Source organism: Lissotriton helveticus, chromosome 5_1, assembly GCF_964261635.1.
Source record: "Lissotriton helveticus chromosome 5_1, aLisHel1.1, whole genome shotgun sequence".
NCBI lineage: Eukaryota > Metazoa > Chordata > Amphibia > Caudata > Salamandridae > Lissotriton > Lissotriton helveticus.
Window position 1 is genome coordinate 297,270,973 of NC_136065.1, and position 72,089 is coordinate 297,343,061.

Below are 72,089 nucleotides of genomic sequence, written 5' to 3' on the forward strand. Positions count from 1 at the left end.
GGACCCTCCAGATCAAACTGTGGGGAGGGGTCCAGTCCTCTAAGTTTGAGTGTAACTCCTGTCCAGACTACGAAAAAGGGAATGTGTAGTGGGTCACTTAGGATAGTACTAAAGTACTTCCAGTTGGACGCATCTCAGTAGTCATAAATTATGTCAAGTAAATTACTTTTCTGGCAAGTAGGAAGTGATCTATCTCCTTTCAAGCCTAGCATGGTAAAAGCTCCAAGTAATGCACAGTATTGGTTGGTTGGGGACTGGAACTGGTCAAAATGTACACTTTCTGTATTACAACCCCACCCTTTCACATGGCTGGCTGAGAAGGCCTAAAGACACTTAAACAATGCAATTCCATTACATATTTGTTTTTAAAGAATCATAGGGTGCAATTCTGGCGACAACAAAACACCTAAAAAGACAAAGAAAATACAAAGTTATAACCTTTGCTTTCACTTTCGCCGTACTCATGGGACCTTCACTGTCACCACACAATATTCAGCAGGTTTCCAACCATACAATATCACATTACATTAGGAACAATATAACAAACTACAAACAGTATGAAAAGAGATTTAACTGCATTCTGATTCACTTTCGTATTCCCATCTTAATTCTACCTACCACAAGCAAGGGTGGAGGTGAGACTTATGGTAACATTAAAGACTTAGCTCTCATTACCACCATCCTCACTCAACTTTAACTTCCACTACACATCTTAACCTTTTGCAAGTTACAAACGAAGATGATCATGCTGGTCTTACGGGGAAAGGGGTTACCTCGCTGCATATATGATGTGCCCTGCAGGGAGTGCAATGGAAAATGCTCATTCCCAGCCTGCCCATTTCATATTTGAGGCCACTAAGCATGTGCCTTGCAGCAGGAAGAAGCAGACTTAACAGTTCTGATCCAGCAATCGACTAGGATACAAATAACGGGCCTTGCAAGTAAATCTAAATAGTTGGTAACAATAGCCACGACCTATGTAACTGCATAGCCTAGCAAAGTACCAATCAATCTACACCCCTGGCAAAGCACTGACTATCTCATCCAAGGCCAAGAATGGACCACCCCAAGTTGTACACTGAACTAGACACCCTCCTAACTCTTCCTTTCAGAACTAAAGAACTTGCCACTAACTCAAAACATGAAAGAGAAGGTCCTGGACCTCAAAATAAATGCAAAATTCTACTCTTGCCGTTGGACTTTGGGTTCCAACAACTATATCCCTTCAGGGCGACGAAGAGGGGTAACCAATTTGAAGAATAGTGGACAAACAACTAGAGTAAAAACCACACAGCAACAAAAGCATAGAAAAAGTAGATTTATTGTGTTCTAATACTTTGATCTTTTAATCTTGAAAGTGTGAATTGGCGTACTGCGCTAAGCAGTGCTCTGGTTGGGAGGAAAATGTAGATTTTACACACCAATGCCTCCGTTAGGCATTGTAGGATGTCGAGGAAACGTTCCCTCCATGGCCGGTCCAATTGGTGTGGATAAACTGTCCTGGTTTGGAGAGCAGTTCGTATGTGTGTGCGCCAAAGTAATCCCGCTGAGCCTGTGAAACACAAAAAAGTACTTTAAGTCTTGGTGGAAAAGGGGCACAACCCAGAGATTCCATAGCGTCTGGGAGAAACACCTCCCAATATCCATACACAACCCCAAATGTTATGATACGAAGCTCAAAAAGCAGTAGTGGACGCTCACACTGGGAAACAGTGCTTGTGCCGCAAGCTGCTCTAAATAGTACTATTTGTGTTTAAACCTGGGGTGCAATCCACAGGAACTGGAGAGTAAATAGGCAGTTACATTCACAAGTACAAAATCCCATGAGATTATGAAGCTACCGTCTGTACTGGGAATTAAGTTTCAATTTTGTAACTAAAACTAGTATGCACATTTCTACTGGGCAATAGCTCAGAAGACCAGAGTTCATCTAAACTTGCATAGATGTGTGTGTGTGTGCCATACTCCCTCATAAATGGAGGCCGTCTTCCTTATCATCATGGGACGTACTTTTCATCATTGGCACTAGCATCTCCATAATAACCTAGACTGTTTTCTCAGATTGCCTAGGCTAAAGTTCCTTTACACCAGTGATTGAAGCTCAATAACTACACTGAACCACAGTATGCATTTCTCCTGTTTAGACCACAGCTACGTGTGACAAAGTAGGTCTCACCTGGATTAGGTTGGCTGGGAGCATCTCATGCCGGTAACCATCATAGAAGGAGAGAGCGGTGGTGAAACAGGGCATGGGAATACCAAGCTGTACCCCAGTGCTGACAACCCGGCGCCAGGAATCCTGAAAATGTCAAAAGGAGGGGAAACGGTTTAGCTCATCACAAAGGCCACAGCAGAGCCATCAAAGGAATCTTTAAAATATTAGAACTTTTAAAGATGCGGTCATTTAGGTACATTTTTCAGGCTACACCGGGGAGTTAAGATGCCCCTTAAAGCAATCAAAGTGAGCAGGTGACTGAAGACTGAATGGTAGGAGACAAGGTGAGTCGGTGGATGAGGGGGTGGACAAAGAAGATACACTGAGATATGGAACGAGCAAATCATATGCCTTGCAAATTGGAAATTGTTGTGTAGGTGTAAGCTAATTGCGTCCTGAGGCGGAAAGCCGGGACTTTGCTAAAAATTACTGTGCTGATTTTATGTTCGTCGCATTTTAATGATAATTGCACATTTAGCCTGAGTCACAGAATTAATTGCTTCTGACCTGCCTTTACACCGCCGCACCTTTAGCGGCTACATAGCTCCCCAAAATTGGAACTTTGTCAGTGACTTCAGGGCTGTTCGAGTTGACAACCTTTGCCTGACTCTACCTCCAGCAGCCGATTGGACGCTGCCTGGGGGGGCGCCATCTTGGGTGAGGAGCTGGGTCAGGGACACCAGTTGAGCGCTAGGCCCCTCCCACCCTCCCGCCCTCGAACACTACAAAATGGAGCTCATACCCCGGAGGCGCAGCGGACGGGCGCAGCGGGCGCGCCGAAGGCGCGCCAAAGGCAAGCCCGTCTTCGCCCATCCGCGCCCGCCCGGGCCCAGGGGCCAGGAATCCTGGCCACCTCACCACCTACTCAGCAACAGCCCTTAGGGAACTGCAGTACCCTACTCCTCCGGTACCGCCAGGTGTGTCTGAACGGTCCGCACTTTTAGGCATCTCCAAATATTCACCAAGTCCTCATACCGGACCTGACTACAGTATCAGCCACTCCCACTCTCATGCACCTCCACAGGCGTCAAGCACTGATACACATCTCCGAGTATTCTATCTTAACACTCGCTCCATGGTGAAACACCAGCTTGATCTATTCCTTTTGCTCACCACGGATAGACCTGACGTATTGCTACTCACCGAGACCTGGCTCACTCCGGACTCTCATCCTGACATCTTAGCTGCACTACCCCCTGACTATTATATCCTCAATGTCAATCGCCCTCTGAACCGCCCTGGAGGCGGAGTAGCGGCTATTATTCACAAAAAATTCAGATTTCTCACCTCCGCTTCACTCACCCTACCCGGGACAGATAACTTAGTCATCAGTCTGGATACCGGAGGTGGCGCACTTGCAATTGTACTACTTTATCGTCCCCCCTTGTCGATGCCATCTTTCCCTCTATCCTTGAGTGAACAGGTGGCTGACCTGCTTACGCACAACTCAAGAATCGCCATATTCGGCGATTTCAATTATTGGTACGACAACGACCTTGCAGGGCCTCATGCCACAGAACTCTTTGAAACTCTGACCTGCCTGAACCTTACACAACACATCTCCTCACCTACCCACTCCAAAGGCCATATTCTTGATCACGTCTGGACCCACAATCTCGCCTTGTCCCGCCCTAACATTTCTCCCTGCCTCTGGTCAGACCATCACCTGATAGAGGTTACTATTACCATTACAGGGAGCATTAAGGCCCCTACCCTTCCTGGCGGACAATGTCGCAAATGGAACTCTTATGATTCCCAGGGGTTTCTCGACTTTGCAGGTAACACCTGTCCCACCATCAACCTAGCATCCGGTATCGACTCTATGGAAGGTGTAATTACCACCTGGCTGCAAGCGGCCAGTGACAAATTTGCCCCTCTCACTAGATTTGCTCACACAAGGTGTGGCAATTCCCATCGCTGGTTCTCTGAGGAACTTAAAATACAAAAATTTAAACTACGCCAGCTTGAACGCAAATGGAGACGGGGTTACTCTACGGAGGACCGTGCTGAGTATGTGAAGGCCCGTTATGAATATAAAAGTGCCATCATTAAAGCTAAGACCTCACATATCTCTGAAAGAATCAACTCAGCCTCTAATAAATCCAAAGAAATCTTTAAAATCATGAATGATTTCTCCTCTGATCAAAGAATCCTCCCCTCCCAGGCTCCAACCCAAGACACTTGCAATGCGCTCAATACTTATTTTATTCAGAAAATCGTTGACATCAAGAACGCCATCTCCCCCTCCACTCCCTTTACTCCCTCAGACTCCTCCCCTCTCAATCCCTATACCTTCACTCAGTTCCCAGCTATTACTCCCAGTACCCTTACTGAGCTCACAACCCGTATTAAATCAGGTTCTCCCAAGGACTGTTGTCCCCCCCCGGTCCTCAGGGCAGTTCTCAGCTCTACCGGACAGCATACTCCCCCTCCTGAACACCTCCCTAAGTACTGGCACGGTCCCCTCTGCGTTTAAACAGGCCATATTGGTTCCCCTCCTAAAAAAAGCCGGAGCCGACCCTGCCAATCCTGCTAATTACAGGCCTATCTCCCTTTTACCCTATTCTTCCAAACTGTTGGAGGCCCATGTGACTACTTGTCTATCGGCATTTATAGAAAGCTCTGACTTCCTGGTACCTAACCAGGCAGGCTTTAGGCCAGCCCATTCTACCGAGGCAGTTATCTTAAAAGTCATCGATACTCTTCGGGGGAATGCTGACAGAGGGTCCCCACAGGCACTTGTCCTTTTGGATCTCTCGGCCGCGTTCGACACGGTGGACCATGACATTCTTCTCCACCGTGTCGGACAAGCAGGCATCCAGGGCCCTGCACAGGATTGGATCAAGTCCTTCCTTTCTGGCAGAGTGCAAACTGTCCATCTAGGCCCCTTCACTGCGACCCAGGTATCCACCACCTGTGGAGTCCCCCAGGGATCCTCCCTTTCACCCCTCCTTTTTAATTTATACCTCCGCCCGCTAATTCATTCACTCAGTAACTGGAACTGCACTGTTCTCAACTACGCAGATCATCTTTCCCTTAGACACCCCGGATGCCGCATCTAACTTCCAGGCAGTAATGCTGCACATCCAACAATGGATGATTTCTAACCAGCTTAAATTAAATCCGGAAAAAACGGAACTTATCCTGCCTGGTACCAGCTCAGCACACTGGGGACCTCAATTCTGGCCAGCTGAGCTGGGCACTGCCCCTATTCCGTCGAGTGCAGTAAAAAGCCTAGGTGTCACCATTGACAGGGACCTCACTCTCAAAACCCACGTCGGAGCTATCATCTCTGCTAGCATGTTCCAGCTACGTAAAATCCGAAAGATCTCTCACCTGCTTTCCCACGAGGCCTTGGTTCAAATCGTCATTTCCCTCGTCCTTTCCCGCCTCGACTTCTCCAACTCCCTCTTCTGGGGCCTATCCAGGTCCCTGCTGCACCGCCTCCAGATGGTGCAGAACCAGGCAGCAAGACTCATTTGTAAAGTCCCCAAATGGCAATCGGCTAGACCCCTCCTGGCCAAGCTGCACTGGCTGCCCATCGAACAAAGGGCTGCCTTCAAATTGGATGCCTAATCTATAAAGCCCGGCATACCAAATGCCCGGCCTTTCTGAAATCCCTCATTAACCCACACTGCCCCATTCGCAATCTCCGCTCTGCCCATCTTCACCTTCTCACCGTCCCAGCGATCAAGTTAAAAAAACAGGGTGGCCGGAGATTTAGTTTCCTGGCACCCAAGCTGTGGAACTCCATTCCCCTACACATCAAAACCTCTGACACCTTGCTGAGCTTTAGAAAGAGCCTAAAGACCTGGCTCTTCTCGAACTCCCATTAGCTCTCAATTCTACCTCAATTCCAACCTCAGCGCCAGGAAACCTCCGGTGTCAGTGCGCTCTATAAATTTAGCCTAACATTAACATTAACAAGAGGATAGATACATGATAGATGGACGGTGGTGGTCAGGGGCAAAACACCACGTGGGTGTAGGAAATGGCAGGTCTCTGGCTCTGCAAAAGAGATCTAGTTCCATGGTAAAGAAGTCAAACATAGGGAGACAAGGTATGTGAGAGTTAAAATATACAGCATGATGAGGTCCCAGGTTATGTAGAAGCGGAGAAGGTGAGCAGGACTCAGACTGTACACATGGAGAGCAGAAGGGGGGGGGGGGGGGGGGGGGGGGTATTCCAGGTTCATGAGGCGGGAGTTTGCACCTGTGAATTTCAGGAAGTAACTGGTCTAGCTTAACACACCATCAAACTAATTAGACTAGTGTTCTTTTCATACAGAACGTGTAATCAATCCGTTGTTTCTGCATATCATTCTCCTCACCTGACATCTTTCCATTTCCTTCTTGAAGAACTCATCTAGCAGCAAGTTCTGTAGGTTTGGATTTCCCTCAAAAGCCTCTTTGATTTTTCCCAGGAAAACACTAAAAGAAAATAATATAAAAAAGGATGGTCATTTGATGCATTTCAACGGACAATGTGAAAGGCAGATGAGGAGAGTTCTCTGGTGTTCATGGGTGTGGAGCCCTGCATTTCTATTAGTGTAGGTTTAAAAAAAAAACATTGAATTGGATGAGGAATTAGTAAATTGCGCCCAGATGCTGACGGACCCTAAACCTAACCCCTTTATGGGCATTAAGATCTATTAGCATCTTTCAGATGAATGGAACCTATAGCATATCTGCAATTAAAGTGTTGGGGTCATAAGATAGGTGTCTCCCCCCCCCCCTCCCACATCCTCCCTGCTTGTAGCAAAGGGAACCCATCAGGTCCTAAATGTGGGTTAAGCAATCAAAGATTGGTTCTGGAGGGGACCATGGATGAACAAAACAGAAGATATACCATCTAGCATGCTCTCCTGGCTTTTGAGGCGATTACAATGCTATAAGCCTCGAATGTCCTTTCGGGTGATTATATATATATATATATATATATATATATATATATATATATATATATATATATAGTATTAAACTCTACTTAAATCTTTCCAGGAGCAAGTCTTCGCTGTGTGTTTGCTGCTCAGAAAACCTGTGGCTAGCACGCATGCCCAATGGAGAGAGTTCCTTACACAGTTCCCATAAGGACTTTGCACAAACCTATAAGTCTCAGTGTCACCACAACAATGTTCAGTACAGCTCCTCTACATATGGTAAAATGGAGCAGACTAATGAGTAGATTCCTTTAGGTAAAGAAAGATTCTAGTTCTACATTTGATCTTAATGGTTACTAAATTCCGATGAAAGACTTTTCACTTTTGGCAATAAAAACACAAAATCACACTATTTAAAATATTACTTTCTGGTGTGATATGATGTGGGTCTGGTGAATGAAAGGCTGTAAACCTGAGGTGCACTTGGCACTGACCACACCTCAAGGTAAGCATTGCTCACCACTATAACACCTTCCTCACCTCCGGATGATGCAACCTCCCCTCCACATCATCGCGATGCCACCGTAATTGAGTGTCCAGCCAAACTCCTTCGCCGCCTCCCGGAACAGGATAAATCCCTGGGCATACGATATGATTTTGGAGGCATAGAGAGCCTGTGGAGGTTAGAAAAAATTCATGAAGTTGCTTACTGTGTTAAGTTTGCACCACATGCACACAAACAATAGTTATCTGGCATATGAGAAATTCATTTGCTATGGTCATCCTTGACAGAACACTCAGCATATTGGTACCAAAGTATTTTATTAGTTTTGAATCGGATACCCTCTGAAAAAGGAAGCATACAACGAAAGTGGGTTACAAGCTGGGCACCAGTCATTAACATCCGAAAAAGGACTCTTTGTGAAACGGAGATAAACTGCCCTGATCGGTCATATACTAGGTAGGCATGCTGATTTGGCATTTTGCTTTGGGGGAGCTGTGACTAATCTGCATAGCTTTAGCCACTCTTACTTCATGGCCAATATGTCATTTTCCTTTTGCTCCCTGGTTACCAATATATGTTGCTGCACTCTGCTCGGGCAGATTTATAATGGTTATTGCCACCAGAGAGGGAGTAACCCACTGTTCCGTTCTCAAGCCACAATAATGGGCCAGAACAGGTGGCCAATACAGAGTATCAGGTCATTCAGGATTGTGGTACGTAAAATTTACGTTCATGTAATTATTGAAAATTTCATACAAATTACACATAATTATGTTAAAAGAAAATCCGACATTCTGCGCTACGTTTTAGTATGGAATGTGTGCTTGCGTCAATCTGATGTGAAGTCACGTTATGGTAAAAATAAAAAGCACAAAAAAACACAGCGGCTGAGAACAGCTGCCCGTGTTCGGATTGTTCACGCTGTTCAGGTGTCAATCAGGCAGCAGGGTGTGATTTCAGGGATGTTCATATAAAAAGTGTATCGTGAAACTTCTGAAATTATGCTGGAATACTTTAAATTCCACCAGTGGCTAGCTTTTAGTAACCCATCTCCCAGATCTAACCAAGCAACTGAAAATAAACAAGACCACCACCATCGTCTGCTTCATGTACCTGCGGCTGAAAACAAACTGCAAGCAAACAATAGTTTGGGACAACATTCTAAGGAGGTAATTTAGAGCTCGGCAAGTAGTCCAGCAGCCCCTGCTGCAGAGGAGGACCACCTGACTTGCTTGGAAATCTCCACTTGTTGCAATGATCCTTTCTAAGAGGCCACCGCAGCTGGAGCACTTGCCTCAAATCTTGAATGTTGGCATTATTTGTTGTTTTGCAGAAATATCCCCCTACTCTGGCATTATTAGACAAAGACATGGCTATACTGTGGAGGGTGGGCCTCTGGGTAGTGGTGTTTGACAGAGGAGCCACCTGAAACTACCATTGGAAACTGGTGGTTCCCCCACCTCTCAAGTTATAAGAGGAGGGATTGTTTCTGGGGCACCGATTCCCACTCCACCAAACTCTAAATGAACCTCTAGCGTCCCAAGCCAATTTCAGCATTCCAAACAGGTTAATATAGACGATTTACACAGGAAACACCGGAACCACATTTTCTGTCATAACTCAATGCTCCTTGTTTTAGGTTTGCTGAAAGACCAAGGCGGAGTGGCCAGCTAGAATTTGTACTTGTCTCACAAGTGACACAAAACACATCCCCTCAAAGTACTGGCATTGAAGGGGATCTCTGTGCCACTGGGAGCAGACCAGACAAGCAATTCTTGTAATTCTCGTCTGGATAGGAAGGAGATCAGTGCATGTCCTTTCATAGCCTCTCAACCTACAATAACAATTGGTAGCATCTCTCGATACTCCATAAAGACATTAAGGGCCTGATTTACTCCATCCTCCTGACAGATACCGCTTGCCAAAACTATGAAAGGCCTGGCTGGGCCAGCAGACATGTCAAGCATTGAGCCATCACAACAGTTCCTGACAAGGCACTGACAGTGCTGAAAAAACAAGCGAAGCAGGAGCGACTCATGCTGCAAAGGGGCCCCACCCCTGTTGCTCTGCACAGTTCTAGTTCAAGGGAACTGTATCACAACCGCATCAAAGTGAAGATATCTGTATTGGCCAGCAGTCTGCTGCGGGCTTGACTTGGTGACATTGCCGCTCCTCATGAAGAAAACTAAAGCCACACTGCTGCCGAAGTGGGAACTCAGGATCAGCCTGGCGGCTGAAACTGCTATAGAAGCATCATTGTCATGAAACTTGGTCGGGAGGACGCAACTTCTGCGTCCAGGCACCAGCCTGCAGTTAGTCATAAGGACCACCACTGGTGAAGATTGGTGGGACAGAGCAGGTCTGTCCAGCGTGTCCGCGCTGCAAACCCCGACCTGAACAAGGTTGCTTCTGTGGCCCCACGAAGAAAAGTACCAGCAGTGTAAGGGTGAGAACACATCTCCTGCCCGCTGTACAGTCTGAACGGCAACACAACCAAGATCAGGGCTTGGTCTGCCAATGGAATCATAAACTGACAAGCGCAGGCAAGTCCACAGCACCGCGCAGGACTATTTAACCAAGGATTGAAAAGACATTGAAACAAAGGGCAAATGAGCTCAACCACTACGTTTGAGCCCAGTAATCCCAGTGTGCCCTATGGACACCCAAGGAGGCTTGACTGTCATCTGAAGACATTTACACTTTTTCATCTTAAGACATTTTAACTTTTCACTATTACTTTTACACTTCTATTACTGGCTATTGCCTATAATTTGCAAATAAATAAAAAAAATCAAAGTCCTGCCACAGTCCGCTTATTGTCTTTACCAATGCTTTTTTATTTATTCATTCATTTAGTTGAACAGACCAGTAGACAGCCAATACTGTCTTCAGGGCACTCCTCAAAAACAAATAAACGTTTTACTTTGCACCTGCGTTGCTCCGGTGGATCTAGAAACTGCTTCTTATTTTCTAGTCATGTTTGTTTGTGAACTGTGTTCACAAAAACAGGATATCCCAATAAGACAATTTAGAGAATAGTTAAGAATTAAAAAACAGGGAGCAGTATTCATGTGAAAATAAGCAGAACGTGAAATATAAATAATAAACAATACAAGAATTCACGTAGTGCAAAGCTTCTAACCCCAGAGTTTTGTCAGAGAGTTAACTAACACCCAGTCCCCTTGCCCACTATAGTAACCCATGAGAATCCCTGTAACAGAATACCTGCATGTAGGCTTTACCGGAGTGTAATACCAATCCATCCTTGAAGACCTATTGGCTTTAATATAGGCTTTTCACACTATACAAGTCAGGTCTACTGCTTTTGTCATAACCCATCATTGTAAACAGATCATACATACGACAATTGACATAATGTTTCACAATAAACCAATCAGGCCTACTGCCTTCCACTTTGGATTATCAGCATTGAGAATTGAGCACAAGATTTGCTACAATGCAACCACTGATACAGTCATAACATTACAAATATGTACATAATTATAATAATAATCCACATTTGTAAAGAGCACAATCACCCGTAAGGGTCTCTAGGCGCTGGGGCCGTCGGGAAGATTAAGCAAGCTGTTGCCCAGGGTCACATGGTGCTGGCTAATCTGCCGCCGGTGCCGGGGATCGAACCGTGACCCCCAGATTCCGGAGTCAGTCGCCCTAGCCGCGGTGCCACACCTCTTCCGCTGGCAAAACAATATACAGCCCTCCGAAACAAGCACAAGGATTCTCAAACCCTAAATCTAGGTCTTCGGTTCATCACAGGGTTAACCCAACAACAAAGGCTTGACCTACTACAGTAAACCGAGATTCCAGGTCGGTAACCTTTAATGTTGGCTTGTCACCATCATCACCTCAGTGCAGAAGGTTTCTTACAAGTCTGCCGGTAGGCAAACAGCCATCAAATTTATAAAATATGTATTCAAAATAATACAAAATACATAATCTACGACCTCTCGCAAAAGTCCCAGCAGAAATATGACAAGTGTTAGAAGTGTTGACCAATAACAAAACAGTGGCCTACTGTAATCTGTGAAATTCTGTGTAATAAAATATATTTGTGCAAACTTTAGCACAGTGTAATGACAATCCAACTTACAGACCTATTGGCTATGACAAACAATTTTCAAAATAAACTGGTTAGGTTTACTATGGATGCATAAATGTTCATAATAAACATGTCAGAACTAAGGCTTAGGACATACATATTACCAATAAACCAATCAAGCTTCTCGCCTTTATTAATCGTTTGTCACCTTTCCCCGATTAGGCACAATGAATTCTACATAAGCTTTTCCGCAAGGCAACCGTCAGGCATACAGTCAGAAAGTTATATATAGCTACACAAAACTTCAGTTGAAAAAAGCAATAGTCACCCCCTCCAAGGAAGTTAAAGGAGATTATCAAACTACAAATGTATCCACAGAGTTCATCAGAGAGGGAAACTAGAGATGGACACCAACCCCAAAACCCTTGCCTACTACAGTTATCTGAGAAGCTCCAAATAATGCAATCTGTCTACAGTCTTTAACACGGTACAATAACAATCTACTTTACAAAGGCATATCAGCAATAAAATATGATTGTGCACAATAAATACGTCAGGCCTACTGTGTTTGTCATACATCTCCATAATAAAAAGATTAGGCCCATTGCCTCTTGCATAACTCTTCCAAGGACCCAATCAGGATATATATATATATATATATATATATATATATATATATATATATATATATATACACTCACTGAAAAAACCATAGGTTATAGACCATATATAGTTAGGAATTAGCATTTACAAAACCTTGAAAATTCACTGAAAAAACCATAGGTTATAGACCATATATAGTTAGGAATTAGCATTTAAAAAACCTTATTTTACTCACACAAAACCATTGAAATTCCATATATAGTTAGTTGCACTAACTATATATCGCGCACCTGCAATCCACTGCTGATGATGTCACATATTACATCATTCATGACATGGTCAGTGACATCACTGATGACATCACTGATGACATCTCAAATGACATCACTGATGACATCTCATTTGACATCAATGACCACATCACTGATGATATCATTCATGTGACAATACAATGCATCTCCTCACATTTTAATATAACCTCTGTTTCACCCAGTGTTAAATACAGAATATAATTTTTGAAACCATTGACACACCAATACTAGTTACTACATACGCACTCACTGATTCCTACGTCTACACACACCTTCACTCATTCACCCATACTATCATTCATACATACAATCACTCATCTTTACAACACTATCATATGCACTCATACACCTATACAGACACTCACAGTCTGCCACTCATCCATGGAGTTACTCACACACCTAGTCAGTCCTGTAAAGAATCAATGACACTTCCATTTTCTTGTCTATACAGTTAAACATGGAGCACCTTACATTTTCAAACATATACTAACACATACTTACCTTGTTATACAATCATTGATACAAGTACACATTGATCTGCACAGAGTCACACACCTCCCAGCCAGCCACACACACTCAGTCTCCCATACAAATACTTGGACAATCAATCAGTAACCCATATAGTTAATCATATAGCTACTGATCAAAACATGCAGCAGTTTACAGAACAACAGACATAATGATGCACAAATTAAGACACTTTAGTCACTAACCCATGCACTCAGTGAGACACATTTAATCACTCACTCATGCATTCAGTCATGCACCTACTAAATCCTTTGTCCAGACACTTATACTTCCACTCATTCTTCAATATGTAAGACACATTTTAACTTTACAGAAACATACAGTCACTGGATGTTGTCATCAGTGATGTCATCAGTGATGTCATTTGAGATGTCATCAGTGATGTCATCAGTGATGTCACTGACCATGTCATGAATGATGTAATATGTGACATCATCAGCAGTGGATTGCAGGTGCGCGATATATAGTTAGTGCAACTAACTATATATGGAATTTCAATGGTTTTGTGTGAGTAAAATAAGGTTTTTTAAATGCTAATTCCTAACTATATATGGTCTATAACCTATGGTTTTTTCAGTGAATTTTCAAGGTTTTGTAAATGCTAATTCCTAACTATATATGGTCTATAACCTATGGTTTTTTCAGTGAATTTCAATGGTTTTTTAATAGCAAATATCATAAGCTGTCGAATGTCAAGTACGTGGTAAGTGAAAACATTTTCGTGTTTATGCACACTGATCTGCTTTGAATGGTGCCCCCCCCCCCCCCTCATTTCTATTAGGAGTACTCTCTCTTTGCAGATAGTGAAAGGTAGTTAACGCAGGTCTTTGCCCCCATTGTAATCCGTCGTGCCTGCTTCTCTCTCCATTTGATTCATTGTTATCCAAGTATTTACTGTTTTAGAATTAGTTCTCTTTGGTTCATTCTCTATTTACAAACAAACACAGAGTCGCAATACTCTGTTTAGTCTTTGCAGATAACGAAAAATCGTGTAAAAAAAAAAAAGAAAAGGAATCGAGCAAAATCAGTAGGCCACTAATGGGATCTCTTTTTGACCTCGCTAAAATAGAAACATTAGGAACAACCCCTCATGACAAATACAAAACTAGTGAGATGAACTGAACTCCACACAATGATGGCTGCAAAACAGCTCGGCTCCGCCACCCACCCCGCCCAAAATAACGATAAAGAACGGCTGCCATGATTGGTTGCGGAATGACCACGACGGAGCTACGAAATGGTGCTGCTCTCATGCTAACCCCAGCTTCAGTCTGAAACATCCAGAAACACTGTAGACTACCAATTCGATCAGTTCCGGTAGCGCCCCAATGTAACCCGGTAGAGAAGAACTAGCCCTCCCCTCTTTGACTGATGGTTCTTGTTGCCTGTCCCTTCTGTTGTCATTTAACAGAACTATTTAGCCTGCTGAAAGGGGTTGTGTTCCGACCGCTGGTTGGTGGAGACATTTTGACTATATTCTGTACCTGCGTTGTCGCGTAATGCGTCATATGACGCGCCGCGTTAGCGCATCCGGAAGTCATCCGGGGCGCGCAGCGTGTAACGTAAGCATAACAAGTCATGTGACTTGTTAATAAAACTTTTCATTGGTTCATTTTACTTTTCTTATTGTAATGATGAAAGGCTTGGTCATATGACCTAAAAATTACGCTTTTCATTACTTCCGAACATTATTTTTTCTTAAATATATGTTATAATGTTCCAGGCTAATGTACTTTCCCGGAAATTTTACAACTGTCCTGCAAGTAAAATATATTCTTTTTTCGAGAAAAAGAGCGTTTCTTCGTCCCATGACGGAGCCGTTGAGCAAAAGAGGGTCGACCTGCTGTCTTAGTCGCCGATACGCCTGAATATGAGATTCTTATCGATCACTTTATGTTGCAGGAATAGAAAACACAACAGCCCTTGACCATTTATCTTTACTGCGTTCCTTCGTATTATACCTTTTACCCTTCATGTAATTGGTCTGCTTTATTTCACTTGCCTTTTAATGATTCTAAAACAGTGACTATTATTAAAAACTTTACCAATGTATATACTACTACCATGTTTTCTTTTAAAAACCTTTATTGTGAAAATTTCATTATACAAATACGAGCCTATAACCACGTGGGCCGGCCACGGAGCAAACTGTAATCGTATATGATGAATAGACATTTACACTGTAGAGGAACGTAACGGGCGGGCCATTACGTTGCAAGAACTAAGGTGTCTAACAGTTACGGAATCGGTGGACGTACATTTTATAATTAAAATACGACAGGGCCAGTTACAATAAAATTATCTAGATATACATTTGCGGGCAAGTACCATGGGTGACGTTAATTCGAACTTTCAACAGTACAGTAATCAATAACACATCAGAACTTAATATCAATAGGGATGTCGAAATATTCAATCAATTCTCGTCCCCGCCCGCCATTTGCTTCAAAACTGCATACGTATCTCGTGATTTCAAGGTTCTGCAACCAGTACACAACAAGGAGTTACGAGTCCCATTTATTCTGGCGCCATTTTGGGCGAGGACGGGCAGGTCCAGGATATAGTCAAAATGTCTCTACCAACCATCGACTATGATGATGTTCATATGCTGTATTTATTAGAGTAACACTCATCTGTCCACATGAAATTAATTTGCCACAATCTAAACATGTCATTTTAATCTTTCCAAAGTTCTTCTAAATATTTGGGACCGTTTCCCTTGCCTCTGAAGCTCTCAGTGCCACTTCTTTGATGAATGTACTAGCAGGTCAGGGGTTCTCCTCCAAATCTCTCTTTTATGCAGCACTATAATTAATTGGTGCCACCTCTCCATATGACGATGCATGGTATAGTTACCACAACTATATTTTTTTTCGGTTCCTCTGGAGAGTTCATCGTGGCAGATGAAGCGTGTAACGTACCGGGCATTTACCTTTTTTTGCATGTACAGGAAAGGAAAAAAAAAAAATCGAGCGTCCGAGTTCTAAGGTGTCCCAGGGCCATTTTAGTGGACCAGGCCCAAATCCAAAGAACAGGCCGCCATTTTGAGAGTCCTGTTGCAGCCGCCTGTCGCTGTAGCATCAAGAGCAGCCGAAACTCAGCTGAATGGCAACTGAAACGGTAAAGGGGCACCCCACTACAGCAGACGAGCCAGGCCCAAATCCAAAGAACAGCTATCTCACAGGCTAATGGGGCGACCCACGCCGAGTTTCAGCATTGTAGGATGACCACACAAGTACAGCAACTTGCTAGACATCACCTCGGTGCCATCCGGATCTCGGCGCCCCACTGCAGATGAAGTGCCTCTCAACTATGAAACCACCACGGTGACATCCGGATCTTGGCGCGTTGTGCTGCCTTCGGCCTATTCGCACATCGGTCCGCTACTGACGCCATCTCACAGGCTAATGGGGCGACCCACGCCGAGTTTCAGCATTGTAGGATGACCACACCAGTACAGCAACTTGCTAGACATCACCTCGGTGCCATCCGGATCTCGGCGCCCCACTGCAGATGAAGTGCCTCTCAACTATGAAACCACCACGGTGACATCCGGATCTTGGCGCGTTGTGCTGCCTTCGGCCTATTCGCACATCGGTCCGCTACTGACGCCATCTCACAGGCTAATGGGGCGACCCACGCCGAGTTTCAGCATTGTAGGATGACCACACCAGTACAGCAACTTGCTAGACATCACCTCGGTGCCATCCGGATCTCGGCGCCCCACTGCAGATGAAGTGCCTCTCAACTATGAAACCACCACGGTGACATCCGGATCTTGGCGCGTTGTGCTGCCTTCGGCCTATTCGCACATCGGTCCGCTACTGACGCCATCTCACAGGCTAATGGGGTGACCCACGCCGAGTTTCAGCATTGTAGGATGACCACACCAACTTGCTAGACATCACCTCAGTGCCATCCGAATCTTGGCATCTCAACGCCTAGTGGTATCTTCCATACAAAAAATATTGTTACGCTGCCTTTGGCCCCATTCGCACATCAGTCCGCAACTTAGACATCACCTCGGTGCCATCCGGATCTTGGCATCTCAGCGCCTTGTGGTGTCAGTCAGAAAATATTGTTGTGCTGCCTTCGGCCTATTCGCACATCGGTCCGCTACTGACGCCATCTCACAGGCCAACGGGGCGCCCCACGCCGACTTTCAGCATTGTAGGATGGCCACACCAGTGCGGCAACTTGCTACACACCACCTCGGTGCCATCCGGATCTTGGCATCTCAGCGCCTTGTGGTCTCTTCTACACCGGAAATATAGTAGAAAATATTGTTGCGCTGCCTTTGGCCCCATTCACACATCAGTCCGCTACTGACACCATCTCACAGGCCAACGGGGCGCCCCACGCCGACTTTCAACATTGTAGGATGGCCACAGAAGTGCGACAACTTACTAGACACCACCTCGGTGCCATCCGGATCTTGGCGCGTTGTGCTGCCTTCGGCCTATTCGCACATCGGTCCGCTACTGACGCAAACTCACAGGCCAACGGGGCGCCCCACGCCGACTTTCAGCATTGTAGGATGGCCACACCAGTGCGGCAACTTCCTACACACCACCTCGGTGCCATCCGGATCTTGGCGCGTAGTGAAGCTGCAGCAGCTGCAAATAAGCTTCAGACAGTGTTACAACCGCTGCTCAGAACTCTCAACTATGACACCACCTCGATGCCATCCGGATCTTGGCGCGTTGTGTTGCCTTCGGCCTATTCGCACATCGGTCCGCTACTGACGCCGCCTCACGTGCCAACGTATTTTCTCCGCATTTTATACCCTATGCCGCATAACAGGTCATGTGACTTGTTTATAAAACTTTTCATTGGTTCATTTTACTTTTGGTTTCCTAATGATGGAAGGCTTGATCATATGACCTAAAAACAACACTTTTCATTGGATGAAAACTTTTTTTTTCCCCCCAAACGATGAAAGCCCCACCTTGTTTCTGGATGTTTCAGACTGAAGCTGGCGTCACCATGAGAGCACCACCATCTCGTAGCTCCGTCGTGGTCATTCCGCGAGCAATCATGGCAGCCGCTCCCCACCAGAAGCCTGCAGGAGTCGGGGCCCCCAAAACTTTTGATGAATTCTCAAGGCGGAGGGGACGCTTTCGAGAATGGGGTCCAAGACCTAGCAGACAAGCGTCCGATTTCCAAGGTGTCCCAGGGCCATTTCAGTGGACCAGGCCCAAAAAGGAAACAGCCTGCCGCCATTTTGAGAGTCCTGTGACAGCCGCCTATCGCTGCACCGCAAGAGTGGGCGCAACTCAGCTGAATGGCGGATTTTGACACAGTGGACCAAAAGCGGACGGAATGGCAACTGAAACGGTAAAGGGGCGCCCCACTACAACAGACGAGACTCCACCTGGAGAGGCCCGTTCACGCCGCCTCCCCCGGGGCGCTCCACGCCGTTATTCGGAGCAGCATTGTAGGATACCAAAACCAGTGCGGCAACTTACTGGACATCACCTTGGTGCCATCGTTCTGCTGCCTTGGAACTATTCGCACAACAGTTTGCTACTGATGACCCACCCCCCGCGACGCCCCACGCCGTTATTTGCTGGGTGGCAACTTACTAGACATCACTTTTGTGTCATCTAGATTTCGGCGCGTTCTGCTGCCTTGGAACTATTCGCACAACAGTTTGCTACTGATCACCCACCCCCCGCGACGCCCCACGCCGGAAATCTGGACGTTGTGCTGCGTTGGGACTATTCGCACAGCCGACCGCTACTTCGTTGTTTTTCTCTAAAAATGTTTATATGTTATTACTATTTTTGTTTTCTTGTATATATTTATAAATTATTAAAGTTTTATAATCTTACTACTTTGTCGGAGTGCTATATATTTTTAATGTGACACATAATTGTAAAAACTTTGATGTACAAAGAGTCATCCCTGGAATCTTCCGCTTCACGCTCGGTCCCCTCCCCAATCACAATACAGGATGGTTTTCAGATAATAGCAACGCTTCTGCTGTGACGGATCTCATCGAGTGTGGGCCTTGATCTACTATAACTCCTTTGAAGACGGGTGATTCTTTACAGCTGTGGCTATAAACTACATCTGCAGGGCTAGCTGATAGCCTAGGACCGGCCTGGACAATCGAACACAGAGGAAAAGGAGTGTCAGAGGGTGCGGTAGTGAATAGGGCGAAAGGGAGGTGTCGGGCGGGCACAGGGTGTGATTCTCAGGGAAGAACAGCGCAGATGGGGGGAGGTTTATTACCCATGCATAAAACAGAGAGCGGGGGTGACCACTGCCTGGGGGAGATGCTTGCGAGGGTGGGGAGCCATGCTAAGGATCGACAGCGTGCACAGAGTGGATCTGGTCAAGGCATCTAAAATGGCTGCCGTGCACGACAAAAGTGTGGCATTTGAAAAAAGACAAGATGGCGCACACAATGTTTTTCAACACTTCCTGATTTCCTTCGAATCGAACGTTAACAGACGTTGGGGCATATTACCAAAGTTAAGCGATATTTATCCCTAACGATGCATTGCAAAGATTTTTTTACCGTCAGAAATTATCGCAGATAAACCTTGCTATTATCAAGGTTTATCGCAAATACGATAAAAAACGAGCGCAATGCATTAATATCGCTGAAAACTCCGCGATATTCATGCATTACCGAGCTAATGCTCTTAGCCATGTTATCCACCTCCCATTGGATAACATGGCTAAGAACTGCTCAGGGCAGCTGTTACTTTTTGGAGATATTCGCGCTTATCTCGAATATTTCCAAAAGTTGATAATAGGAGATAGCGATGTTAGCGACTGTTTCCAGTCGCTAACATCTTGGCATGCCCACTTTGCATGTCATTAGTGATAAATATCACTCACATGCAAAGTGGGGCCCAAGATGGTCGCTATCTCCTACTAGCCGTCGCTAACTGGTGTTAGCAACAGCTACGTAATACAGATATAATTTTATCTCCGCGAAGCGGAGCGCTGTTACAGATATATATCTTGTTTTTGAACGTTAATTTCTCAAAATGCACTGAAGCACATATATTGAGACCTAGCAAAGGCACATCGGGCTACCAGTCCCTAATATTTTACCAAGTTTCGTGCAAATCCATTCAGCCGTTCGATTATTATTATTATTTATTTTTTTTGCCCCGCGGGGCCCTTTTAAAACCTCCACATCAAACCTAGGGGATCAGCGAGGATCTACTATGCCCCCTTATGGTCATTTGCCCCTTCGCTTTGGCCTCCTCTTGTCTCTCGATCCTACCGAGAGACAAGATGGCGGCCGCTACGGACTGTTTACAGACACCGGAGAGCCAATCAGCTTCGCTTCGCAAAGCTCCGTAACGCGAAAAGTACGCGAAGCGGTCCGCTGTTACAGATATATATCTTTTTTTGAACGTTAATTTCTCAAAATCCACTGAAGCACATATATTGAGACCTAGCAAAGGCACATCGGGCTACCAGTCCCTACAATTTTGCCAAGTTTCGTGCAAATCCATTCAGCCGTAAGATTATTATTATAATTTTTTTTTTTTGCCCCGCGGGGCCCTTTTAAAACCTCCACATCAAACCTAGGGGGTCAGCGAGGATCTACTATTCCCCCTTATGGTCATTTGCCCCTTCGCTTTGGCCTCCTCTTGTCTCTCGATCCTACCGAGAGACAAGATGGCGGCCGCTACGGACTTTTTGGAATGTTGACAGACGCCAGAGAACCAATCAGCTTCGCTTCACAAAGCTCCGTTGCGCGAAAAGTCCGCGAACCAGTGCGCTAACTGGTCCGCTGTTACAGATATATCTTTTTTTAAACGTTAATTTCTCAAAATCCACTGGAGCACATATATTGAGACCTACAAAAGGCACATCGGGCTACCAGTCCCCTACAATTTTGCCAAGTTTCGTGCAAATCCATTCAGCCGTTCGGGCTAAAAGTGAGGCCAACCGCCCTATGGAAAACTCAATGTTAAAAACACGTTTTGGGACCCCCCTTTTTTCTCGGCCCCCACTGAACGAACCCCCCCCAAATTTTCAAGGGCTGCTCAGAAACAAAATGTTCAATTTTCCTGAAAATTTCAGCCAATTCCGTCCACAAACGCCAAAGTTATTAGACATAGAATTTTCAAAAAACCCATAGAGAAAAAATCCTAACTATATATACCTACTGGCGACCGCCAGTAGGATATATATATATATATATATATATATATATATATATATATATATATATATATATATATATATATATAAAATTACGTGTCACCATAAGCAACCCAATGTATTTCTTATAAGCTTTCCTACCAGACAACCCAGTAAATCATCTTAAAATTACAAAAATAAGCACTAGACTGAAGTTGGCAAAACAATATACAACCCTTCCCCAAAAGGGCAGAACAAGGATACTCAATGTGCACATTTTCACCATGGGGTAACCAACACCAAAACTCTTGCTTGCTATGGTTATCTGAGAGATTATGTGTAATAAAATACTGGTCTACAATCTTTAACAAAGATTAATGACAATCCACCCCTAAAGGCCTATTGACTTTGACATGCTTTTAACATTAACGAAGTTGAGCCTGCTGCCTTTTCATATTAAGCAGACCAGGCTAATAACCTTGGTCATTGGCCCGTCGTGATAACTAACCAAGTCCCACTGTGTTGAGCATAGGCTTTCCCACAATGGAAAACTTGTTGGTGGAAGCGCCCAACTTCTGCCCTATTAAAAACTGTACTGAGAGGAAACAATATTTGGGCAGAAACAAAGTCTCTGCCACTTGTGGTTCTTAAATCAATTTTTCATGTTAGTCAGATAATGTGTGGTTACAGCTGCGGGGTCAAGTTAAACTTTTTTGGGGTAAAAAGTACATGTTCACTTTAAGTTTAGCTGGTGTAGCCAATCAATTCACTTGATTAGCTCTGGCATTCATTTCACGTAAAATATTTAGTCTGATTAAATTTGAAATTCTTTTCTTTGGTCCCAAGTAAGGCAAGGCATGCAGAAAAACATATGGCAGAACAGAGCTTGCCCATCAGAGAGCCCACAACGTGAAGCCTGGCCCAGTACACAACATAAGGAGACCACACAGAGAGCAGAACACAAACCCATTCAGTTACAGAGATAGGATGCACATATCTTTGTGATAAAGCCCCATTTGTCATGCTTTCCTAACCCTGGCTTAGTAGCTACTTTTAGATTGCGCAATTTTCCTCAATGACTTTTGTGAGAGGAGGGCAGGAAGCATTGCCAGAGAAACAAGAGAATGTCAGCAAGCAGCTGGGGTACAGTGTATGACAAGTCCAGCAAAAAGGCATGGTCAGAAGAGGGTAGCCTGGTAAGAGGCATTACCAAAAACACACAGCAGGCCCAGCCAGGGAAAGAGCAGAGCAACAAAGCTAAACCGCCAGAAATCTGGCAACAGGAAAAGGAGAATGCCTGAAAGAAATAGGGTCAAAGAAACAGGACCGTCCCATTGGCCTTGTTTTTTGGTAGGAACAGGACATGTCCAGCAAGCAGTTATGTGACAGGATTATGCCGCGTCGAGCAAGGCGAGGCCCGAGTAAAAGGACAGGCCCAACATAAGAAAGCAGACCATCAAGACATGCTAAGCAAGAGAGCACAAAGCGGTGCCAGATAAACACCCAAGAGGAAGGACAGGACAGGACAAGACAAGCCAGCTGGCAGATACAATCAGAAAGGGACTGGAGAAACAGGCGAGCGAAAGCATAATGCGCCTCTAGTATGAGCTCAGGCCCTGTTGAGTTTACCAGGCGGATGTCCTCGAGGAAGGTCTTCTTATTCCCACTGAACGTGGCCTGCTTCGGTCCCTTCAGTTGCTTGCTGGCCTCAATGCGCTCCTCTTTTAAAGACGACAGACAGCGTGCAAACACCGCTTCACCTGCAGAGAACAAACAAGGTCAGCACGTTCCCAAGACTAGAAACCCAACATCAGAGGCCAGAGAACTTAAGCCAGTAGCCAGGTAAGACATACAAGAAGATGACAGGAAATTACATGATTCAACACGAGTAAGGAGTGAGTGAATGAAGATTGTGTTCCCATATTCAGTGTCATTCCTACCTTGATCGAGCAGTTACTGTAGATGCAGGTTTCACTTCACCCAAAGGTAAACAGAGGCTCCCAATCACACCAAGGAAGATTTGCAGTCTCAACCCATACTGAGGGATTCAGGGCTGCTGGCATGCATATCAACCAATTAACCCACATTGGAAGTAGGGATAATAGTGACAGCAGCCCTGGATGCCTCATCCCATATATTTAACTATTTTATTTTAGAGCAAACATTTAACTATGTTTAGTACCCACACGTGTGCATTAAATTTGACCAACATCACCATGCATACCGTAGCATAAGAAACAAAGGAGGACAATGCCAAATGAAGTGCCAGCCCACCCTCCTGTGAATCCTTGGAGTCAGTGTTCATCTCATTTAGTCCTGATCTTCACACCAGTTCGGTGCTAGCCTGGCTTCCACCAGGAGGTGGGTAAAGAGCTGGTTTCTCGGAGTGGTCATAGGGTATGCACTGTTGTCGCAACCTCTTAGGAGGATGATTAGTGGTTGGAGGGGAAGAGACACGCCTAACATCGATCTGATTTGGCCCATCCCATATTAAAAAAGGTACAACTACAACCTTGTTTTATTATTCCTACCTCTGGGGTCAGTGACTGCAGCCTATAAACACAGTGTCTAGTGACTCAGTCCTGAGGTTCCATATCACAGTAAAGAAGATGCTGCACCAGCCCTGAGCCCTCCCGTCAATCTGAAGGACAGACGGCTGCTGACCGGGTATGAACACAGGGCGCTAGGATAACTGCAGCCCTCGGTCCCACATTACTTTCAGTGCTTTGTGACTCAGTCCTGCGGTCCTCACTCACAATAAGGAATTAACTGAACCCGCCTGCATTGGGGATCTCGTGGCCAGACTAAGGGAGATGGCTGCTGACCTTGGATACAACCCTTTTTGGGGTGAGGTTGGATTAAAGGAAAGTGTGAGAGCAGCTCTAGGGGTCTCCCTTACCAGTGAAATAGTTCATGACTGAAGCCCTAAAGTCTGAGCACGTTTTGAGACTGAGACTAAGAAAAACCAAAGGAAATGATGGACGGAGCGTTGACAATACAAGCACTCGCCCCCAGTCTACTGATCTGGGTTTAATCCATCACCATTCTTTAGCCCACTCTGCCACCCCAGTTCAGACATGGCCATATGCAAATCAGTCTGACCCTGTGCCTCATGGGAACAGTCCAGCCCGAACTGCCAAGCCATGCCTTACCTGGACCGGAAACAAGCTACCGAGGACCGTTCCCATGAGGCACAGGGTCAGACTGATTTGCATATGGCCATGTCTGAACTGGTGTGGCAGAGTGGGCTAAAGAACGGTGATGGATTAAACCCAGATCAGTTGACTGGGGGCGAGTGCTTGTATTGTTGACGCTCCGTCCATCATTTACTTTGTTTTTTCTTTGTTCGCCATAAGTTGGCAGGGTATGCTCAGACGTGAGTCCCTTGCTCACTTTGCCACTGGATTCAAGCAAGCAGGCTGAAGACAGCTGTAATGCCAGAAACCAGTCCTCGGTAGCTTGTTTCCGGTCCAGGGAAGTCATGGCTTGGCAGTTCGGGCTGGACTGTTCCCATGAGGCACAGGGTCAGACTGATTTGCATATGGCCATGTCTGAACTGGGGTGGCAGAGTGGGCTAAAGAACGGTGATGGATTAAACCCAGATCAATTGACTGGCGGTGAGTGCTTGTATTGTCAACGCTCCGTCCATCATTTCCTTTGTTTTTTCTTTCCGCGTTTTGAGACGAGTCACTGCAGAGCTGAGTTCTCACTTCTGCCTCAAAGAAATAATTAAAGTAGCTTTTGGGTCTCATCCCACAGTGTCTGGAGTAGGAAGCTCTGAAAAACACTTGTCAAGTGAACATAGCGTGAGCAATAGGACTGCGTAATTCTCCTTTTGCTTAAAATAAGCATCTTCTTAAGTACACTCCCCTGCTGAATTCCTGGAGCCCAAATATCCTCGAAGCACTGTACACCGATGACCCAGCACATTCCACTAAGCTGAACACCTTGCTCCCCCAGACCGTGAACACCAACTTACCACAGCCCTTTAACCTCATTAACGACAAACCTGGAGTCCAAGCACTCCCTCTTCTCAGCCCTGGAAAACCCCTCTACAGCTGTGGAGCTCTCGCTCCCCCTAGCCCATGGACTTCCTGCCCTGCACACAAACCTACAGCCCTTATGACCAGGAGCCCCCACCTGACCTCAATGAGAAAGGCCACACCCACCCCCCATTACAGTTCAGAGACAGACAAGGATGACTCAGGTGTACCGAGGCTGCAAGTCATGCTGACTTCCCAGCCACAGTGACTGGAGAAGGAGTGGCATGTTTGCACAAGGCTGGTTGTGAAGCTCTGCACTTTCTGAAAGGAAGCACAGCACAAATTACAAAAATCGACACCTTCGTCCAGCAAAGCAGAAACACAGCAGATCACAAGCTAGGCATTCGGAAGAGGGGAGTGTACACTTTGCTAAGGGTGATGGTGGGAGAATATAGCTAGAGATGAGTCCCCCCTCCTCCACTTATGCCCAGCCCCTGCCTTGCTTGGAGGTCCTGTCAGTTAAGGAATGCATCTCTGCATCTCAGAGCAGCCTTAAAATGTCAGCAAGGAATTAACGGAGTACATAGTCTTAATCTCTTCAAGGCAAGAAGAGCAAAAGGTATTCATGTAATGTTTGCCAGGCCACACCCAGTGGGTGTGCCTCCAAGCAGAGGCAGGTAGAGACAGACTCCCAGTGTAATGACAATGCTGCCCGGAGGCATGCGTACAATATCTGTGAGAACCATGTACAGATCCAGGGTCAAAGTAGGCACTGGTGTACACGGACTCCAAGAGAAATCCCTTGCGAGAGCTCATTTCAGAACAGCGCCCTGGTCCATTCACTTCCTAGATCTCTGGACTGCTGGGAATGCTTTGCTCGGAGCTGTGATTAGGGCAACTCTCCAGCTCCAGGGACTGCACTCACAACACCCGAGAGTGCTCTGCACATCAGAGCAAGCTAAGGGATTCAGGCTCTGAACCTGAAACACGTGGGAGAGATCTACTAACAGCAGATCATGGTAAACAGAGGCTGAATCTACCTACAACAACTGGGAGAGGTCTTTGCTGTTCGAGATGTGGAAGCAGGCTATGGGTATCCAGGGGACCGGCCGACGACAACTATGTAAACATTGGCAGAGGCCTGCTCAGAGAACTAGTAATCGGGGCAGGCCTAGGCGTCCAGGGATGTAGCCTATATTACCTGTAAGACTCTGATCAGAACCGAGGGCGTTGCAATCTAAGGAACCTACATCTTGAAGAACGCGGATCAAAAGCAGACTCCGGTGGGATTGCATTAGTGCAATAAACTCAAACCACCACAGATGGCTCTGCTCGGTTCAAAGAGCCTGTGCCCGAAGCAGATGGTGGAACCCAGGGACTGAGCCTTTTTGACCTGTGAAAGTCTGCTCACAGACCAATTCATAGCAGGCCTCGGGATCTAGAAAACAGACACCTGGGAGAGCTCTGCTGTAGGACAGCAGCTGCGCAGATCGAGAGTAAAATGTTAAACCTGCATCACCTGGAAAAATCTCTGTTCAGAAGCAGGCATAGTGTCTAAAGACGGAACCTTAAAAAGTTTGTAAGAGCTCCGCTCATATAGTCTACTTGAGTGTGGGGGGGGGGGGGGAGGAAATCAAGGGACTGATCCTACAGCACCTGGGAATGGCCATAGGATACAAGAAATCAACCTGCAACATCTGGAAGTCCAGTGATGGCGCAAGTGTAGGCCCGTGAGATGGGTTGCGAGGCAGGTGTGCGGGGCGGGGGAGAATCGGAAGGGGGCGTTAAAATACGGAATCTACATCACAAATGAAAACTCTGCAAACAGCTTGTGGAAGAGGCAGGCCTTAGGGTGCAAGGGAAGAATATACAACACTTAAGGGGACTCCGCTTTACGACCGGGTCAGATGAAAAATTGAATCTGCAGGATCCAGGCCAACTCTGGGTCACGGCAAATCTTGCGATGAACCGACAACACATGGGAAAGACTTACACAGATACCGGTTGAGTTAGAGAATGCCCAGGGGCCCAAAGCATAGAAATGCTGAGGTTGCTTTACTTGAGGCGATCAGTCAAGAGACTTAACCTACAACACCAGGTCAAACAAGCTCTATTCAGGGAGGGTCCAGGGTCAAAGTTGGTCTTCAGGCAGGGAGACTTAACCTACAACACCTGTGAGAGTCGTGCTCAGACCCAAATCAGGCCAGGTCTAGAGACGGAATCTAAAATATACAGAGGACCAAAGAAAATTACTAGACTATGGGCTCCGTTAAGACTGCATAAGAAAATTCATAAAAACTTCACATGCTGGGGATCTCTAGTGAGTCCTTGTGCTGACACCATGTTACAAGACCGGAGTTCTGTGAAAGTCGACCTGTGATAACACTTAGTCCCACAATTGCCTACATCAAGAAATATTCGAAGACTGAGCATCGAAGTAGGGGAGCACACTTACCAATCAATGTAACAGGAATGCCAAATTCCAAGGCAGAGATGGCCGTCCATTTGCCAGTTCCTTTCTGTCCAGCAGTGTCGCGGATTTTTGGCAGCAGGTATTTGCCATCAGTGTCCTTGAATTTCAAGATATCAGCTGTGATCTCAATAAGGAAGGAGTCCAACTCCGTTTTGTTCCAATCTTCGAAAGCCTGGTTAAAAAAAACACAGGAATGTGTTGGCCTCAGCAATGTCACAAAAGGGCGCAAAGAGCTTTTAAAAAAAAAAACAACAAAAAAAAAAGTTGGATGATGGAAAAGTACTGCCAGCAGTTGTATAGGCACATATGTGATTTGCTCCTGTGAAGAAAGCCTACGTATGGCACTGGGCTATACACAATGTGCTGGGATATGTCAAAAGAAAGCCTTACAAACAGACCAGAATACCTATGGCTACATACAATGTAGATGAATAGGTTGGTTTTAACATCATGAGACCGAACCTCCCCAAGGTGGTTCATTCTCATTTGGTGCAATATGTGCCTGGAAATAAAACTACCATACGGTGTCGCTAGGGATATTTCTGGAGAGTGCGAGGTTGACCGTTTATTCTTTGGAATTATTGGCCTCCTTGCATGAGTTTGGTATGAGTGCCAATGTGGAGAGCAAAGGGGCTGAAAATGCAGACACCCCGCGAGGACAAAAACATAGTCACACACAAGCCCGGGACAAAGTGAAGCGATGCCTTGTGAGAAGTAAAGTTATTGATATAACCACAATAATCGCCTCCCTTTCCTGGTGGCAAACTGCTGGTCAAACTGCTAGCGATATGACTTGATGCCTTGTAGGGCCCAGAGCTCCACACATTACATGGCCTTCGAGTCTGCACTTCCTCACGCTTCATGTCAGGGAAAACCGATTCCAAGTGCCATCCTCGGACTTTGGTTACCTTGTTCACAAAGCCCTTTCAATGCCAGGCGTGCGATTTATAATCTGGTACCTAGCGGATGAATAAAGAGACGCACAAGGGTGCCTCAGTCTTAGCCATACTCCGTGCCCAGCACATTCTTCATCAGCACGCTCCTGGGTATGCTCGGACCATCATCCAGTATCAGCACATTCTTCAGCAGCTGTAAGTGTAAGTGTAGGGGGTGGAATCCCACTCACCTTTTCCATCTCGTCCTGATTCATGCCCAGCACGTCCTTCATCAGGTGGTAGGCCTCGCAGATCAGCTGCATGTCCCCGTACTCAATGCCATTGTGGACCATCTTCACAAAGTGCCCAGCCCCTTCTTCACCAACCTGTCAAGGAAGCGGGTCGTATACGTCAGTGTCCGCCTTAAGCGATGTTCACCAACACCTGCCAATGCCCTCTACAAAACCATCAATAATGAACTAAACAATGAATTAAATAAAAGCATGGCAGCCAGGGACAGGCAGGCACACATCGACACACTTTCTCTCCTCCTTTCTTCCAGGTACAGAGAACGGAAAGGTAGAATACATACAGTAAGACAGCTAAAGGGAGAGAGAGGGAAGGAGAGAGGGAAAGAGATACAAACTTTTCTGCAAATTCTAGTTAAACAGAGGTTAGCAGTAGACACGTAGGTCACAGGCACAGAAAACACACAAAAACAAAAAAACACATACAAATAATGAAGACCGTAGTGTTAACTAGCAGTCTCTTTTCTACTCACCCAGTCGCAGCAAGGTTCACCCTCCACTTGAGCAGCTATTTTCTGGAAGATGGGCTTGAGATGCGGCCTGTAGAGGGACAATGCATGTAAATATTGAAGTACATCAACAGAGTGATTTATGAAATCCAGTACTGAAACAGCAAGGTAAGCTGTAGGGGAGGATTGTGGTGTACTGACTGAGATGTGTCTGTGCGTGTCCCATAAGTAGACCAGTAGGAGGTGCTGTGGTCGAACTGAGATACCTGTTGAGAGCTCTAGAAAAGCATTACACCCATATTATGTGCACCTACATTTAGCAGGCTTACATAAATTGCACTCAGCTATCTTAAGAGTCGCAGACCCTGCTCAATACACCTGTAGTTTAACACCACAATAACTGCTACCACCACCACTTCACACACAACAGCTTTATTTATTCGAGGAGGACAAATAGATAAATTCATGGGGAGAGATGATCCAACCCAGGGGGATCTGGGTTGGTGTTTAGAGCTAAAATAGGACTGGCGTTATTGAAAGAATTGTCATGTAAATAAGACAGCCTGCTTGGTTACCATATGTGTTTCATTTTAGTCATTCGATTATATTAGTTTATTGAGAGACATGCATTAACCTTAATGAGGTCTAAATAAACTTAGAAGCATTCACACTAGAACTCCACGCCTCAAATGCTGAGGTAGTACTACCAAATGGGAGTGAAGAGCCAATGGGCTTTGTGGTTTGCACTGTATCAATGGCCAATAATATTATTACATATGGAGTGACACTGTCTTTTAACCATACACGAGGGAGGATTTAGTTTGTGTATAGTTCACACTCTGAAATGAATGCTTCTATGCGCTTTCAAATCTGGAAGGGAGGGAAAAATTAGGCCCAATGAAGTAATTTGCCTAGGATCACACGCTTTGGCCAAATGGCGAAGCCACTGAGCCAGGATTCCACAATCGGAGATTTGGATTTTCAGAGACTGGAAATATATTGGTATGTTTAGTTTTATTTGTGTAGCACTTTACAAGACTAGAAGGCTGCCTCCAAACACTTGAGGACTCAAGAGATTAAAAAAATAGGACCAAGAGAGAGTAAAGCAAAGAAGGGTGAATTGGGAAATGCTCCTACACCCTCTTTTATAGAAAATAACTTTTCTTTATTTAATACAGTATAATAAGTTAGAGCTTTAAAGTCATCTAAGCAAAATCTTGCAAAATGTAGCAGATGCAAAATCTTGCATACAATTTAGAAATTGCTTGTAGATTCAATTTAAGCAAAGTGTGACTACAAAAGAGTCTCAAAGGGGAGCAAACGTACCCAGAACGAATATTTGAACATGTAGAGCATAACATTAAGCTGCAAACCTTACAATACATCTGAATTGCGTTCTATAACTAACAAACCTATTTTGGGAGAAGCCCAACACCTCATTACATAAGTCGGCAAAACCGTGAGGCCGGATGTTCCCACACAGCTTGCTCTCGTTACAAGCTTTGGACAGGACAATGCATCTCCAGACCACAGATCTCTTCTCTTGCTCGTTATCCACAGAAAATGCAGTTTCAAGGGAAAACCTACACTGCAGGCTTGATGAATGCTGCGTAATAAAATACAACATTTAGAACGAAGTTGTTTTCTTCTTTTCGGGAGAAAATGGGCAGAACTTTGCAAAACTGGGCTCTGCTCTGAAATTGCTCGATAACGCTGAAGACCTGGTTCAAGCTGAAGACAAAGCTTCAGTCCCGAGCTGGAGGTGATCTCATTTTGGCTTGTCCATCTATGCTATTCCTTAATGTACAATAACTCAAACCCCGACACCCACAGCTCACATCCCCCAGGTCCTGCACAGCCTGGCAGAGCTCCAGAGACTAACACAGAGCTGTCCCTTGGGGTATTCAAAACCACTCCCACTGAACAGATCAACTCACACAGCAACCTCGGATCAGTCACTACAACCTTTACAACTGCTTAGCAACCAAGCACAATAGTCACTGAATGTTTACCTTCCTCACTGACATAGCCAATTCTACTCTTGAACACAACTGATCCGGATACATCCATGCCTGCAATTCAGCCTCCACACTACAGATAACAGCTTCTCCTCTGTGCCTCCATGCAGAACCAGCCAACGCACCAAACCCTTATTGCAGTCCTCACTTATAACACTACGCTATTTACACCTTCCAAAAACACCTGCATAGATTGCCCCATGTCCAACAGTAGCTGCCCCCCCCCCCTCCCCAATACTCACCATGCCGCCTTGTCTCCTCCAGGCATTAGGGATGGACCATAGCGAGCACCATCTTCTCCTCCGCTCACTCCACTACCAACAAACAGGATGCCTTTCGCCTTTAAATCTTTACAGCGTCTCTGAAAGAAAGAAATTAAAAGAATTAAGCAGAGCAAGGGTCTGTTTTCAGGCGTGGTTTTTCACTTTTTCACCAGGCTCTGCCTCCCGGATGACCATAAAATGTCTATTCCTTCAGACATTACCACAATAGTTCTTTGCAAGACCTGTGCTGCTTAGCCAACTCTGGTGGTGCTGGGACTGGCCATCCAGCAGGGCTTTGGATTCCCATCAGAAGCTTTCAAAGAACGGTTTGGCAGTCCACTCATGCAAGGTAATCAGTCATCCTATTTACATAGAATTCTGGCTGTTTTTATACAGAGCTTCTCCAATTTCATTCATAAAATGATCGAATCAAAGGCAAAGTCTCCAACTGGTCTAACACCAGGGGCACCTTTCGACAGTCATGCTTTTTAGGAGAAAAATCCCATTGGGACTGTGTTAAAACGAAGTATGGAAGCACAGACTGGTTTCACTTTTCCCATTTACACATATGTACTTTCAGGTTTCACAATACAGGGTTTTGCCGACTAACAGAAACAGGTCTGCAGGCCTAGTGAAGTTGTTCCTTAAGATCTGGAGCCAGCAGAAGGTCCAATGTTGCCATGGGAGAGAAAAGAATTGTGGGTGGGGGGTGGGCTTTAATCCAGTGTTAATACGTATGTTTAAAGGAAGCACATATTTAAGAAAAAAAATTAATGAACACAACTTTTAATGTTTCGACGTCTGCAGATTTACCCGTGAACAACTATTCACATCTACCCCATTTCTTTAACCGGCTTCACCCGATGAAATGAAGTGAGAGAAAAGAAAGTGCTGACAGAAACATCAAAGCAGCAGACGTGCACAGTAAGATGTTGCAATTTCTTTTACAGTCCACCCAAAAAAAGCAAACACATTTGATAATCCTGTTTCCACTAAAAGGCTGCAACCTCTGCTGATCCTGCCACCCCACATTACAGACACAGGAAAAAAGGTCTTCAAAATAATTTCAGTTCTCTCTCTCTTTTGCTGAACATTTCCTTCGGCGATCCGTGGCCTTAAGGGGCTCCAGTCCTACCAGTGAAGCATCCCAAGCAGAGTTCCTGTTCGTTCAGACTATCAACATCGCCAGACATTCCCATCCAGACAAAAAAAAAAACGTCTGAAGACATGATATTCATTAAGCGCCTCAAGCAAGGACTTCTAAAGAATACAAAACCTGTGTGTTGTCAGGAAACTACCATCCAGCCAGTCCATTGAGTTTTAATGTATGAGGGTTGCTAATAAAGATCTTTTTACCTTTCAAAAAAGGGAACTGCACAGAGACACCAAAGAGGGACAAAAGATGCTACATTTATGTGAGAATTATTTGGTATTGGGCATGGTCAACAGGTTGACAATCCCAGCTAGCACTGGTCGGAGAGTCGCCTATTCCCATGTCCCTCTGGTGTCAAGTCAAGTCAAATAATTTATATAGCACGCTACATACCCAGAGGGTCTCAAGGCGCTTGAGGAAGGGTGGGGAATTACTTGTCGAAAATCCAAGTTTTAAGTTGCTTTCTGAATGCTAGGTGGTTTTGAGTGAGGCGAAGGTGAGTGGGAAGTGAGTTCCAGGTTTTAGTTGCCAGGTAGGAGAAGGATCTTCCTCCCATGGTGGTTTTGTTGATGCGAGGTACAGTAGCAAGGGCTTGGTCGGAGGAGCGTAGCTGGCGGGGGGGGGGGGGTGTGTAGAAGGAAAGTCGTGTGTTGAGACATTCGGGTCCGAGTTCTTAGAGAGCTTTGTGTGCGTGGGTTAGGAGGCGGAATGTTATTCTCTTGACGGGGAGCCAGTGGAGGTTTTTCAGGTGACTAGAGATGTGGTCTTTACGCGGGATGTCTAGTATGAGTCTGGCTGATGCGTTGGAGTTTTTTCTGAAGTTTTGCAGTGGTACCGGCGTATAGGGTGTTGCCGTAGTCCAGGCGGCTTGTGACCAGCGCGTGGGTGACCGTTTTTCTAGTTTCGGTGGGGATCCAGCGAAATGTTTTTTTGAGCATGCGAAGAATGTTGAAGCAGGATGATGAGACTGCGTGTCTGTTCATCGAGAGTGTGGAGTCCAGGATGACGCCCAGGTTCCGTGCGTGGTTCGTCGGGATGGGTGCTTTTCCAAGGGCCTCTGGCCACCAAGAGTCATCCCAGGCGGAGGGGGAGGAACCTAAGATAAGGACTTCTGTTTTGTCAGAGTTCAGCTTCAGACGGCTTTGCTTCATCCATTCGGCTACTTCTTTCATCCCTTCATGTAGGTTGGTTTTGGCGGTGTTCGGGTCTTTGGTGAGTGAGAGGATAAGTTGAGTGTCATCAGCGTAGGAGATGATGTTGAGGTTGTGTTGGCGTGCGATGGTTGCGAGGGTGCTCATGTATACGTTGAAGAGGGTGGGGCTGAGTGAGGATCCTTGTGGCACGCCGCAGATTACTTCAGTGGCTTCCGACTTGAATGGTGGAAGGCGGACTCTGAGTTCTTCCGGTAAGGAACGAGGTGATCCATTCCAGTGCTTTTCCTTGGATTCCTATGTTTTTGAGGCGTTGTAGGAGGGTGTTATGACAGACTGTGTCGAAGGCTGCGGAGAGGTCAAGGAGGATGAGGGCGACTGTGTCTCCATTGTCCAGTAGAGTTCGAATGTCGTCTGTTGCTGCGATGAGTGCGGTTTCAGTGCTGTGTTTGGCTCGGAAGCCGCACTGAGGAGTCGAGGGAATGGTTTGTTTCGAGGAAGGCGGCGAGCTGGTTGTTAACAGCTTTCTCAATGACTTTGGCCGGGAATGGTAGGAGCGATATGGGGCGGTAGTTTTTGAGTTCGGTGGGGTCAGCTGAGGGTTTTTTCAGAAGGGCGCTGAGTTCGGCGTGTTTCCAGCTTTCCGGGAAGGTGGCGGAGTTGAGGGAGCAGTTGATGACGTCTCGGAGGTGTGGTGCTATGATGGAGTCTGCTTTGTTGAAGATATGGTGAGGGCATGGGTCTGTGGGGGATCCAGAGTGAATGGAATTCATCAGGCGGATGGTGTCCTTAGTGGAGATAGGGTTCCAGTCGATGAGGATGTTCAAGGGGGGTGAGGGTATGGCAGAAGGTTGGGGGGGGTTGGTCTCCGGGTTGGTTGTCGAAGCTGTTGTGGATGTCTGCGATTTTGTTGTGGAAGAACGAAGCTAGGGAGTCACAAAGGGTTTGAGAGGGAGTGATGTCGTTTGAGTTGGCAGAGGGGTTGGTAAACTCTTTGACGATGTTGAATAATTCCTTGCTGTTGTGGGCGTTGTCGTCTAGTCGTTCTTTAAGTGCTGCTTTCTTGGCAGTCCGGATCAGTTGGTGGTGTGTGCGGGTGGCGTTTTTGAAGGCGTCCATGGTGCTGGTGTTTGGGTCTCTTTTCCAGGCCCTCGAGGGAGCGACAGAGTTTCTTGGATTTCTTAAGATCATTGTTGAACCAGGAAGCGTTTTTGTAGTCACGACGCTGGCCTTTAGGTCCCTGTTTGGCACTTGCCCTAACTACCTGAAAGTTAGACTCCCCAGGTATCACCAGTCTCGGTCCCTCCGCTCCAACGGGCAGGTGAAGATTGTGATCCCACGAGTGCGAAGGGCACGGCTGGGCGGAAGAACGTTCTCGGCCAATGTGGCGGGGCTATGGAACTCTCTTCCTTCCGTTCTCCAACAGGCCCCCTCAGAAGCCTGTTTTAAACGACTGCTGAAAACCTGGCTTTTCACTCCACAACGTTAAGTATGCCACATGACTTCTACGGCCGCTCTGTTCTTATAGCGCCGGGATACCTCCTTGTGAGGCAACTGTTCGCGCTCTATAAAACTCTTTATTATTATTATTATTAGTCTCTTAATTTGACGTTTTTTCAAAGGTGCTAGGTTGTCGGCGCTGTTGGTTATCCATTGGGTGAGGTTAATGGCTGCTTGGTTGGGGTTCGAGGAGAGGGCAGGGGGGTTTTGAAGAAGCGATGAGGAGATCTGGTCGAAGGTGATTTTGTTCCAGTTTCTACGCAGAGTAGGTTGAGGATGGTTGTGGGATGTGGTCTTTTTGTAGACAAAGTGAATGCAGCTGTGGTCCGTCCAATGGAGAGCTGTGGTGTGACTGAAGGATATAGGTTTGCTTGAGGTGAAGATGGGGTCGAGTGTGTGACCTGCGTAGTGAGTGGGGGTGTTAACAAGTTGTTTGAGTCCAAGGTTGGCGAGATTGTCCAGAAGGGTGGTGGCGTTGCTGTCGTTGAACTTTTCCAGGTGAAAGTTGAGGTCTCCCAGTAGGATGTAGTCCTCGGAGGGGAGGGCGTGTGGTGTGATGAAGTCAGTGATATCATCACTGAATTGTGCACGGGGTCCTGGTGGCCTGTAGAGGAGGGTGCCTCTGAGTGTGGTATTGGGGTCGGTGTGGATCTGGAAGTGGAGGTGTTCGGCGCTAGCGAGGTTGACGTCTGAGCTGGTTGAGATTCGGATGGAATTCTTGTGGACGATCGCGATGCCTCCACCTGTTTTTTGGTTGGTGCGGTCTTTTCGGATGATCTTGTAGCCTTCCGGGATGGCAATGGTGATGTCTGGGGCTGAGGAGGCGTTCATCCATGTTTCTGTTAGGAAGGCGACGTCCGGAGAGATGGTGTCTAGTAGATTCCAAAGTTCGATGGCGTGTCTGTGGACTGAGCGGGTGTTGAGCAGGATGCATTTAAGGTGGTTGGTGTCAGATCTCTGTTTGGTGTTCGTGGATGTGGAGTTGGTCTTGGTGCTGTCGTACTTGCAGGAGTTGCATGTGAAGGGTCCATGGGTGTGTCCGGGGGCGGCTTGGGCGCAGTTAGGGAGGCGGCTGGGATTTAGGGCTAAGAGGGTGGAGGCGTTGTATATAATGCGGGGGGATGGGTGGAGCAGGGGCCAGGGGGACTGGAGCAGGGGCCAGGGGGACTGGCGCTAGGCGCGGACGGACGTAGACGGGCTTACCTTTGGCACACCTTCGGCGCGACTGGGGCCCGAAACGCTGCGCGCTGATGCATTCGTCATATATGGATAGTGGAGGGGGCGGAGCGTGGGAGGGGCAGCAGGGAGGCGGGAGCGAGGTTCAGGGAGGGTCAGGGACGGTCAGCAAATCAACAAAATGGCAGTCTGGTAAACAAACGTTGCGGGCGTCTCAACCAACAAAAGCCTCACTGAAAATGGAGCGCTATGCAGGGCAAGACTATCTCAGGCCAGCAGAGGAAAGCGCTATATCAGGTGAAGCCAGAAAGCGCTGTGCAGGGCTAATCACTAATCACCACACTCGAAATGTTATTCTATTAGGCAGCAAGGCACATCAGTGTCAAAGCGCGGCGCAGCTTTAAATTCCAAAATAAAATGAAATGCGAGGCAGAATTCAGCAGCAATAGGTACGATACCAGCCAGGAGAGGAGGAGGGGGAGCGACCGTTTCTGGTGTTAGCAGGGCGGTCACACACCGCTCTTTTAGGAGGCTAAATCTTCAGACGCACACGTGTGCTAGCATCTCTTGGACAGAACACACCAAACTGCAAAACGTGGGGTCCTGCGATACCAGACTTTCATTTCAAATGGCATCCAGTATGTAAGGTACAAAGAAGTGCTTCTGCCTTGGAACTCAACCAAACAATATAAGAGGGTAGCCAGGCCTTTGGCTCTACCTCTGGCAAAGATGGAACCTGGACAATCTCCATCCACGGATCAACTACCAGTTAATTTGTAACCTGCACTGTATCAAGAATCCTGCAAACATCCAATCTCTCGTTCCTTGTATGGGGCACCACAAGGGGTTGGAAAGCAAGGTTCGAAAAATAAAACTGGGACCAAAGCCAGAAGCAGACCCTGCTTCGGGAGTTCATTTTCTTGCTCAGAAAGAACCAAAGAAGGAGAATGCACAGAAAGAGCAAATGGGTGACCCTCTCTGAAGCAGTACCAGAAAAATTCTCTATTCCAGTATCAACAATTATAATCCGATTTGTGTATTCCCAGAGCCCACACCCATTTTAAAGGGACATTATTAATGCTTTCCAATCCTGCCACTGGTGTACTACCAATTTCTGGTCAATTATAGAGTAAAGCAGGACAGAATAATTAATATACTGCGCCATCTACCCTCAAGCACTTAGCAAACCTGTACCCTCAACTCCACCGTAAGACATACATACCTGACAAATTGCTTTTCTGTCTGCATTACTTCTATTATTACTTGTACCACTTCTACCAGGCTCACAACTTCTGGTCTCATTTAACCTACCCATATAACTACTTTTACTGATAACTATAGTACAACTGCGGGCTCTATTGGGAATAGCAGGTATTTTCAAGGTTTGACCACAAGAATGAATGACAGTTTACCTGTTTCCCAGGTATGGCTGCTATAGTGCATATGGAAAAGCATAGTCTGTCTGGTTAATGGTGGTCTTAAGATGAGCGACCAGGTGTCAGCGCTGAGGCACTCCTTACCAGACCTTTCAGTGGACTGCAGGGTGAGTTTCGAAGAGCCAGCAATGCCAGCATCCTTAGAGACTACTTGTAAACTAGTAGTCAACTGAAAATTTGAGGTGCTCACAATTTTATAATGTAATTGCCTACCACGGAGCATATGTCTCCTACCTAATACAAAAGCCTTTGAATTGGCTTTGAAAGCCCTAAAACAGAAATAAAATCTGGTGCTTTTATGGCCCCTTTCAAATTCTACTCTACACCTCAGCTGAGACAAACCCCTGTTCTGGCTGGCTTAAATTTTTTTTTAATAAAAAAATAAATAAAAAACAAACACACAAAGCGTGGGGTGTGATGCCCGAGACAAATGTCAAACCCATCACGTAGGAATGTATATAGCATTCTCCGAGGTGTAATGTACGTACACTAGGCCAATAAACAGAATAGGACTATAAGGAAGGGTCAGAACCACCAGCAACCTATTGGATAGTTACAATAAAAGGATACCTTTTAATATGCATCCTCACAGCTACAGTTACAAATACTAAGAACAAGTAGACCTCAGCTAAGTAATATGAAAGAAAGCAAAGTGGAGGTCTCCCAAGGTAATATGTATTTAGTTGTCATTAACGGTTTCAATAAATATGTTATGTTAACAAATGTAAACAGAAATTGTGTGACAAGAAATGTGTAACTATACAAAACCAGTATATTTGTTCACAGGAATTTAAAAAAAACATTTTTATGACAAGATCAGCGATAGAAAAACTCAAGGAAGAGGACAGTACTTGCTGTCTTAACAGGTCATCAGTAGACTATAAAACACTTCAGAAACGGGTAAAAACTGATATTCTTCATAATAATGTAATCCTTCAATTGATGTATATTTTTCTGCCCATCTAATTTATTTGTTATTTAACCAGCGTGTGCTTAGACAAAAATAACTGTTGCATAAAGTTTCACTAAGTTTTTCAAAGTGGCGTGTTTAGTTTCCATATCCATAGAAGTAGATTGCTCAATTCCTTGCCACATAAGAAAGCAAATATTCCAATAAACTATTAGTAAGGAAACTAGTGTCTCAAGTTTAGATGGCACACAAGACTAGGGAAAGAAAACTATTTCCCATGCTTGAAGGAACCTACAGGTAATAGGTTCTCACAATTTGAGATTGGAAAGTGCTGTAGCACACAATTCCACAGTAGACATGAGATCTCTAGTGGTGTGCAGAAACTGCCTAACCCAAATACTGAGCAGAATCATTGAGCTGGAGTGAATTGAACGATTGTCTCATGCGAGGCGGACAGAGACACGACAAAGCGAAGCAAGAGTCACAAGAGACCTCTTATACCAGAGAACTGCCCAAAGACTTGTCCATGACTGGACAATGGTAGATAATGGTTAATAAGCAGTGTTTCAGCCACGCGACTCTCGGTCTTCGCACCAGGATGTGGCCCTCTGTTGCTCACAGCGCCTTGTGCTTAAAAGGTTGGAAGAGTGCCTTCTTGGCTCGGTTGTGTGTGTGTCTGAAGATGTACAAGGCCTTTCTCGTTAGGAGTGTTGGGGGTCCAGAGAGGTTTGTGGAGTGCTGCAGTAGGAGGCCTTGAAGCCCAGGACCAAATGTTTGACGACAACTGCTGATTACACAGTGCAGATTCAGGTGTCACTGCAGGCCGGAGAATTAAAGGAAACAAAGAAGCATCATATTTTCCAAATGGGTGTTATATGGATGTTACCAAAGGGTGTATGTCCTTTTACAGGAGTATTTTTAAGCAGGTCATTAATCTCTATGAAACCAATGGTCATCTGTGCACTTACCGTACTGTCCCGATATTCTGAATTCCCCCCATCGATGATGATATCTCCAGGCTCCAGCAATGGGATCTGTGACAAGGTATTGGCAAGAGAGATTAGTGAAAAAACAAAAGTATTTTTACAAAAGCTCAATGGCAGTTTTTAAAAAACAGGATTAGATCATTTAGCTTGTTGTTTCATAGAGCTGCAGAATGAATTATTTTATGATCTTTGGAGAAGATTTCAGGCACAGCAAAAAGCCATAAACAAAAAAACAGCAGAGGAATTCACATAAAAGACAGTCCTGTGGTTCAGCAAGCATCTAAGAATCATGTAACAGCTGAAGGATCATTGAGAGTGTATGAGGGGTTAGATTACAACAGAAATTAGCTGTGGAAAAAAAAGTAATCGTATACACATACAGCAAGGTGGACGTAGGCAAACCATACGCTCTCCATTGAGCTCGGGCAGGGCGTTTCAGAGCTAACCCACAGAAAATATGAAAAATGGGCTCATACAGTGTAAATGAAAGATCTTAGTCAATACATTTGAAAATGGTTTTGTTCCCTGTCATCACTGAATCATGGCAGCGTATCCATCCCTAAAAGCCACTCTCCACCGTGCTTCATACTTGTGAACGCTAGAAAGTTGAAACAGCCAGACTGGATAAGAGTTTAAGAAGGGTAGTGAGCAGTGTAGGAGCATCATGGAGAGTTTAAATAGCCTTGCCTCTATTATTACATTGATCACTGATGTGGACACCAAACAAAATCCGCAGGACATTATCCTTAACTGTTGCAGGGCCTTGGGCCCTGTACAATTTTGGATTCACACAAGGAATGCAAACTTTAAGTACCCTTTGCAAGTGGAAACGCCACGGCAAGCCAGTAAGTCTTAGAAAACAAGTTCACATGTGCGCCCACTGCTTTAAACTGGGGTGGCACAGAAGGGCACAAACATCACATTTGGTAGCAGCAATCTCTCTGTAGAGTAGCAAACTCTTATGGGGTTCTCATTATATAAAAGGGAAACAATTTCAAATCAGTGCTTCCTCATGTGGTTAACAACAAGTTCACAAGCAAAGTTTTTCAAACTATAAGCGATTTGGTGTCCTCCCTACGTGAAGGGGATTCATTAGCCTGTCACACCACCCACGTACTTGAAAGTCACTGCAAATAGATAAATACGGCTTATCCCAGTGGACCAGCTTTCCTCTTGCTTACGAAACAATCAATATCCACCCACAGTTGTAGGGCCACCACGATGGCTTCGGAGCGTAAAGGGTGGCTGCAGACTTAAGTCTTGAGCACCGCAGCTTGATCCTAGAATGATCTCATAAGCCTGTTTGTGTAATTCAATGAAGGGCTCTTCGCTCGAATTAGAGGAGGAGGTGGGGGTTAAACCATAAGAGGTCACCATCTGTCTCCAAGTCAGAAGCAGGTGCACATTTAAAAATGCAACTCCAGGAAACAGTAATTCAGGATCCAACGTGACATACCACTTCAAATTTCAGTGGTTTTAGGTTTGGATAGATTAGCCATGTGGTGTGTATTGCCTTCGCTCCGATCTGCAGCCTTCGCTGTCTCACCTGGGGACAGAATATAGCCAGTACAGCCAGGCCAGGCGTATGTGGTTCCTTACACTGACTGCAGGGTGTTGCATGTTAAAAAATAATGTTTAGCTTCAGTGCGATACACTGGAGACTATCCACTTCCATGAAAAAAGTAACCTATTCTTACATTTGAATACAGGAGTTTTGATTACCTTACATTTTACACAAAATCTCTGAAGTCATCCCACAAATGCATGTTGATGTCTGTTCATCCAGCCAGGCTTGCAAGAGATGACAAGTTACTCTTACAAGCCCGTGAGAGACGAGGAGTTCTTTCCTCCTGGCCTGAGCGAGAACAGGAGCTTCGACTGTGGGGTGAGTGAGGTGACAGTTTCTATCTTCCTGCTCAGGAAGACAGAATAAGCAGCTATCCTTCAGGTGTCAGTGACCGAGAGGTAATGGCCTACAGCAGGGGTCAGATGAGCTGTTCTCCTCAGGGCCTCGCAGGGATGGAGAAGAACCATCACCTCGGCTTAGACGACACGAGGAGAATCTTGTTTTAGTCTAGGTAAAATTAACGCACCATTCTTCCACTACTTCTTCGCGGACACGTTAGGGTGAACTAGTGCATTGTTTTAGGCGTGAAGGAAAAAAAACCATGCTTAGTCTAAGGGGCACAAGCCTCAACAATATCTCATGCTTTGTGGCACAAGGACAGGCAGAGGGGGTTAAAGAGCAAGTGGAGTCTGAACGCTCAGCAGAGGAACCTCTCCATGCCATTAGCTTGCTCAATTGTGAAATATTACAATATGCCTTCTGATAAACTAGCAATTCTCCAGACTATGCGCATTTGCTGCAATAGCATGTTTTATTTCTTTATTTAAAAAGGCTGGAGCCAAGTGTACAGGATGATTTTAATCTCCACAGTAATAGAATGGCCTCAAACACAAACGAATGTATTTAAGTATGTACAAGACTTCCTGAATAATTCTTGTATAGCCTTTTGGTGACTCGTGCACCAAATAGTTTGCTCACTCGGCATACACTATACTACAGTGACTTCTTTGGAGATAGTCACAATAGGCCATCGTGGTATAAAAGTGCCTTTTACAGAAGGTGAATATCAAAAAGGATACAGTGGTAAATAGAATCTCTGTAGCCATTCATTTGTAAACTTCCAAAGGGTTCCAGACTAATATTTTGAATATTGCGGACTAATGTTAGTGAGTCATGGGAGGGTGAATGGAGAAGAGGGGGTACATACTTTAGCATAGAACTTGAGACTGCTGAACATAAACATCGTGGTTTGAATTCCAGCTTTCCAACTTGGTCAATTTGCATAATTGTCAGCATTCACTTTATGTCCCTGTGCCCGAGACGATTTTCCAACGTGTGCAGGAAAAATATTAATTTATATTAAGGCTCCCGGCTCAGAGTGACCCAAAGTGTGTCCCTCTTGCTCACAATGACCTTCACACCTCCCAGAAGTATAGTCGATGCCTTTGGTTAAAATGCACCAGGCTATGGTGAAGCGCAAGTTTGTAGCTACTAGACATACATCTGAATTCACTTCCAGTAGTCCAGCCGGATACTAGGACATCTTCTAAATATGCTACCTACTCTGCTCTGGTGGGAGTAGAAACTTCCTCCCCCTCCCAGGAACTCATGACATTGGATGATGGGACAAAAGCGATAAACACATCCAAGTGAAGATCACATGGATTGAAAGTGAGAGTAGGAAAGGGGGAGAGAGAAAATGGAAGAGCAGGAGAGAGAAAAGAAAAAGGAGAAAATGGAAGAAGAAAGAACCCATATAAATGAAGAAACAAAAGGAAGGAGTGAGGAAATACCGAAAATCAGAGGAGGAGAATTAAAGGTTAAAGTGATGGGGGGGGGAGGGGGGAGAGAGAGAGAGAGAGAGAGAAGGAATTTGAATAAGGACATTGTTTGAGAAGACAAGATTAGCTTTAAGTACAGAAAATAAAAGAATCAAAAGAGAGGAGGAGAAGGTTGGAAGCCGGAGAGGGAAAAAGAGGAAGCTACATTGAGAGCCAAAGTTAGGCATTATAAGACGAAGGACAGAGAAGGGGGAAGAAAGAGGTAGTGAGAACCAAAATGATCAGAAAATGGAATAAAGGCACAGGTTAGTTTCCAGAGTGTTCAAGGGTCTGTAGGAGGGGAGCATTTCTTTGTGGCGCTGGGCACAAGAGCTACAATATCCCAGAGGCCCTGTCCTGGTGCTTGTGTACCAGAATATTTAGTTTTGGGGTTTTTAGCTAGTGGTATAAATAGTATACGTCCTTTCACACTGTTACTATCATGTCTCTGCTTGACTCACATGTGCACAAGCCAATCCACAGACAGTCCGGAGAAAGCTTAGTACGGGAAACTATTTGAAATCATTTGATAGTCTGATGAAAAAGCTGCATGACACTGCTGCACCTCTTAGGCACCAAAACAGAAACTTGATAAAGCCATGAAAGTGTAGAGGTTTAAATTGCATACAATAGGGTGTGGGTATTTAGGAACACCAAGAAGTGGACTAAATTGATGCCATGCATTATTTTTGAAAATACAGTGGTACTCACGAGAGAAACAATTTTATCATAGCGTTTGGACCACATTGTGTCCAGGTACACGAATACACATAGCCTCTGACAACCCCTTCATCCTCACCAGACTGTTGATGAAGTCGTCGACGGCCTGGCCCGCTTTCACGAGCATCATGACTCGCCGGGGTTTCTTCAGCTTACACACCATCTCCTCCAGGGAGTGAGCGCCGATGACTTTAGTGCCTTTCGCCTCATTGGCCAAGAAGCTATCCACCTTGGAGACTGTCCTGTTATAAGCACAGACCTAGAAAGAAGGGAAAGGGCAGGGTCAGAGTGAGTGATATAGGCAGACAGTGTGCACTGCATACAGACTGTTCCAGTTTCTAAATGGTACTTTTACTATACATAGCCATTGGGATGTTGTACAAAAAACAACATGTATGGTGTACAGGAGGGCCCTTAGGGAGTGGGAACAAAAATAGAGTATAACCTTCAAGAATTGCCATAAAGAGAGGGGGCTACCGGGGAGTCTTTACTAAGGAAGTGAATGTTAAGGAATGGGTAGGAGTGATGCTGCGTATGTGGTTCTCTTACTCCGACTGGCCCTGGGACACAATATGACGGAGTTCAGAAATCAGTTTGTCCCAAAGCTCAAAGAGTTTGAGGGCTAGAGAGAACTGACAAACATAGGTGTCCATGGATATTGTATAGGGGGGGGGGATAAATTAGGTCAGTGAGCAGCAAAATAATGCAAGAAGTGGCTGCTCTTCTCCTAGAATGCATCCTTAAAACTAAAGAATGCAAGTGTAGTCTAAGTGCTTGATTTCTTGTCTGGAGGTTTAGTGGGGCACTTTTTGTTATGTCATGCCAGGATTCCGGAACCTATTCCTCCACGGTTGTTTAAGGGAACGCGTGGCAATCTGCAGCTCCTGTCATTCATGCAGAATCCCTGTTGTCCATAACACACAAGCAAGCCTCCAGCACAGAGAGGTCTCTGCTGTCCATGCAAACAAGGTCCTACAGCACTTACTCCCACACAGAGGCAACACCATCTGCTCACTCCTCTAAAAAGGTTTCCTGGCCACAGCACCTATCTACGTACCAACAATGATCATCATCAACTACACCACCCACAACGTTGAAATGAAGGCAAAAGAATCTTGATACACGCCAATAAGCGTCATGCACATAGATTCTATGTACCATATGCACCTTTTCTTGTAACCTGGAAGCAAGTGGTTGAATTTAGTTTACAGACACGGCCTAAACAAGTCAATCACTCATATCTATAAACTGCATAGTGACAAATCCTTCACAGATCTTCTGGCGTGGGTCGACACACAAAGGCTCCGACAACCTCTTCAATATTAAATGCGTGCTATATAATATAAAATAGGAGCTAGCCACTCACTTTAGACGTCTTAACTTCAAATGATCACATTCTTCTCGTTTCCAGTGTAGTGCTAGGCAATTACTCAATGTGTGTAAACATGGCTGCCTATTGATTAGGAGCCAAATTAATCAATAATCTTTTATTTCAGCAGTATGTTGCAAGAAAAAAAAAAAAAAAAGAAGGAGGCCCCCTGTGGGAAAAGGGGAAGTATTGGCTTGCAATGTAAATGGCAAATCAGAAAGATAGTGGACAAGTGACTGGGATAAATAGGAAAGATGACTGCTAAAATCATGCTACTGACGCTGCCATTGAATATTTTTTACGATAGGAAAGTGTATGAAATAGAGGTTTGGGAAATGTAGACTAATCTTGAGAAAAAAAAATAATCAGAGGCAACAAATTTGGTGTAGCTCCGTGCCACTCATGCTGCACGATTAAGGGGTGGCAGCAAAATGTCAACCCACCAGTGAATGAAGCCTGCTGCCCTAAAGCCCCTTTTTGTATGTACATTATGATTTTTTGGGGGGAAAACAATAGTCTGGTGAAACGATTATCACTGTCACAAGTTCATACCTAAAAAGAAGATCTGGCATAAGACATTAAAAAGCAGCTCCGAACAGTGTGATTTTAGGAGTTTAGATCTTTTCCAGCCTTAAATCAACAAAAGAGATGGCCTAGACTTTGCCAATACTATGTCAGGGCTAACGTGAATCTGGCTGAAATGTTATTGCACAAGGAAGGCAGGTTCAGGGCGGGACAAACGTCATTTATATGTTCAAAGGCCTAAAGGGTTCTGATGGAAAGATCGAAATTCTCTTAGACAAAGGAATAGACCGGACATCAGTTTGGAAACCAAGAATAGGTTAATATGCTTCCTCCACCTATAACAACTCCCAAGCTCTTCCAGTCCTGCTGGGCCGCAGCCTCTTAGTGATTCAGGACCAGGTCTGGAAGACATGGCACTGGCTGCGGGTTGTAGAGGCCGCTCAAGCTGTATGCTTGAAGACCAAGCATTACCTTGAACTGGGCACGTGGAAACAGGGAATGTGTTATTAGGCTGGTGGAATCAATCTTTTACTAGATATATAGAACAAGAAAACAAACTATAAGAGGTGTTTTTTGTGTATTCTGCTGCATGCCGCCAAGGTCACTTCAGAGAACGACACGGAGCCAATGACTTCCAGGAAGAAGGACCAAGGTAGTAAAGTGGTCTAAGTACCAGGAAGTTATAAGTTCTACTTTAAAAGACCTGCACCACGGTATCTTTCTCTGTACAACCAGGATGTAATTTCAAGACTGACTTCCAGTGAACGCTAGGAAACGGACTTTGAAGCGCAGTTAGTGAAATGTGGGCACTGAAGCCTGCAATTTGGAGGCCCAAAAAAAAAAAAAAAAAAAAAAATAAAAAACAGTTGAGATGTTTTTGGTAAAGAAAAAAGGTACCATAAATTGAGACTTTTTAAATTATGTTTATAAGCCAAGCTGAATATTTTAAACCTGGTCACATACTAAACTTTGTCACAAAAAAAGCCCAATGAATGGCTTCAATCAGTAAGTATGTAGCCACACCACCGAGATACTGTTCACACCCACACTCCGATTTAGCAACAATTGAGACTTGGGTAATACAGGTTCCAGGTTGAGAAAAACAAGCTTTGTCAAGGGAGGCCTTGGAGCTCTGCTCTTCCGCCTATTTTTATTTTGTGTTATTTTACAAAGTGTGCCTCTAATGAAACGTATTTACATGTTCAGCTTCCATTTCATTAAGTATATGAATTGGATGCAGATCATTTTCCATATCACTTTGGTAGAAGAAGTGGCTTCAAACAATCAAATGCTTTAGAACGTCCGGGCACCTGCTCAGAGAATTAGTGCTACATGTCCACAAAGTGACCTCAAAGCCCTGGAGCAGGACAGGGAGGAGACAGATAGTTAATTAGACCCACCAGTGCTGGGCTGAATCCTCCTATCGTGGAGGGGTAAGATTCAATAGCTCTCACACAGCAGAGCACCGCGTTAGAGGTCCACTCCGCCACGGGGCATTGGTCAGGTGAAAGACCTTTAGCTCAGCAATACTGGACTCTGGGTAGGAAATCTGTAAAGTTCCTAACAGTCTTTCTGGCAGTGAAGAATTCAAAACTGAAAGGCACTGCCATGTCTTATTTCTAAGGCAGGAAAGTCCAGCTGTCCATGTCTGAGGTTTGGCACCATGTGACGTGAGCTTCACAGGACAGTTTATGTTGATAATACAGGTCTACGTTAGCCCCAAAAGAGAGTTGACTGTTCAGGCACTGACCCATTACAAATTTGTATAAAGGTACAGAACAAAATTTGTACAACTATGATGAGTAAAGCTTTGGACCTCTTTTTTTTTTATTAAAAAAAAACACAATCTAATGGCTGCATTCTGAAAAATACACAAAGGCCTGAAACGACTGCTTGTGGGATGAAGTAACTGCAATGCAGACTCACAAAGAGATCCAGGCACAAAGGGGGGTATGTGGGGTGTAGCCTGGGCTCCCTTTGTGAAGCTGTACCCACTCAGCCTGACCCATCACACAAAGGTAGCTTTTTTTTAATTCCATTTGTTCCAGGTTGCAAAGATCAAATCTTTCTCCTTGGAAGGGGAAAGTTAACCTTTAACTGCCATGTAAAATTACCCAGAATTACATAGTAATGCAAGTGGTTATAGTGCGCTCATGCCATACACACAGCCAATAATGACACATATTAAACAAGTACATTGATGAAAGTTACTCGGGTAGAGCAGCCTTCAGTGAGAGGGAGCTGGAAGAGTGCAGCTAACGGAGCAGCACGCCTCCAGTGAGAATGCACTGTAAATACCACAGAAGTTGCTTCTACCGATGACAGATATGTGCTAATTACAATATGGAATTACTTTTCCACATCACCAATGCCGTAAAGCCACAGCAAAACGCCATTGTCCTTTATTGATCACAAGCCCGCTTCAAACACACACCTGAGGCTCTCAGTAACAGAACATTATAAAAATATATATAAAACAAAATAGCCATTAACAACAAATGTTGTAAGCAGCTGAGCAAACCTAACAAAAAGACAACATATAAGGGATAAAGTACCCCCTGATGTATATTATAAGGCTATTGTAAGTCGCCGAGGAGTTCAATAACCATATAGAGGAATGAGGACAAAGGCAGAGTTTCTTTATACGGTAATGGAACTCTGAGGTGACTTGCAATTTCCTTAACATCTATGCCAGAGGGTACTTTATCCCACATAATACATGGTCACACTATCCCCTCTCCCATAAACGACTCAAAACCTTGGTGCACAGCTCCATCAGATGAAGGAGTGAGCTTGTTTGCAAATATGAGAGATAAAGATAAAACCTTTAGTGCAAAATTAAGATCAAAGACCTGTTAGATATTAGTTGCAAACAGATATTAGAAACAATTCAATGTCAGTTAAAAAAAAAAAAAAAAAAATCTGCACTAGCGCAGAACATGAAGAAACATACAGAAAGATTAGAGTTTCTCTCCAAGGAGCACAACAATAAATCTTCTCTCTGCCTGTCATTCTAAGCTGTTAAAATAGAGCAGAAGAAAAACAACGTTCTGGTTTTGTTGCTATAAACCGCTGCTTCAATTATGCTCCATTGCCTGGCCTCCCATTAACCTCGGCTGCTGGCTCTGGCAGCAGGCATTGTGACAGTGGTGGCTGGCACAGATCAGGGGTGGGAGGGCAGAAAGAGGGGGTATAGAAGAAAAAAAAAAAAAAACCTTACCTCGTTGCACACCGTCTTTCCCGGAACAAAGCACCTAGGCTCCCCTGACCCAATCACAACGCTGCAATGCAGCATTGTGATTGGTCGGAGCACTGTGGTTTGGTGCTCAGACTGGGGGTCTGGGCATGTTCTCCACCCAGGCAGCCTGGGTGGAGAACATGTAAAGTGTGCATGACTGTTTGGCCGGCCATAGATGGCCAGCCAAACGTTCATGCGCACTAGACCACTCCGTCAGCAGAGCAGGCCCTCCTGCAAAGCTGCTGCAACAAGGAAAAACGAAAATGATAGAGTTATCATTTTATTTTTCAATTATTTATACTGCTGAAAAGCAGGGGTGACGCTCCTCCGCCTTAGCGAGAAGCTGCCACTGCATTGGGATGTCAGAACTTGACTGTAAAAACAAATAATAGTTGAGTTCTGATGTCTTGATCATCAGTGACTGGGTGCGTCATAAGTAGCCAATCACAGAAATTAGAGACTGCTGTTCATATAGGGAGTATTGAATCTCAAGTAGTATAAAATGGAGGTCATCAGAGGTTAAAGGAACCTTTTTCTTTGACTATGTGTGTTTGAACCAAAATCATGGGAGGTTCCATTTTCCACAGCTCAATTTAGCCATTATCCAATCACCAAAAACAGCCGAAAAGAACCAGAGAAACATCAAGTACGATGCTTGCGTTCTCACAGGGCCTGGAAGAAAGATATAGAGAGAAGAAGTGTTCTAAAGAGACTACATTCTAGAGAGGATAGAAAGGAGTATAAATGATATCCTAGCACATGCTTATATCGACACTAAAGTTGACCATGTTAGCAACCTTACACCTACGACAAAGTAATCAAGGCACTAAGAAGGATTACCAAGCCCCATAAAGTAACTCATATGCCTGGAGAAACGTCTTAAAGAAAAAACAGACAAATTATCCTTTTCTAGGATTGGCTCAGAAGGAAGCCCGAGTCAAGTCGCATGTCACAGGAGAAAGAAAAAAACTGATATTACAACACGTATTTGTATCAAGCTGTCTTAAAGTGGGTTTTGGATAACCATACCCTTTGAGGGAATATCTTTCAAGATTATTTTGAGACAATAGTGCAAGCAACAAAACAAGGTCTTGAAATTTCTCATTGGCTCTTTAAATCTAAAAATCAGTGGGATATCCTCCACGGAGCATGCAGTAAAAAATAAATTTAACAAAACAAAAAAACTAATTATTGTCCAGACGTCCAAAGTGCGCCAAGTGCAACTTCGGAAACGTATTTAATAGACTAATAAAAGTACATTTAGCATTTCAAATCTCTGCCCCTTCACAATCATTCTTGCAGCCCCACCGAACCAATCTGCTAACTCCAGCTCCCTTGATCTCTGATAACACCCCAACCACCAATCGTGAATCTTGCCCCCGCTACTGTCTATCACATTTCTACAATGTCTTCACTCACCACGAAGCCATGGTCATTCATGTTCAGTATCAGGTTCTGACCCATGACAGCCAGTCCGATGAGAGCGATGTCTGCTCTGTGGAAAGAAGAAAAGCAGGGTGAGAGGAAGAAGACATCGGAGCGGGGGTGGGTGGCTTGATAGCACAGAGAGATCCCATCATATCAGAAGTGACGAGGCCAGCAGAGACAGGGAAAAAACTGAATGAGGGAAAATAATCAAAGAGGAGTGCAGAACATCCATGAGATATCCCTCAGATACAGGAGAAGACATCAAAGGTTGTGAGGGAAACCAGTGAAGGGAGCTGGGTGGGAGACCGTGAGAAGGAATGGGCAGACATCCGAATGAGGGTAGAGAAACCATTAGGAGGGAACAAACCAAAAGGAGGAGGCAAACAGAAGGGGAGGATAAAACCAATGGCTATCGGGAGCGCGAAGCGAAACAAGACAAGAGACCATCAGAGTGGAAATATGCAACATAGTAATACAGCTGGAGGATTCCACCAAAGGAGAGGAGCTATCAGAGGAAGGTCTGAGTGGAGACCACAAGACAAATCCCATCAGAAGTGGAAGACACTTGGCAAAACTATTAAAATGACAATACCATCAAGGGAGATGGGGAGATGCACAGACCATCCAAAACGTAATATTAGTGGGGCGGTACATTATAGCAAAAGGCAGAGATACCTTCAGAAAAGCAACAGAAGTGGTGGGGCTGTCAGAGGTCCAAGAGAATAAAAGAGGGGAGGCCATCGGGAGTATCAAAGAACAGCAGATTATCAGGGATCGATCAACAAACAAATGGGACGAAGTGGTGGGATTAGGACACGAACATATGGGAGAAACAATAAGTAACACATACCACAATGGGCATAAAAGAGGGTGCATCAGACGGCGAGACATAGTCTGTTATCTTATGAAAGATTGTCATCTTATGAAAGATTGTCATCTTATGAAAGATTGTCATCTTATGAAAGATTGTCATCTTATGAAAGATTGTCATCTTATGAAAGATTGTCATCTTATGAAAGATTGTCTTCTATGGGATGGTTGTCACAACGAGATTTTTGCTTTTATAACGTACATAGAAAGGTAAGGAGACAAACATCGAAGTGGGGACCAGCAGTCCTAAATATCAAACAGGAGGATAAAAGATAAACATCAAAGAGAGAGCACCAACAGCAAATAGGGATGGAGGATTCCATAACATAACTGAATCTCAACAATAAAGGAGATGGGAAACAAACATCAAAGGGGCGGGGGTGTAGACCAGATAAAAAACGGAGAGTGAGGAGAACATAAAGGGGCGGGGGGGGGGGCAGCATCAAAGGGAGAGTGGGCAGACCGGCATCGAAGGGAGAGTGGGCAGACCGGCATTGAATGGAGAGACAGGCATTGAAATGGTGGTGTGGGATGAAACCAGCATCAAAAAGGGGCAGGTTGAAGCCAGTGTCAAACTGAGCAGACCTGCAACACAGGTAGGAGGGGGTAGGGAGAACAGCATCAAAGGGGGAAAGCAAAGCTAGAACTGGCTGGAGGGGGGTGAAGAGTACCATCAGAGTGGGGCAATCAGTGGCACAGCAGAGCTCTTCAGTACAAGATAGAACACCATCAGACAAGAAGAAACAGTCATTGGATGGTAATCAGTGAAACATGAGTGGTGGGGGGGGGGGGGGGGAGGATCACCAGGGGGGGTCGTTCTGGGAAACAATCACAGGAGAGGGAGACAATTGAGGAAGGAGAGAACCTTCAGGAGGGCATGAGTGGCGGAGAACCTAGCGGAAAGAACGGAGCCATCGCGGGTGGGAGGTCACAAAAAGAAGGGCACAATCGGATGAAGCCCATTAGAGTGAGGCAGTCAGCATGAGGCAGGCTTTGACCATTGAGGGTTTGACAGCTTTAGGGGCAAATCAAAGGCTGGAGACCAATGGCAGATGAAGCTAACACCTAGAAGAGCATGGGGGCGACCAAGAGAGGAGGGGAGGCCATGAGCGAAGGGGGGCATTGAGGAGCGACTCTCAAAGAAAGGTCAGGTGGCTATCAGTAATAGTTGAAACCACCAACTGAGAAGCAAGACCTCATTTGTGAGGGGTGCAAGTCTGAAAACATCGGGGGAGGAGGGAAGGCAAAAGGGGAAGATCCCATACAGACGAATATGAGCATGGGGGGGGGGGGAGTAACTGAGGGAGGGTGTAGGCTCTATGGGGAACATGAGGGTAATGCACTGTCACCAGGAGAGAGAAAAGTCTTGATAAAGGAGAGAGAAACTTCAACATGAGAGAAGCTATCAAAGGAGACAATGAAGTGAGAAGTCAATGACCAGGGTTAGTACAAGAGGCGAGAGAAACCCTTCAAGAGCAAGACCATAAATAAGAGTGGAAATACGAGTTCACGAAGAGTGTAGAGCCAGGTCAGAGCAGGATGGGCGTGCGTCAACACGGAGAGGGAAGGGAGCATCAAGCGAGAGGGATTACTGGACGGGGAGAGCACCTGATAAATGCTGGGATTGCCACTGGAAGCGTCCTGGTCGAGCCATACTAGTATATTACCAGATGGAAAAACACTGACCTGGTTGGAGGGGGCGGGGGGAGACCACTACAGGTAAGATACACTGAGAGGGAGACACGAGGCACGCAGGCGTCTCTAGTTTGCTACTATGATCACGAGGTTTCTTTGTATCGCTTCTACTTGAAAATGTAGACGAATGCTCGTTTAGTAGTATGCATTTGAATGGACAGCTCGAGTTGCCTAATTACTCCTTTGCCCTCATTACTGCACAGGGGTCACGGTCAGATGACAGACTAAACACCCGGGGGAGGAGACGAAGGTGTGCACATATCAGAAGGGAGAAGAACATGGTGGTGAGAGCAGGAGAGAGGGATCTCCGGGGTTGAACGGGGGCAGCTGAAAGGGTTCCTGCACTTACTGAGCCATGTTGTAGATAGGAGGTTGCTGTGATTGTGTTGTCCGGTGTTTCCTCTTCAGGCGCTCAGCTCCCTATCCTCTTCTTCCTAGCCAGGCAGGCTTGGCATTTAAGCTCCAGCACCCACCGCTGGGCGGCTACACCGTCTGTTCTCAGTCGGCGATTTGATTGGCCCGTGCGAGCCACCTGTCAAACTATGCAGCCCTGATTGGTCTGGGAGGAGGATGTGCGGAGTAATATTTCACAACTGAAGTTGGCCATTGGGCAACTTTGGGAGGGCGGAGTTTCGGTAATTCAGAGCACGAATGAGAAGCTGGTGTCGAACGCCGGTGAGGTCGATGGATGCCAGACGGCGGCGCCTGCTCCCTGCACCGGCCGTGGGACACAGCCAGACGCTCGGCCTCGTTGTCAGCTGCTTTAGTCTGAATGATAGATAGTCTCTTTCATAGACCTGAGAAGTTTCATTGAGTCACCATGACGCGTCATTTTCTTTAGAAAGTTATAGGGAAGTCATAAAAATAAAAACGCATTAAATAAAACTTCGTACGGCTAATCCCTAACATGCCCCGTGTTGAGTTATGTTACTAGGATGTGTAAATCGAGCTTTGGGCACAGGGTAAATCAGTGAAAAAAAGTGTCGTTGTAAAACAAATTACTCCAGTGGCGTAACAAGGTTGCTACTTTCATATCCTTCTGTGTGGCGCAAGTCCGCAATCGACGTGTAAGCACGCTCCACTGCGGAAGTGGGGCGGCTCTGCTCAGTCCTAGGCTTGGAGTAATGCAGTTTGGGTAAAACGGTTCCTGCATTTTCGCAATGCCATAGATTGTCACAACCCGTGACACTTGGCAGACCCAGTCTGGTACAGCTGCTGATCTAATAAAACGCTGGACACTGGGCTGTGGCCTGCATAGTCTCTCAACACACCAATGCCTGTCCCGCTCCTCCTCTTTGCACACCTGTAGTCCCTGCTCAGCAGCGGCTGGTTAACACCATGATTGATTCTGCACCGAACAAGCAGGCCTTGCCTCCACCCTCCCTTTAGCAGTGGAGGAAAACCTTTATAGCTATCATTTACTGAGAATTTATTTTCAGTTCTGTCAAGAACACGGAGGCGAGGTTTATGCATGCTTAGTTTACTGCAAAAACACAGCAGGCAAATAGATTACAGCAGTACTTTAAATGGGAAAAAATAAGTGCAGCTACTCATTAAAATGAGCTAGAGGTGTAGCGAGGCGGCGGGGCTAAGGCCAGACACGATGGTACTTAACTTTTATATTAGTTGCAGCACATACCAAAACACATGAGAAATGTGTTTATATAAATAAATCAGGTTAACTCATGACACAAAATGAAAGAGAAATGCGATAATATGTTAATATTTCCTTTTTTTGCAATAGTTGCACCTTCTTAATGTCATACTGTTTATTGCTGTTTGGCACAATACTATATATTTTTGAGCATGCGAGTAGGAAGAAACTGAGAATACCCCCACGTCGAACCAAAGCTCTTATGGCACCAAGCAAATGAAGCAACTCATCATGACCCTCCCCAGAAGATATGTGTCTTTTCCATCGATCTATCCATTCATTCTTTCATCCTACCATTTACCTGCTGATGTCCACCATTTAATCTTTACATTCTATCATCTAGTCAGTCTTTCATCAATCATTCCGTTTTTCACCATTCCGTCTATCCACCCTTCATATCCAAAACAATCCATCTCCAAACCTATCCATTCATCCTTTCGCTCATCCATCTCTTTATCCACCCTTTCCCTCATCCATCAATCCCTTTGCTCAACTATCCATCAACCCTTTCACTCCTTTATTCCATCAACCCTTTCACTCAATCCCTCCTTTCACTCGTCCATCATCCACCCTTTCATCCATCCTCCCTACCTTTCATTCATCCATCCAATCTTTCACTTATCCACCAATCATCCACTCTTTTATCCAATCATCCACCCTCTTTCACCCATGCATGCTTTCACTCATCCATCCATTTATTAATCCGTCCATCTATACATCCACCCTTGCTCACTCATCCAACCACTCACTCATCACTCACTCACTCAACCATCCACCCTCCCTTTTACGTTATTAATGAATCTTTGTCGCTGAGCAGACATGTACAAACAAAGTGCCACCCATTTTCTTTAAAATACATCCTGAGAGTGTCTGGATTCTCTCTCTCTTTCTCTCACTTTTTTCTTACTAAAACAGGCATACACACAAACATAGCAAACACAAAAAAGACAAAGGTATGATAAAAGCCATTTTTTCTCTTTGCCTACCATGGCTTTTTTCATTGCCACCAGGGCCGAACTGGCCGTAGCCTGATGGCCACTGCCAGGGCACTGACATGATTCCTTTGAGTGCAGGAATGCACAGGAAAGTGTGAATGTGATTGACAGCACAGGGCCTGAATGGACCCTGCTCTGCCAAGCACAACATGATGGTGAGTAGCCGGACATTATTCAAATGAGCCCTGTTGAATAACTCAGATGGGGGGGTCTGCAGAAGCGGTGCCTTGGCTGCCAGAGACACGTTCCACTCCTGCTCAACAGCACAGGCAATGAGCCTACCTTTTCATGAGTACCCGTACTCTCCACGGCAGTAGAGAAGTTCTGGTATTCAGAGTGACAAATCTAAGAAGTGCCGGTACTCAGTACTGGTGAGTACCAGCCATTTTAAAGCAGTGGATTACAGAAAAACACAAACAACGTATTTTCCAGTGAACTGCCCCATGAAATCATCACTCTTCCACCAATCAGAGTTGGGAATGCTTATAAGCCTTTCTGTATCCCCCATTCCCACCCAATTTACATTCCTCTTTCTTTACTGCTCCAGCTTTGTAGGGTGCTCTTCTATTCGCTCCCATAATACAATGTGAGCTATTTTTATTGTGGTAACTACCAAGTCGTTGTGTTGCATTTGTCCCCCCAGCCAGTCCTAAGCATGGTATTTTTATGTAGGATTCTCCTGGAGTAAGGAGAGTGGAGAACAGCAACAGAGAAAGAGAGCAGAAAGTGGTGGGAGGAGGGATAGGCTGAGAAGAGCGAGGGTAAGATAATATCAGTTAAGACAAAGGAAGGCAAAAGGGAACAAAGGCAAGGGGAAAAGGAGGAATAATGAGGCGGAGGAGAGATAAAGAGAGGGGAGAGAGGCCAAGGTAGGAAGGAAGGACAGGTGAGGTCACAAGGACAGGGACAAGATTAGAGATGAAGTGGAAGGAGGAAACAGAGTAAAGTGAGCGAAAGGGAGCAAGTGACAAAAAAGGAAAGTTGAAAGGAGGAGCGAGAGTGAAATGAGAACGGATATGAGGTGAGAAGGAAACAGAGCAAGGAGGGGTGAGAGGATTGAGAGACAATGGAAGCGAGCACAGGAAAGGTTGCAAATAAGACAGTACGAGATGGAAGTGAAGAAGAAAGTGAAATGAAGAGGAGGAGGATAAGCAACTGTGTCAGAAAGACATTGAAGGGAGGAGGGTGTGTGTAGAGATTGAGAAGGTGAGGGAGAAGTAAAAGTGGAGAGTGAGGAACAACACATTGATACAGAGAAGTAAGTGGCAAAGTGAAGAATGGAGAGAGGAGGAAAAATATTGAGGAGTTTGGATAAAGTATAAAGAGAGGGGAAAGCATTTTGGATGCAAGATCGAGGAGGAAAGAGAAGGTTCTAAAAAGGGGGGGCTCTTGGCCCCCCCCACCCGCATGACCGTGTGGCGACCGCTCCCCCCCTTCAATGCCTCTCGGTGGTGGGGCATGTCCTCTGGGGCGCGCCCTACCGCCGTTTGGCTGGCGCCCTCCCTGACCCAGATGGCATTAAGCGACATCCGGGTCGGGGGGGGGGGCGGGCTGCAGGAGGGGCTGGGAGGGGGGGGCATGCCGCCCCCCCCCCCTGGGCCCCCGGTAGGATAAAGAAGCGGGGAGCGCCCAGGGGACTCCTTGTTGCCTGGACGCTCCCCCACAACGGCGGTGCCACGCGCTCGGGGCTTCTTGTTTCCCCACCCACCATCCCTGGTACAATGCAATGTGGTGTTGTATGCATTATTAGTCTGATTCAGTCGGTAATTTGCTGTAATGTTTGTTAGACCAATTTTCCTATGCTTAGTGAACTGTTTTTGTTTTGGTATTTTGCTTGTTATGCTTTCTGCTAGGCAATGTTTCCACGTTTAGTTAATGGTACTGTATTTAGGTGAATGGTTGCAATGGTATTTAGGCCTTTTTTACCGTTTTAGCTTTACAGTGTGATGCGTGATGTTTACTTAGTCAGGGTAGTTGTCCTTTAGAATTTTTTCCCATAGGTCGTCGTATTTATTAGGTATGGGGCATGCGGTAAGGTCATGACTGGTGAGCAGCTATTTTAAGGTCTGAGGGGGCGGGCATCATCCTATGGAGGTTCCCGCCCAGGGGGAGGGGCCATTGGCCCCTCCTAGAACTTCAGGGGCAAGGTAACTGGTGCTTCAAAGGGGCGCGGGTTGGAGGAGTCACGCTTTCCTTAGGCTGGTAGCCACCCAGCGCGCGCATACTTATGACGTCGACAGATGGCGCTGAGTAAGGGCCCTCCTTAAGTGGGTAAATGGAGTTCACGGCGTGGACCGGGTAATTACCGGGCCCGGCTGCGCATGCGCACATCTTAGGGTGAGGCGCAGCTAGTAGGACCTGACACCGGTTAGCGACCTTGCCATATGGCCAGAAATGTTAGTACAAAATTTCAGATGAGGATGTTAGATTCGGTTAGGAAACAATCTGTATTAGAGTTTTTGTTAGGGATAGTCTCTCACACCTGTTGACAATCATGTATCTAATGTCCTGCTGAATGTTTGTATAGACTGATTATCGTACAATTAAAATTTATGTTTATATCTTAATAAATACGGCCGGGGGTTTTTGCGACCCCCCGCTTTCCAAAGATAACCATGTCTCATGTCCCTGTGTCCAGGGGTTGGTGTGGTCATAGGGGGGGGGGGCGGCAGCCAAACACTGACCATGTTACCTGTAACAAAGGAAGGGCAGATAGTACCTCACGCTCACTAAGTTCCCTTGTGTGCAAGTGATCTTCGTGCTTGATTTTGAGGTAAGTTTTCAGTGAGAGTCTCCAATTTTTGGAGAAAACACAAAATGCAAAAGAGCACCTACTGCTTGAACTTTTCCACCATCAGGATAGTATAGTGGAAGAAACCCCATTATTATACTCTTAATGTCAGATTGTTACTTTATTCACTGACTGTCATGGGTACCAGGTGCCAAACTGTTGAGCCCTGCTGCGTGAATGTGCCCCTGTGCTCTTTCACAGAGCCCAACTATTTAAAGACTTGGTTGCAGCAGAAAAGGCTCCCAGTATCAGCTTTTTATGATTTATGGCCTGCAGGATCAGGTCTTTTATGCCAATATATGCATTCCCTGTGCCTATCTATTGCAGGTGATTGCAGATTTTAGGGCACATTTTAGACCATTACATTTCAGAAAAGGATGTCATTTCTAAAAATCATCTCTTTACACAGACACAACTGCTTTGCTCAGAATAAAGTGTCACTCAAAGTATCAGACATTAGGTCTTGAAATGTCATATAACATACTGCAAAAATGGAAATGACACATAATCAAACTGATAACTTGGCAGCTATGGGTTTGATGAGATCCTATGTGGGAAGCATTTTGTTGTATGTGAGTGACTAAAGAGGGCCTCTCGTCTTCGGGCATAGCGCCTAGCAGTGTGAAGGAAGAGGAGGTGTGAAAGACAGGTGGGAGAGGCAGGGAGCTTACCTGGGTGGTCTGCATTATAGGTAGTCCAGTTTGAAGGCATGGAAGCTAAAACATATGGGCAGCTAAGCAGTACCCACTCAGTCAGAGAGCACATGGAGTACTGTGTGCATGTACACTAAAAAAGAGAGTAATCCATATGGCAAAATACACAAGGAAGAGGTAGACATTGGCAAATTTGTAAAATTATGCCAGATGAGCAAGACTGGAAGTTGGTGATATGAGCATAAACAATTCACCTTTTTAATGGTCGGTATACTGCCTTCTACTGTACAAATGGACCTTATAAATGAGGAAAGAATTGGAAGAGCAATCAGAGTTGGAAATCTGAGTTGAAACTGCACAATTTTATAGGCCCGGATTTCACCTACTCTTGCTAGGCTGAAGGATGCAAACATTTCAAGCAGGGGTTCATGCTCTGTTGGGATGAGAATGTCTCCTACATGGTTTATGGGTGTGTGCTACTGCCCTGAGTAACCCGACTGACTGTGAAGCTGGTATCCAGATCTTTTCTGTGATCCATCTAACAAACTAATATAGCATGTGTATCTGGGTCCAAAGTAGTAGGGGGGAGACAAAAATAAGCACAGACAATAACGAGAAAAAAAAACGTTATTTACCGGTCGCAGCGTTGCTCCTTTACTGATCCTCGAGTCCAGGGCCGGCTGGTGCACTCTGCGCAGGCTTCCAGTCCAAGCATAGTATTGCAGCATGAGAGAAGTGCTGGGATTGGTGTGAGCGGCCTGGTTTACCACTCAGACAGTGCCTGGAGCCTGTGGCTTTTCTACACCCAGCTGTACAACTCAGCCAGGTGGAGAAATGCTAAGTGCGCATGACGGTTTGACAGTATACCACCTCATCGCACATGCAGATAAGGAGTTTTAAATATTTGATCTAGGATTAGTGTCTATGAGTTGGGTCCACTAAGTATTCAGAGTTTACTCGGTGGGATCAAATATCGAAGCCACCGTGCATCCACCCGGGAGCGAGGCAGGACCATCTTATTGGAAGTGCAGTTAAGCTGTCAAAGGAGTTCTACATGAAGTAGGGGTGGGCAAGCCAACACATTCTTAGTCATTCCAAGGGTCTAGCTTAGCCTTGAAACTAAAGTACGAGGCAAGCTTAGACAAGATTTGGTGTGCAAATCATGTAATGAATGTCATGTAAAATTATGTCAGAAACTATTAAACAAAATATTTTGTCTTAAACGTATGTGAGTTTTTCTAGTTCATACATTAGAATATATCAGTGGATTGAGTGACATTTATTGAAATTTTTTGTTTCTAAGTGTTAACAGAAAAACCTTAACAAAAACCTAGTGTTTTTTGGGGTGTTGCCAGGCAGCAAAGTAGAACATCAGTTTCACATGCCCTTTGTGTACAGCCAGTATTGTTATATATGAAGAAACATTACTGTCTATTAAGCGATGTATTCTGTATTCAAGAAGTACATATATCACGTTAAATCCATGCAACACTATGTATAAAAAAATCTTTTTAGAAAAAAAGTACACTATTCAGCGAAAGGTAAGGCATGACATTATTTTTATGTACATATCACTGACTTAACAAAAACAGACAGAGTCTATGTCTGGCTCAACACCTCATGACTGCGGGTAAATAGATCAGCACAACAAAGCAACTTAAGATATCCCAAAGAGAGTGCTCTACGGGGCTTCACGAGACACGTGATGCGTCAATGCCTGGCAAAAAGAAGCATTTACATGTTTTACTTTTTAGTTGAAACAGAAAAACAGACTTTCTATATTGGTTCAGCTTTCCTATGTTTCACAGTTTCTGTATTTCAAAAACTGCTTTAGGTAGAGAATGGGGCAGAGGATGAAGTGTTTAATCCGCCTCTACTTTTTGGCCTGTCTTCAGGGGACATAGGCGAAGCCACATCCAAACATTTAGTTTGAGCCAGGGTACTGCATGCCTTGGCTTGTCCACCTCTTATATGGAAGTCAACTAGAACCAAGAGGGAGCCCACCCATTGGAGGCAGAGGGGCTGACCAATGGGACAATTTCACCAAAGGCATAACGAACTTCAACAATTATGGTGTCAGCAAGCAAAAAATGTTTACAAAATACCAAACCCCTTTCACGTGATGACCCAGAGATGGAAAAATCGGTAGAAGTAGGCTTTTCAGAAAACATTTTCCCTGACACATGAATTCAACACCTATGGTATACATTTTTACAGAGGAGCAGAGCATATTCCTTATCTAAATGACCTGTTGACACAGTGAAATACATTCAGACAACCGGTGGAAAGCCAGCAAAAAGTCTTACTGAGATAAGAAACAGACATTTAGCCACTATTTGCAGGTTACTTTGCATTTGATATATAAGTATCTGAAAGTGTCTCCTCAAAAATGAGCGTGCCCAGTTAAAACCTAGAGACAAAAAAGCGAGACACTCAAAGCTCTGCTATTAAGTCCATTACTTACTCAAAGCTGTGTCCTAAACACTGAGAGTGCCTCAAAACTGTTCTAATGAAATACCTCGGCTAAGCTCGCAGGCCCATTCAGGGTATTGCGACAAGCTTCTGGTTTTAGTAATGACTAGACTCATTCAAACCTCTACGCTTGATAATATCCAAAGAGTTATCTCATCATGAATTCTACTAAAACGTCCCCCCAAAAACATAAATTATTCCCTTTAGAAAAATTATGTTACCAGTTGGAACCCTGGACATCCAACATTAGAATAATTGCATAATAGTACAAACATTTTTAGAGTGACCACACAGCAACTCTTTTTTTTTTTTTTTTTTTACAAAGTATCAAAGTACATTTATGACTTGAAACAGTCTTTCTGAGTCATAAAAAGTTCTTTTGCCACCCATTACTAATCGCAAGTAGGAGGGGAAGTAAAATGGAAATAAAATTCCTATTTGGGAGCAACAGTGCAACATATCAATGCTTCATGACCACAACTGTGGTCACAAACCACTGATCTCAACCCAATGCCTCAAATTCTAATTTACAAAGGAGGACAGCTTCCCATGTCGGAATCAGGTGGGGCAACCTGGGGTGGGGTAGGCAAGCAGTGATTCAGCAGGCCACTGCTTGTGCCCTCGATGTGTTTCCAAACATGCAACATTATCTTTTTTTAAGTAGAACCCCTCCTTTTTTTGGGGCGGCCAACTCTGGTGCATTATCTGTATGCGGCCGCGGGAGTAAAAAGAAGTGCGTCTCGGCGTTGCACGCGTGAGAAATATGACTAAAGGTGAGGCAGCAGCCTGTCACTCTTAGTCACACATCTCGCGCGCGCAACTTGAGGACGCAGTGACGCACTTCCTTTTACTCCCGCGGCCGCCATCCAATAGCCCTTACAGGGCGATAGGCCGCAGCCTCACACTGTACTGTCACCATCATGAGAGGCCTGGCTGCGGTAGCCGTCGGCTGTGGATCACGGCAGTCGTCGCCCTGCTCGCTTAATGTTGGGCCAGAGCTGAGTCCCGCTGCTATCAGGGCTACCTGTGGCCAGGAGGATGAGATACACTGTGAAAATCCAAGGCGGCAGAGTCAGAGACCCAGCCCCGGCAGGCCTGAGGAGAGTGCGGGTTCATTGCTTGCAGCAGCGTGACACGTTGCACCGACCGGCACTCCTGAACACAGTCGGACCCCGAGGAGCGACTGAGACAGGGCAATGGGATTGTAAACGAGGGGCTGGCTGCCAGTTACATGTATCACTGGCCTAATCCATGTGCCGACGGCGGACAGCCAGCGTTATCAGCTGTTTGACCTCCGTTTTCCATCCATGTAAGGCAGAAATATGCCCCCTGCTTTATAATTTACTATTTCTTTTGCTAAGTTTTTAATTGTTTCAGTAATTTTTTTTTTTTTTTAACATTTAGGTAAACTTTAGCCTAGGGAGTGCTGCGTGATGATTTAAAAACGACATGCATTACTGGGACTGGGCCTATGCAAGCAATAGTAACGCAGCTGGTTTTGGCATGTTGTTTCTTGTCACCAGTGGGTGCATTTACATGAAAACAACTTTCTTTTAATTTTTCCCTTGTCACCTTACCAAGTTGGCGTCGTGCACAACACTTACGCTGGTCTGTGCAGTGCTGTGATTTTGAGTTTGTGTGCTCGACGCAGGATGTTTACTCTAAATGCAGCCTCCCCCCACCCCATCGGGACATAATTGGCAGGCTAGACGGATCTGAACTTCACACTTACCAGTGAAGCCCTCCAGTCATGTGCATGTGTGACAGGCTGGAGGAGAGGCCCTGATTGCATCCCTAACATAAAGGTTGTCTGTCACAAGACAGCGCTAGCACCAGCAAGCAGCCCTGTAACACTTTCAGAGAGCAGAGCTGGCAGAGAGGATCCGAGACTGTGTGAATCGCTGCTCAGGTGCGAGGCCATCCCTGCTGTGTCAGTGTACAGTGGCCTGGAGTCTACTGTTGTGGTGCACTTCATGAGCTCTTTTAGTTCAATATTAAACCGGTTAAATCGTACTGGTAATTTTGCATTCATTTATCACTACAGGCCCTCGTGTTGAAGTTTATGCCCTTCCATTTGTGCAGAAGTTTTAAGACCTTTTAAGAGTTTTAAGAGTGTTTTGTTGCGCAAATTGGTGTGGTTTCTGATATTTATATTTCCCTCGCCTTCATTGCTTGATTTTACTCACAAGAAAGTCTCACTCATAGTCACTGTATGCCGTCATAATTACATTGAAATTATGAAAATGTCACATAGCAATCTGAAACCTTGGCAGCTATGCACACTTTAATAATTAGTGCTTGTGTCAGCGCCGCACAGTCTGATCATTTCTGATAAATTATTTCAGTCACACACAATCAATTTAGTTTAAAATCTGCAGGCAGGGCTGCTCTGTCTCATCATCCTTCTGAGTAAGCCTGGTTTATCAGCAGATCTGATTTAAGCACCGTAAATCTGCAGTCCCCAGATAGATTATGCAGTCTGTGTGTTCTCCTTTGTACTGCCGGTCACCGGTGTATTCAACTGTGTAGCCTTGGACCGTGTCATGTATGTGCATGTAACTTGCATGATTGATCCATCAAGGTAACTATTAGCGGCAATACTATGTGTCTCTCGGACCTCTTTCAAGTGCTCGCCGTACTTATTCCCCAGCACCCCTCTCCCCCCACCCCCAGGGGCGGCAACCTGTGGGATAGCCCCGGGCGCCACAAGCTCTAGCTACGCCCCTGTGTCTTAGCCAAGACAGTATGTGCTGCACGTAGTGCGCGATCTCTTTGCAGCAGGCCGTTCTTTCACCAATCTTTTGTCTTTGTTTTTTGCAAACTTTTTCTGGGTGACTGGACCAGGGGACATGGAAGTGACCAAGAACAGAATGGCACTGAATCAGGGTTCTCGTCAGGTAAGGGGCAAATCTCTCTGAAAGCTCATGTGTCTTTCCAAGCAACCGTGCTGACATGAATCCTCAAGACCAAGTGATTGATGGGTGCAGTCTTGGGTAAGTCTTTTATAGCTTTGAGGTCAAGATGGCCACAGTGCCCAAGCATCGTGAGATTTCATCTTTTGACACTCTAAGAGGTTTCAAGGCCTCATGTTTGTTCACCCTCACCTACACCTTCTTTTTCACGTCGGACACTCATCAGCCCAGAAAGCCCTGTCTAATGCCATATGTGTGATTCTGCTGATGCTGCACATGAGGTGTGCGGGTCATGACGCATAAGGGGTAGCACTGGTAAATGCACAGTGTGATTTCTCAATTATGTTAACTGTGGCACAGGCTACTACCTGATTGTTAGTATGGCCTGTATGCAGTTTGCAGATTTTAAGAATGGACGTCAATTCACCAAAATGCCACGGGAAGCGGAAGTGACTTCACATGCCCCTTGACCTTCACTTTCACTCACACAAACTTATGCTTATACATACACACACATTCACTCGAAACGGCAAGCACACACTCATCATACATACATTTAAAACCATGTTTTTTACCTACCTCAACTGCCAGGAAAAGTCATATTCCAGCTATTTGTACTCCATTTCTTAATTAAACTAATAGCGAATAATGTAATATTATTCACTATTAGTACTATAAAAAAAATTCAAAAATCGGGGTGAGTGAAGGCCCCGCCAACATCCAAAAGGACGAGCTGCTTCTGTTCCTGCCATTGATTATGCCACTGCTGGAGCTTGGGGTCACAAAGGCAGTGCCAGGGGTCACAAGGGGCATGCCAGGGGTCACAGCAGCGATCCCTAAATGACGTCCATGATTTTAGGATGCCCTACCCCGAATGACCAGAAGAGCTGACTCAGCTCCTGCTAGAATTGGGGCAGTACTGATTCGCTAGAGGTAGTATGTGGGGAATAGCCTGTGGTGTTCTGAGCTGGGAAATAGTAATATCTTGTCATGAGAAGTTGCGTGATGGTGTGACCTGCTGTTTGCTAAGTTGGTAGAAAATGCAGTACCCTGTTGGGAAAGTCGCGGGAGGGAGAACCCATGGGTGCAATGTGACAGAAGTGAAGGACCATGTTTCAAGAGGTTGCAAGGGGAAGTACCACATGGAGTGAACATTTTGGGAAGTGTAGTACCCTGTGATGCTGTAGGTGGTAGCAATACGTTTTACATAAGTGTGCTTTGGGACTAGTCGTCTTTCAGCACAGATGAAAAGATTTGTGAGACATGTAGTACAGGAAGCATTACATTTGTGAATGTTTGGTGATGTGTTTTATTCAGTTTGCATATAATGGAGACAGGTGGTTTGTTTAAATAGTAATGTTTGATGTAGCTGTAGTGTGTTGAAGGTGAATACTTCACCCAGGCCTTGAGAAATCTACTCACCCTCTCGCTATGGCTAGTCAGATTTTATCAAAAAGAGATTCAGCTGCAAAAGAACAGGTCTTCTGTTCATTCAGAAAGTGAATCAGCAATAAAGATACCTTTAAATCTTGTTCTAAGACAGAGGGCAAATGTTATCTAATGTCTTCTTACAAGTTACTGTTTATTTTATTCTGGAAATTGGTATTTACTTTTCGTTCTCTGACTGCAAAGTTAGAGGATTTTGTGAAGTGAATGGTCTGACAGACGTACTGAGCATACAACAATGAAATAGATTTTGTAAATAAGCCATACAAATATCTTAAATATATTTCAGTAGTTAGGAAAGTAAATTTTTTGTAATTCTGAAGTGAAATGGAAACACAGATTTCCATAAGATCAAAACAACTCTGAATGATTTACTTGGTGATTTGTAAACTCGATTTCCATATTAATGTTTATGTACTATATAATTGTATCAGTAAAAAGTCTGTAAATGACAGTGAACTACCACATTATGATTTACTAATATATTTAATAAAAGCACGTTTTTTAATATGAACTGAGAAACCATTCCTACCCCCTACCCTGATGACAATGCTATTAGCGAACTATGAGGAAAGCCAGGGGCCATGTGTTACAATATATGTAGGCGAAATGTTTATTATACATGAAGCAAAAGTTTTGAGTTTTTTGTATAGCAGACATGCTGAACTCACATAGTTGAAGGTCTTCTCGTATGTGATAATGAAGAAAAAGGCGACTTTGTTAAATCAAATATTTGCCTAGGATCACACAGTTTGCGATGAGCTTATCGGTCAAGGGTATTACAGCTAATTTGAGTACGTTATTCAAGTGATTAGACCTGCAGGTCTGCTAAAATGTTTCTGAGTTTTCCAGGCCTATCTCTATCTGCTGATATGGTCTAGTTTCACTAGTTGTATTTATTACTGGCCTGCACTAATGTTTGTTCTTTGTGTTGTGTCAATAATGTTTCAGCATGCGTCTACTCCAGGCTGTCAATATTCCATTTGGAAGATGTCCCAACTTTTACTGGTGCAGTTTCCAAAGGGCGCGGTACTGGGTGCAGATCAAGTGACTTCTTTGGCCTAGAATTTGGTCATGTTGGTTTGGCCAGCTAGTATGACTAGGTGTGGGGCGTGTTGGAGTCCTGGGCTGCACTTTTGTGTATAAGAGTGTTGTTCTTGTGCAGATGTCTGTGTTGCTTATGAAAGATGGAGAAGATGTGAGTTTGTTGTGTGGCTTAATTTGATAAACTGAAGTTTGTGTCTGGGGACATTGTGTATGAGAGAGGTTGTGATGATAGGTTTTGTGATTCTGGTCAAGGGAATTTTGAGTTAGGGTAATGTACGGTTAAACTTTTCGTTTTTGTCTTATTTTTGCTGTGAAAGTGTAGGCCTAAGGATGACGGAGAAACACTTCTTTGTCAAATGGAGCCACTGGGTTCTGCACCCTTCCAATCGTGTGGCTGAGTGTCCATGACTAAGTGTTCTGCATGCATAAAAATGGTATGATGTATTGTGTGTCATAGTGGTAGAGCTTCATGTCCAGGGAGGTTACAAGGCTTGCAATATTACTCACAACCTAATTGTTTCTTGTTTCTTTGTTTGGCATTAGGTGTGTAGAGTCTTAACCCATCGCAACGTTTCTGTGACTAGTATTTGTTGCCTTTGTGTGTCTGTTTGGGGAGAGTATAACAGGTTGTTGTTGTGTGAATGAATAAGCTAGACATCTTGTAGACTCAGTGAGTGTGAATGACTGTCTCTGTATTTTATATGCAAGGGAATGGCTGCTCTTGGTTTTATTTTTTTAAAGAAAGAGATATGTGTAGGATCCTGTGTGTTTCCATTCCCTGTATATCTGGGCTGGTGTCTGGAATGCTGAGACTGGAATGCTGAAAGTGAACGATATAGAAGAATGTTGGTGTGTTGTGTGTAGTGGGAGCTAGGAGATAGGACATTTGGCGGGAGGATGGAGCTCTGATGGTTGCTATAATCTAATTGACTAACATGAAATAAAGAACTTACTTCCTACCTGAGTGGCTCTAACCTGTAGCATGAAGACCCTGTCCTTTAACATCAGTAGAAAGCAACTGCAAATATGGTGGTCTGCCGTTCCTTACAAGCCACCATCCTTCTTTTTACAGCTGATCATAGGAAGTCACAAATTGCAACCTGCCTAGTAGATATACATTAGGCAGATTGTTTTGTGACCATCTCTGAATAGACATTTTGCAATTAATCCTATTAGCATATACGTTGCATCGTGAAATGACAGGCAAGTTGCAAAACCCCAGTGCACAATTTGCACCCAAGATTTGCTCCCTGCTTGTACATACAGATGGCATTTTACAGGCTATCGTTTTTGTAGCACCTAAAAGTGTGTTGGCTTCGAGAGGCACTTTGTTCCCGATACCTCTTGCAAAGCATAGTTCTCTTGTCTCAGTTTTAATTAAAAGACCAAGACGGTTCTATTAACCAGCAAGTAAGACCCAATTACTATTTTAAAAATGTAAGTTCTGTGAGGTTCGGAAAATACAACACACAGTTGAAAGTTCACGAACATATCACAAGACAGTACAATATATGATACTAACATATATGAATATCTGTGACTCATCAAAATAGAATGCTACAAAGCACACTGATGTGCTGATCAGTAATTGTGTTAGTTTCCACTGAAAAAGACAATGCCTAATAAGGAATAAACTAAAAACAGGGTGGTCTAACTTGGTTTTCGTCACAATAAATACACCTTTGTATATTGGTTCATTTAGATCTTTCTAAAATAAAACTTTGTTCCTGTCACAATTCACAAGTCTCATTTGAGCTTCCAACAAGGGCAATATTTTTTAAAAGTATGTGTAGACTTTGCAAAAGAAGAAACAGATCAAAATGTATTACTTTATTTTAGGATTTTTTTAAACGTATTTCTTCTTTTACCATCCTGCACCCCCTCTTGAGTATTGTATGCATGTATGTATGTGTGTGTGTGTGTGTGTATATATATATATATAGAGAGAGAGATATAGATGGATAGATAGATTGAGATATATGTGGTATTTCTATAGCGTGACCTAGCCAAAAGGCAGCACAGTGCTGTTCATGGTTAAAGGCAAGCTTAACAATGGTGAGTAATAGGAGAGGAAGATGGTTTATGGATGGTTAATGCATTATAAAGCAGTGTTCTTTAAAGAGGTGAGCTTCAACTCCTTCATAAATTGGAGCATTGTTGGGGTTGTCCTGATGGAAACAAGGATATTGTTCCAGATGCTTGGTGCATAGATGGAAAAGGCCTACTGTTCTGTTTATTTTTTTTACACTTTTTTAGTCTGCAGTGTGACGGTGTCCTGGTTGTGTATGTGCAGAGAATCACCAGAGACGGTAAGCTTGTCTGAAAGATAAGCGGGGTACTGGTTGTGATGGCTTTGTAAATGATGCAGTTGGTTTTGAAGATGGTACCTGCTGGCAGTAGGGGCCAGTGTAGTCCCATCAGGGTGAGAGTAAGGGTGATGTGATATTTCTTCAGTCCCTGGACGAGACGTGCTGCAGCGGGTAGGAGTTTGTGTCTGGAGAAAGGCGTTCAAGGGCTTTAATAGTAGTTCTGAAATAATTTTCTGGAATTAACAGTTTGTCTTTTTTAGAAAAGAGAGCTATTCAGGGGTGACTCCTCCACCAAGGCAGAGGAGCAGCACCAAAAAAGGAAAAATAAAATGATAATACCAACATTATCATTTTATTCTTGTAGCTACGGAGCTGGGTTAGTCTGGGGTGGAGCTGGAGACATAAGGAGGAGTGGTTTGTGCACAATAAGTGTGAATGACAATTTAGCCGGCCGTCTTGGGCTGGCCCAACAGTCATGTGCACTATGCATGTTCTCCACTGGGCCATAATGCACAGCCTTTGTGAAGAACATGCACAGGCTCATAGTCCACATCTGAACGCCAAACCACAGTGCTCAGACCAATCATGACGCTGCTGTCATGGTGACCGCAGCGTCTTGATTGGCTTAGAGAAGCCTGTGTGCTTCCTGCTTCTTCAGGACTCAGAGTCAGGAAGAGAAGCGGAGAGACGACAGTGGAAGAGGTAAGTGTTTTAAAAAAAATATTTGTACTTTTCATCTCCCCCACCCAGCCCTACCACCCACGTTCCCTACCAGCTGCCACTGGAGCTATTGCCAGGCTGTCTTTGGTTTTCTTGGCAGTTTATTCCTTGAGGTAGAGGTTGATGTCCGTGGGGAATCCAAGTGATTTGGGATTTGGTGAGAGTTGAGGTTTGAAGCCATCATGGTTCATGTAATTGAGCCAGGTTTGTGCTGTATTTTGGTTGTCGTTCTCAGAAAATAACAGGAATTCTGTTCTGGTTGGTTTGAGCTTCAAGTAGGCGCTGGACATCTAGGTCTGGATAATGTGTAAGCATTGTTTAAGGTGTTGGATGCTTGAAGCAGAGGAGACTTTCAAGTAGAGTTGTGTATCATTGGCATATTGGTGAATCTTGATGCTGTTATTGTGTAATTTGTTTAAAGTTACAAAGTGCAGTCATACACACCTAAATACAGATTTTCATCATAAAAACTAATAGAAGTTTGTTTGAAGGTTTGTTGTTTATTATGGTTTAATTATGTCTGAGGTTTAACTATGCAGATACGTTTTGAATACAGTCGTACCTCCTGCACCCCTAGTTCCGGCGCAACTGGTAGGATATGATAGGGGAGTGGGGTTCATGGAGCCCCCAGGTTAGGGCAAAAAGAGTGGCGGTGGCTAGGTCATCAGCGGCTCTTATGGGCTTCGCAAATAGGTTGGGCGCAAGACCAATGGAAGCCATCTTAAAGGTCTATAACAGTAAATGTATCTCTGGCAATGTATGGCGCACCACTCTGGGGTTACGTATGTCTTGAACCAATACAGAAGGCAGAAAACAGATTTTTACGTTCCCTTTTGTCTGTCCCACAGTCCACACCTACCTTTTCCATTCATGCGGAGGTGGGCCTGGATCATGTTATTGATAGGCTTAACATGGCACCCTTAATCTTTTGACTAAAAACGTGGCTTAATAAAGAATTAACCCTCAACCACATGATTATGAATGACTTCATGTCTCTAGACCATCTCAATAAGGTGCCATGGATGGCCTATTTGAAGAAGTCTTTTGCAGATCTGGGTCGCCCGGAACTCTTTACATCCCCTTCTGGTATTAGGAATCAGGATGTAGATATTGTCAAGAAGCAATTAATGACTAGGGCTAGAGCGGGCCGTGAGGAAAGGGAACTGCAGAAGCCGGTAGTGAGAAGACATTATTTGCTAATAAACTCCATTGCACTTGAACCCTACCTACGTTTTGTCACTCGGCCTTTTCACAGGTTTCTTCTGACTAAATTCAGATTTAACCTCATACATTTTTATTTGGGTAGTTTTAATACCTGGGTTAAACCGGAGTCAATCCCGCCTTGCGCCTGTGATAATTTTTCTGTTCAAGATACCTTGCATTTTGTTATGTTTTGTGGCCTCTTTTCAGAGTTTAGGAAAAAACATCTGTTACCTGTTTTAAGGGAGGCTGGTTTCTCTCAGGTGAGACCAGCTTTGTTTTATCTCCAATCACTGAGTAACATTCGCATTACATTTTGCATGGCAAACTTTTTAGTGGCGGCGGCTAGAACTAAATCACGCAAGACATTACCAGGTTTTTCTAAATGAGTTGTATTTTATAATCTTTGTATAGTCCAAATATTTTTTACATGAATCTGATTAGTATGATATTGCATAATAGTTTTAAATCTGTATAAATATGTTTTTATCTTCTTTGTATGATTTTTAACTAAATCGAATAAAGATTTCTTGACTGACTGACTACAAGGGGAGAAGGCTGTCCATCTCCTGGCTGCTCAGTTGAAACAGAGGGAGGCACACAATATAATGCTGCCACTATATGCTGAGGATGGCACTCTCCACACATCCGATATAGATGTATCCAACTCATTTGCATCATTTCTCAAAATGTGTCTATCTTTCGGACCTAACAGAGGATGTGGCAGTGGAAAAATGTCTATGTAATGTAATGTAATGTAA

At 44.8% G+C, this 72,089-nt stretch overlaps 1 protein-coding gene across 1 annotated transcript; it reads right to left on the bottom strand.

Moving 5' to 3' along the window:
• Nucleotides 1–1,305: 1,305 nt before the first annotated feature.
• Nucleotides 1,306–53,625, bottom strand: PGD (phosphogluconate dehydrogenase). The gene is made up of 13 exons (XM_078642260.1): nt 53,479–53,625; nt 50,556–50,631; nt 44,084–44,263; nt 39,880–39,945; nt 31,565–31,683; nt 29,329–29,395; nt 28,799–28,933; nt 27,655–27,844; nt 22,846–22,976; nt 7,635–7,768; nt 6,546–6,645; nt 2,177–2,299; nt 1,306–1,552 (listed from the first exon to the last, which is right to left on the bottom strand). Exons 1-13 carry the CDS (start codon nt 53,484–53,486, stop codon nt 1,433–1,435), a joined length of 1,449 nt encoding a protein of 482 aa, XP_078498386.1. The 5' UTR covers nt 53,487–53,625; the 3' UTR covers nt 1,306–1,432.
• Between the last annotated feature and the right edge of the window lie 18,464 nt (nt 53,626–72,089).

Excerpts from the sequence above, each read along its gene's own strand:
- PGD (XM_078642260.1), bottom strand. Across the intron at positions 31,684-39,879 it reads CAGAATATCGGGACAGTACG|AGACGCTGTAAAGATTTAAA; the intron begins GTAAGTGCACAG and ends TCTTTCTTTCAG. Across the intron at positions 7,769-22,845 it reads TCCTCGAGGACATCCGCCTG|GCTCTCTATGCCTCCAAAAT; the intron begins GTAAACTCAACA and ends TAACCTCCACAG.